This window comes from Delphinapterus leucas, chromosome 17, assembly GCF_059928025.1.
Source record: "Delphinapterus leucas isolate spDelLeu-1000000601 "Yukka" chromosome 17, BTC_Dleu_Yukka2, whole genome shotgun sequence".
Taxonomy (NCBI): domain Eukaryota; kingdom Metazoa; phylum Chordata; class Mammalia; order Artiodactyla; family Monodontidae; genus Delphinapterus; species Delphinapterus leucas.
Genome location: NC_143145.1, coordinates 48709378 through 48781466, shown reverse-complemented (window position 1 = coordinate 48781466; position 72089 = coordinate 48709378). Strand labels below are relative to the sequence as shown.

The 72089-nt window shown below is 36.7% G+C and overlaps 1 long non-coding RNA gene across 2 annotated transcripts; it reads left to right on the top strand.

The window, feature by feature from the left end:
- The first annotated feature begins 18713 nt into the window (after nt 1-18713).
- Nucleotides 18714-46906, top strand: LOC149746973 (uncharacterized). 2 transcript variants are annotated; one of them, XR_016388383.1, is made up of 4 exons: nt 18714-18841; nt 28913-28966; nt 31350-31455; nt 41108-46906. It is a non-coding gene; the product is annotated as an uncharacterized LOC149746973 (long non-coding RNA). The 2 variants fall into 2 exon arrangements; XR_016388384.1 differs by having other exon boundaries at nt 28913-29905.
- The last annotated feature ends 25183 nt before the right edge of the window (nt 46907-72089 follow it).

Genomic DNA, 72089 nt, shown 5'->3' with positions numbered 1-72089 from the left:
AGAATTCTCTGCAATTTGTATTTTATCCAGTATTCAACTAAGTGGCCTATTAGTTTAGTAGGATGAAAACTATCTTGCTGGCAAATGTGGAAACTAATACTGAAACAAAAATATAAGGCAGAGACATATTTTTGTAGCAAAGGATTTCAGCAGCTTTGTCAAGGTTGACACCAGAATCATATTATAGTTATACTTAATATAAATGTTAGATTATGAAATAGATAAATGTATATTCAGGAGAAATAGTCAATAAATTGTACATAACGTACTACAGTTGTAAATGTTAGGTTCTTTTCAATGAATATAGTGTTTTTGCGATCTTTTTAAAGAGCCTAGTTTTTAAGTAAATACTATTTCAAATTTGGGGAATGAGAAGTTTAAAATAAGATGAACCAGATTTCTACAATCCATTTTCTGATGCTCAAAGTGGGCAGACTACAAAATGGAGCATGGCTGAGGCCATGTGGTAATCAGTGTGTTCCTTGCACTGTTTGAATTATATTATACACCCGTAATATGCAGGGGCACAGATCACTCATAGGTTATGCTTTTTAGGCAAACTTTTACACACGAATAATAACTAATTAGAATAGACCTTAGCAAAGCTGTGATGTTTGCTTGTTTCATCAAGCTCCACTTTCTGAGTTTCCCCTGTGAATCTATTGATTGCTCTGTCTTCTTTATTCCCTAATACCCTCTGCACAACACTTATGCCCTCAAGTTCTCTTCCCTCTTACACATCATCAGAACTTGCTTTTGGATCATTCAGGCTGAGGTAAAAATGACTACGATCTTAAAGCACAACCAGTATTTGAATTTTAATGGGAAGAAAAGATTTAAGGTAAAGGGATGAGATTCAGAGATAAAGGGATGAGAGTTGATGCCAACTATGAGTTAGTAGATGAGAAGACATTTTTAGGCATCCAAACTTTTCTGCATCTCTAATCATAATACTAATTTTGCAAGCTATATAGTTGGAGACATGCAATCATATGAAAGGCTCAAGATACCAGAAAATAGAAACCAAATCTATTTCTTCTTAGTTCATAAATAGGGTGTGGGTTTACTAAAGAGGACATTAAAATTGCTCCCTGTTTCCTGAACCCAATCCATCCAGCAAGGGAAAGGAGTTGAATAATGTGGCATTTGAGTTGGTTAATGGCAGGGAGAATTCAGAGTGGAATTACAGATGTAAAATGGATATCAGGATGTTATTAGTGTGTATGTGTCCATTGTGTATGTGTATAGAAGCCACCTCTGTCATCTAGGAAAAGACATTTAAATCTCCCAGAGTTATTAATTCACTGAGAAGAAACGATAAAGTTCAGCATCCTTTTGTTGCTAAATTGGGTCATATTTGAGGGATGAATCAATAACAATGATTTCCTTGAAAGGTCTCTCAAGGCTATTGATTTTTTTATGGAACTGGTATGCAAGGGGGTTTTTCTGAAAGGACACAAGCAGGTAATACTATCTTTCAAGAATTTTGGTAGTAGTAGTTGAGCAAAAAGTACAGTATGATAGAAAGCAGTTAGTTTTCTTTGTCTCATATACAGAGTTAAAATTAAAAAGTGAAAAGACCCTATGTTTTATCATTTTATATTTAACACTTATTTACATAAGTGTTAAGACAAATTGCTCTTACTACCCATTATGATTATTAAGGTACCAAAAAAAATTCACTTTGAAAACGATTCCTGAATATGGATACATTTTGTATTCAGAATCACATGGAAAAAGAAGCCTCTTAACTTCCATGGGCCAGTGTCCCATAGTTATTTATCATTATTCATGGGAAATAAATTAATTTTCTAACATTCCATCATTTGCTATTTTTTTAACAAAAGAGGGATTTTATTGTTCAGCACAGGGAGATATAGCCATCATTGTATAATACTTAAATGTAGTATAATCTATAAAAATATTGAATCACTATGTTGTACACCTGAAACTAATATAATATCGTAAATCATCTATACATCAATAAAAAAGAGGTATTTTAGTTTTCTTATCAGCTGTTCTGTTCTTTGTTAAGAAGGGAGGAAAAAACACTGATTCTAAGGAAGTCAGATCCTTGATTTGCCTGATGATTGTGAATATGAAAAAAGTGTTCTCTACAGAGCAGTAGCTCTTAATCAAAAAAGGCCGGCTCTAACGTACTCTACAAAGTAGAGTGTGCCAAGATATAGCAAATCCTTTTTGATGTTTTTGAAGTTTAAACAAATAGTGTACTCTGCATGAATCTTATCTTTCAACTAAATCGTTCTACTGTGGAATTTATGATGCTATAGTACTAGTTTACGAAGAAAGTGCGGTAGGCTCCACATGTCTCCATATCTTATAGTGATGGCATTTAAATTCTAATACCAAACTGCTACTGTTTCATAAACTAGGAGAAAATTGCGCTGATAACAAGCAGGAGAAGCTGGCAGAAACAATAGATTTTCCACTCTGCTTTCTATTGTTTGTAAGCCTAATTACCCTAGTTGACCAATTAATGACAACACATGACAAAATTTTCCTGACTGCTAATTAATTAGCTCTAAGTTCACTAGTTCTGTTACTGCTAAGGCTTCCACTAATTCTATGTGTGAATGTCTTCTTACCCTACTCCTCCTATTTTCCTCTTTGAACTTCCTCATAGGTAGAGAACCCATTTGATTGACTTAAGAGTCAGAAGATACTTATAATCAGAGAAAAAGCAAAAAAGAATGACTATAATGCCAATTAGTATAGCTATTAATTAGAAATTATGTTTTGAGGATTTTCAGACAGAAGAGGGGTAGAAATGATAATAGTTTAGTTTTAGGAAAGCTGTAGTACACAAATAGAACCCCAAATCACACCACAGAAAATTTTCCAGGAATTTAATATATCTGATATACACTCAATTTGTGCCCATGAATGCTGAGCAACTAGAAGTAAAGGAGAATCACATAGTTACATTTCTGGACAAGTCAGGTTCTCAGAATGATGTAATAATGGCAGTTTACCTCTATCACTTCTTAGGCTTTCTTATTTACTATGCTAAATGATAAATGAGATTTCTGAGTAAAAGCATTACAATGACTTCAGCATTGTGGGACATGAAACACAGTGAGAACTCAGAGCAGGGAAGGAAATAAGTAAGGTAAGAAGGAAAAAGAATTGAAAGAGCTGAAAGATGTATTACTTGGCTGTCAAGTGTTAGGAGAGTTTATTTGTGCTTTTTCTTAATCTTCATAATGCTCTTGTCAGAATGGTAGTAACATACCCAGTTTTTTAGATGAGCGACCTTTAAGTGTAGGTTGCACTTGATTGTCTGCCAGGTCTTCAAGTCTGTGATGGGGACAGTAATGTCAGAAATTTCAATCCCAGTCAAATCAAGACCCGGTAGAAACACCATTATGGAAGTGCATAGTTTTGACCCAAATTTGACCACATTAAAATGTTGTTCTTTCTTCTCCAGGATGATAGTCTATATTTCAAGAAGAATTATAATTCTTGCCCCATAGCAATTTCTCTGAGTTCTTTGTTCCAACTAAAGCCTTTGATTGATTTTCATATTAGCAAAGCCCTGGAATTATATGCAAAATGCTATGAATAGTTATCTACCTATCTATTTTTAGCAAAAGGATGCAGAGCCGTTATCAGATTCTCAAAACTCAATCAGATTATCTAACAGTTTCCATTAAATGAGGTAATGAATGACCTTTCTGGATCCAAACATTATAATATTTTCAATCCTTACCGTGGTCCGTGAAATGTCTATTATCTCTAATTATCAGTAAGGGAACTGAGGCGTAGTAAAGTCTAAGTAAGTGAGAGGTCTGGAATTCAAATCCAGGTCAGTTTCAGGCTTGAACACGACTAATTCTATAGCCTACACTGCATTCTGTGCTCTCACTGTAGATAATCAATAAGTGTTCATTTATTTCCTTTACCCCAGTTGGGGACAAAGAACATGGGTGTGTGAAAGAAAGTACAGATTACTTTTAATATAAATGATATAATAATAATGCTAGTCAGCAGTTACGGAATATTCATATTGTGCTAGGAGTTGAGCATTAAGTACTTGACAGGCATTCTTTTATTTAAAATCTCATATATATAATACCTACCTTAGGAAGTAGGGAATATAAATGTGCCAAGGTGTTTGAAATAACGTGGTCATGTACAGGCAATGAAACTGGGAAAGGATTTTCTGTGCTGATGGTTGAATGTTGGCCAAGACATTAAGGGGAGAAGGGATGGGCACTGGTGGGGAGACTGAAAACTTATTCATCGTGGGGAGAAAACACTGGTGTTTAAGCATCGTACTGCTTGCTTCAGAACTGTTACCCTCATAACCCGAAAACTGAGGTTTTGCTGAAAGCTGAAGGCAGATTGCTTGCAGTGTGAAAAAGAATTTACTGATATCTATTCATCTCTTCATGTTTGAATCTGACTGTTTTGCAGATTTGTTGAAATGACTCAAGTTCTCTTTCAGATCTGGACTAAATGTCTGTATCACAGCATTAGGGCCCATGGAGCAGCATTTGCAAGCCCATACTCACCTCCCCCCTTTTTAGTGTTTTGCACTCTGGAAAAGCAAACAACAGCAGCAACAACAATATTTTATTTCCTTTTATCTATAGTTATTATTCATCTTGTCAAGAAGCCCAATTTGATATATTTATGCTAAAATATAAATGAAATTTTTCCAGTTTTATTGAGATTTAATTGATATATAATATTGTATCTGTCCAAGGTGGACAATGTGATGGTTGATATATATATATATATATATATATATATTTATAGTGTGAAATGATTACCACAATAAGTTTAGTTAACCTTAATTCACATAATCACAAATTTTATTTTTGTGATGAGAACTTTCAAGATCTACTCTCTTAGCAACTTTCAAACATAAAATACGGTATTGTTAACTGTAGTGACCGAGCTGTACATTACATCACCATTACTCACTTATCTTATAACTAGAAGTTTTTACCTTTTGGTCATCTTCACTCATTTTCCTCACCTCCAACCCCCAGCTCTGGCAACCGTCATTCCATTCTTTCTATCATGAGTTCAGTATTTTAGATTTCACATATGAGATCATAAAGTATTTATCTTTCTCTGTCTGACATTTCATTTAGCATAATGCCCCCCAAATCCACCCATGTGGTCACAAATAGCTAGATTTCCTTCCTTATCATGGCTGAATAATGGTAGGTTGTATGCACCCCATTTTCTTCATCCACAAAAAAACACTGAGGTTGTCTCCATGTCTTGGCTACTGTATTGGGTTGGCCAGAAAGTTCATACAGCTAATGAATACACTGTTCAATAAAACTTGGTGAAAATGAAAAATGTGTCTTTTATTTTTACTTAAAATAAATCTTTGGCAAAGCCAGCTAGGCATCCCTTTGAGTAATGACTTATATCACATTGAAATATTTTAAACGTATGAACAGTAATAGCTGAAATGACAAATGTTACTAATATTGACACAATTTATCAAGGAGAATATGTTAGAATATGTTAAAATGCAGATGGACAGTGAAAGAACAAATATAACTTTTAACTAAATATTGTCTTGATATTTAGACCATTGGTTAAAATCATGATAACAGGTTTCATCCATTTCAAGAAAGCAGAATATTTGCAGATCACTTAACATTTACTAGGTATGTTCTCAGTCTGGAAGGATATATTTCACTTACATGTGTCATTTAATTTAACCACATCCCTCTGTAATAGATAGTGTTATCCCTATTTGCAGATAGGAAACAGGCTCAGAAAGATTAAGAATGTTACCTAATTCTAGTAAGTAGCCAAACCTAAACTGATCTAATTCCAGGGCAAAGCTCTTTCTGACACATCAGTGTGGGTCTTTATCTCTTTGACAGTTGTTGAATATTAAAAGCCTTCTTCCAGGTAAATGCATAAAGAAACAACATGAGCAATGACATAACAATACAAGTCTCACTAAATAATTGGTGTGTCTGGCCTTGCTTTTGCTGATAGATCTTTTGCAAAATTGCTTTTCTCTGAGATAGTGGACTTTAAATATTTTCTTTGAAGACTTTCCTAAATTATACCGATCAGAAACCTACTTTGCTTTAAGGCGAAAGAAAAATGAAAGCTTACTTAACTACACTTAGGTGCCAGGGTCATACTATGAGCTCTACACCTGCCAGGATTCATGCTAAGATAGATAGGGTGGCTCAGGAAACTGTCTAGAGTCCTGTGATTTCTTTCTGATATTCTGAAGTAGAAATAATTTAATAACTGTTCACAAAAGAGAGAAACACTGTTTCTTGGTCCTCAAATCATACTGCTGTAGGCTAATTCTTTCTCTCTTCTGTTGCCCCTTAGTATAGAGAGTGTGTTTTGGGGACCCTCCTTCACGATCTTCTCCATTCCAAGAGCATCTTACATAAATCCAGGACTTCTCAAGCAGCCAGTTTTGCCAGATGGTCTTAGGGTTAGTTTTATCCATATATGTATAATCCTGAACTTCTCAAGTAAGGTCCTTAGATAGCATAATGGCTAAGAGTATTGGTGCTGATACCAGACCTGAGTCCAAGTACTGCCTATGCCCCTAACTAGCTGTGTAACCTTGGAGAAGTAACTTAAGCCCCTTAAAGGGATTAGATTTCTCACCCAGAAAATGGTATAATAAATGCATCTACCCCATATGGTTAGTGTGTAACTTAATGTACCTTGAGATGGTGCATGTTAAGCATTAGCACAGTGCCTGTGTCTTGTTAGTAATACCTGCTTTTATTATTAATTATTCTCTTTATATTCCCAGTTCCAGCTAGGCGCCTAACATATAATAGTTGTTCAGCAAATAGTTACTGGATTGAACGAGCTCTGAAATTTAAGCATTGGGTCAACAGCAAAGTAGTCACCCCACCATCATTTCTCCCACAGAAAGGGAGAATAGATGGAAGCCAGCCATCATACTTCCTTTTCTTATTCTAAACTTCCCATCCAGCCCCAGCAATAAAATAATCTTCCTGAACCCCAACAATTTCAAGAATTTTTCAAATCACACTATTTGAAAATAGTTGGCTTGCCCTATGTAATATGTCCCAGGACCTCAAGGTCACCAAGCTTATGTTAATGAAGTCTAGTTAAGATAAATGATTAGTTAGTAAACCAACTGCTTATGAGCTCATTGGGCTTTTTAAAATTTACTATCTGCGCTTCATAGAGACACAAGTATTTTGCTTTTGTAGGACACTCAACAGTCACAGTAGTCTTTTAAAAAGCACAAATCAGACGCTATTATTGCACTGCTTCTAACCTCTAAAGGCTATCTATTGTAAAGAGATTAAATTTTCAACTACTTAGCCAGGCTCACAGAGACCATGTGCTCTGGTCACTTACTACATCTTTCCCTGACCTTCATGGGGTTCGAGGCACAGTTGTCTTTTTCAGTCCCTCAGATGCAACAATCTCTACTTCTTGCTCTCCCAGCTTTAGATTGGCTAATCCTTCTACCCAGGCCAATTTCCCTCTGATCATTAAGGTCTCAGTTCAAACGCCACCAGTACTATCTTGACCAAAGAGACCTGCCTCCTCGGTGCCTCTCCATCCCATTGTCCAGTCATATTTCTGTCACTGTACAAAATTTATGTACATGTTTACTCTGTCTTCCTCCACCAGTGGACATTTGCTTAAGAGCAAGGATTTTGGGCTTCCAGCAGACACTGGCACCTAGAAGGTGTGTAGGAAATGTGTGTCTAATAAATGAATAAATATGTGAATGAAAAAAACTGTAAAACACTAACACAAGAATATTCTTCAAAAGAATAATGAAAAATAATTTCATTCAATAAGAGTCATTCTTAGTTACTGATACATGACTTAGTAGTTCCCATTCAATTTAAAATGTTCCATTTTTTTCTGATACTTCACAAGTCATTAATTAACTGTTGCTAACTTTTAAGGCCAATCTGTGAGACATTATTTAACTTGTCTACTCTAAAGTTCCAGCATTAACTCAGGCAGGGCTTCACCAAGTACTGATCATGTGACCTTGGCCTCTCATTGCATCAGTTTTCTCATTTGTAACATGGGTATAATAATAGGCTTATTTCATACGCCTATGAGGAGGAAAACCTCATATGTGTGTGTGTTTGTGTGTGTGTGTGTGTCTATATATATGTATTTAAACAGTGTGTTAGAATAGTGTCTGGCACATGATAAGCATTATCGAAGTACTGACTGCTGCTACTAGTACTGTTATTATGAGAACTAACTGTTGAGAATAATCCTTCATATAGTGGTTTATTCCACTGAAGATAAAGGAAACTCATAGAATATTAGAAATCAGATTAAACACAGAAAGCCAGTAAAGTATACCAGGACAGAAGTTGATGCGAGTGTAAAAGCATAGAAGAAAAAAAGGGTTTTTGTTTTTCTTTTTCTTTTTTAAAGAAGGAAAGAGCCTAGAAATAGGGCAAAAGCTATTCATTGGCTATACTGACATGGAGATCGCTGGTGACCTTCATAAGTAAAATTTCAGGACAGTGGGCAGAGAGATTACGGTGAGAGAAGTCAGATGGATGTAAATTATAGAGTAAATGGGACGTGTATAGAGTAAATGGGAAATGGAAACAATATATGATGATAACAATTTTGAAAAGTTCAGACATGAATTGGCTAAAGAAGATATGCAGGGATTAGGGGAGGAGGGAGGCTTTCATGTTGCACGTATAGTTTTTAACATTTTAAGTTGGAGTTACTAGTCTAGAATGAGGTTGAATTTTGGCAAGAATCATTCATAAGGAGTAGATGGGTTGTAGAAAATGCAGTGCTGTGAAGTACTTGAGAAGATGAGAGAAAATGAAATGCTATCTGTAGTGCACGTGGCCTTTTAACTTTAACTCCTGTAGTGAAAGGGAATACAAAGATCAATGCAAATGCTAATGAATTAACGGATTTGGCAGTGGACTATTTACTGACTTCTGTGTTCCTAATGAGTTATGAACCACCTCACCAGCTCTGAGTGAAGGAAGTAGAGAGGATGGAGGAAAATTTGAGGAGGGTAGGTAAAGCTTCTAAGAAAATAGTCCTTGAGGAGAATTAGAAAGAACTTACTGTAAGTCAGAGCAATATTTCCAGTCTTGAAAATCCATTTGAAGTTGGTGATTATTAATTTATTGGAATAGCAATTTACCCTGCCACATGATTTTTCTCCAGCTACCTGGATATAAGTTACACAGAGGCAGAAAAGAGTGAGAGATAACAATCGAAGGAAAATACAATTAGTATTTTTTTAATCTTTTTCCACTTCCCCGCTCCAACTCTGGGGAGCCTTCATGGACATGGCTGCCCTCCCAGCCTCCAGCACCACTCTATTATCAAAGAACTCAAAGAAATGGAACATAGGTTTCCAACTTATTAATTTAGCAAAATCAAAAATTATATATAATGTTTTGCGTTGGCAAAGATTTTTGCAGTATAATTTGGTTCCATCTTTTGACAAGTAATTCAGCAATGTCTAGCAAGATAAAAATGTTAATAGCTTTTTACACATTAATTCTAATTCTGGAAGCTTATGCCAATAAATAATTTATAATCCAGAAAATTATTATATAAAGATGCTCATTGTCATATCATTTGTAATAACAAAAAATTGGAAACACCTTTAATTGTTAACAGTAGGAAAACACTTTAGGAAATTATATCCACTTAGTAGAAAATTACACAGTTACTATATTATAATTACAAGATGATGGAGCAAAATAGAATAATGCTTAATAAAGAAAGAATGAAGAAAGCTGACCTAAAATTGTGTCTTCCTTATGACAGTAATTATGTAAACATATCAATATTTATTAAAACTTAAAACCAAAATAAGGTTTTAAAAGCTCTGTACCAGTAATGGGGATGTAATGTTTGTTTCAAAATATTTTTTAACATAACTCTTATAATTTTGTTTTTTCTACTCCTTTTCTTAAGAATTTCTGATTATTACCACATTTTTCATTTCATAGTTTCAAATAAAGTCAGCAATTTTATCATCAGAGAAGATTAGATTTATTTGACAGTTCATAATTCTAAGTTATTTGGTATAAAAAGACCATATACACTTGTAGGTGCTTTCAAAATAAAATTTCGAGATTTTTTTTTTTTTTGCTTAGTCTTTCCTAGTATGGAGATTAAGCAAGCTACCTAAAATTGCTAGCCATTCTTTTTTCATTTTTCTCATTTTATTCATTTATCTTGCCCTTCACAGGAATGATAACAAATGAGTCTGCAGTTGTATCTGCCAATTTCTTAAATCCTCTATTATCCACAATATGAAATCATACTAATATGAATGCTTCCAGTATTTTCAGAGCTCTTTTGTTATTATACTTTAGCATTCTGTATGAAGTACCTTATGTAAGTGTAAAATTTAGACTCAACTTCTGGAAGCTTTTGATTTCTTAGTTCAAAAGTGAGAGATCCTTAGTTCAGCCATATGATTAGCAATTACTTGTATAGTAAGAAGCTCCTAAATTATTGTTTTATGGATACCTGGCAGTTTTCTTGCCATTTCTCAGAAGTTCTCTATTAAACACATTCTCTCTCTCTCTCTCTCTCTCTCTCTCTCCCCCACACACACACACACACACATTGTGATTAAAAGCACAGACTTTGGCATCATGAAGTCTAAGGTTCAGTTTCCAATTCTGTAGTGTCTGGGCCACTTCACTTTAGGCAAGTAACCTAATGTCTCTGAACTTTGTTATTTTCATCTGTAAAATAGAGATTACAATTATATTAGACAATCCTCAAAACATCCGTAATGATTTTAGAGTTTCAGAGTCAGGTACAAGCAGGCACTCAGTAAATGGCTAGTGCTTTTATTACTTTATTATTATTTAGGTCTTGGTTTTCCTTGAGTCTGTGAGTCCCCATAATGAAATGTAATTTCCAGTAGATTGAGTAACACCTGTTTTCACCAAAAATTTTAGCTGAGTTCATTACTTTCTGTGCAGCCCAGATTAGTTTTCTGCCTTTTCTTCTGTGCCGCATGTAGGTGTTCAGTAGATTTATTTAATAAATGTATCGATGCATGAACACGTAGATGAATTTTTAAATGCTTCTTTTTGAGAAGGTAGAACAAATGTGACACAGTACAACAGATAAGACAATAGTCCATGGAAAAAATGTCAAAGTCATGTATGTGCCCAGGGCCAGCCTAAGAAGAACTGCTTTTTTTTTTTTTAAGGAAAAATGTGTTGAATAGCTTATTTTAATTATTTTTAAAAGTTAAGTACAGGGACTTCCCTGGCGGTCCAGTGGTTAAGACTTTGCCTTCCAATGCAGGGGGTGTGGGTTCAATCCCCAGTCAGGCAGCTATGGTCCCACATGCCTCGCAGCCAATAAACCAAAACATGAAACAGAAGCAGTATTGTAACAAATTCAATCAAGACTTTAAAAAGTGGTCCACATCAAAAAAAAAAAAAGTACAAAAATTTGCTGATGATTTACATATTTAGGACCAATAAAATAATGTGAGATTAGCTGTACTAAAACAGAATGTTGAGCTACATTCACATTAAGTGACATTATATAGTCTAAATTTATGGAAAACTTCTGAGATGGCTGAAAAAAAGTAAGATGGTGAGTGACCTTTGAGCAGAAAAAGACAGAAGGAGAAATGGCCTTTTCTACATTCTATTGTGCCTCTAAGTAAAATGCTTGGTAATCTAGCTACAAAGCTATATGTCATTTGGCTTTAGGCACCTACTGTGATTTACCTTGTGAAGATCAGATTTTGCCATGGAGAGGATTTGTAAAAGTATCGCACATTCCAGTACCGTCGGCAACCACAGCTACCAAAAACTCCAGTTTAAATTGATGAACCTAATATCAGGTGATCGTATCATTTCCTTGTGGGTGTTCTGGGGAAAGGTGGGTAGGAAATGTATAAAAGTGAATACTTTACTGACTGAAATAACAATTCATCATTTTGAAAACATAAAATACATTAAAGTTGTTACAGCATCATGCATTAATATTTCACTGTACTTTAGACATTGCCTACAATCAATGTTTTCTGCCCTTTGAAACAGAATCATGCTTGTGGTATGCATTAATCATATAAAAGATTAAACACTGAAAAGAAATTCAGCCTTTAAAGACAAGTTGCTTTGATTTATTCAGTGGGTTCTTCCAAAAAGTTAATACTAAGAATTATTGCTTGTTGAATTGGAGTTACAAATTCTTTCAGAGTTACTTAGTATTTTCTTTAATATCAGTATCAAGGAAGGTAAAGCAAATTTACATATTTATTAGGAAATACAGGCACATAATCATAAAACAAGAAAACACAACATTTTTATAGACTTTATATTTTAGAAGTGTTTTAATTTTACAGAAAAATTGAGAAGATAGTATAAAGTGTTTCCATATACACTATACCCATTTCCCTCTATGATGATCAACTTATATTAGTATGTTACATTGTTACAATCAATGAACAAATATTGATACATTATTGTTTACTATAGTCCATACATTAGTCCAGTTCCTTAGTTTTTACCTAATGTCCTCTTCCTATTCCAGGATTTCATCCAAAACATCACATTACATTTAGTTGCCATGTTTCCTTAGGCTCCTCTTGGGTTTGATAGCTTCTCAGATTTTCCTTGCATGACCTTGACAATTTTGAGTAGTTAGGTTTTTGTAGAATGCCCACTACTAGAATTTGTTTGATGCATTTTTCATGATAATATTGGGATTATGTGTTTTGGGGAGGAAGACCACAAGAGTAGAAGGGTTATTTTGTCAGATCACATCAAGTGTACAAAGTATCAATATGCATTATGAATGCTGAGGTCGACCTTGATCACCAGGCTGAGGTGGTGTTTTTCAGGTTTCTCCATTGTAAAATTACCCTTTTCTCTTTTCCATATTGTAGTTTTTGGAAGGAAGTCAACATGCTCAGCCCACAAGTAAGGAATAGAGAGTTATGCTTAAGATGGAGTACTACATAAACTATTTGGAATTCTTTTGCACTGGAGATTTATCTATTCTCCCGCATTTATTGATGTATCCAATTATTTATTTATATCAGAAGAACTCATGGATTTTTCTTTTATACTTTGTGTTATAATCTAATTCTACGTTAGTTACTTTGTTCCTCAAATTGCTCTAGTCCTGACCCTTGTGAACTCTTTTCAGTTCAGTGGCTCGTGTGCCACTCTGAGGTATCCCCATCCTATATATTTTCTTGGAACTTCCTAACTTTCTGACATTGTAAGATGGTCTTGTATATAAATCTCGTATATTTACTGCCCCAGTCCTAGAATCAGCTATTTCTTCAAGGATAACTAGGTCTTTTTAGTGGCTAACAGTGTTAGACAGCAGGATCTGGGTGTGGGGTGTGCTAATTGCTGCCCGGATGTCATTGCTTCTAGATCTTCTCAGCTGACAGAGCAAAGAGATAATATGTGTGTACATTACCCATGTATATGCACATATCTATAAGTATCTCTCTACATAACCATGTGTATTAAGGTAATATGAAGCAATATTAAGCTAAACATGAATGTATATTGATGTTTCCAACTTTAATCTGTTACCACATAGACCATCTTAGCCTCATCTCTTGCTTATCTTTAAATTTCAACTCCAGCAAAACACTTGACTTTTAGAAGTATGAAAATCAAATTGTAGCTACTTTGGGAAGCCACATCATCTAGCAGAATAATTCTTAAAGGGCAAGGTGTAGATCATCAAATTTTAATTTACAGTCAGCAGTACTTTGTAACATCCATAGGCCTCCAGACCTCTGCTTCCAAGAAGATGAAGTAGCCCATTTCTCCCAGGTTCTTCCACTTAAAACTAAAACCCTGAACATAACAACAAACAAACATACGAAGACACTGAAAGGTGGACATGAGAAGGCAGACTTCACTAGGGACTTTGGGACTTGAGGAATAACATGGTGATGAGTCCCCTGTGTTTCCTGTTGCTTCCCATACATCCTGGAGAGGGTATTACAGGAACCCCCAATCAATAACCACCAACAGAACAACAGACAAAAAAGCTTCAAAAAAGAAAACACAAAACCCCCGTTCCCCCTAGCCAAGGTATGAGGAAAGGGGTTGCCAAAGACAGAAAACCCTTTGGGCAATAATATACACACTGCTCGAGCCAAGTGCCAATGGAATATTGCACCCATCCCCTATGTCCTGTGGTTTCAGTTGGGCCAAGCTAGGATTTGATCTTCCACACCACCCCACTCCTGCCCTCCAGAAGAGGCAGCGCTCTGATTCCCCCCCAGGGCTGTTTCAGTGTGGTGCAGTGGTGAGCTGAGCCTCCACCCCTTTGCATTAGCGAAGAGACTTTCAAAGGTGGTGCCTGACAGGCTAGTTAACACTGGGCTGCCCTCACACAGTCGTGGGGTCCAGTGGTGGGACCTAGCCTCCGTCTCTCCCTGACATCAATAAGAATAGGATGTTACAGGTTGGAGGGAGTAGGCACCCCACTAACCCCCAACACATGGTGTCAGTGAGACCCAATGGGGTGCTGAATCCCCATAACCGTCCTGAGGCAGTAAGACAGAATGAGATGGCACAAGCAGGGCTAGTTGGCAGTTCTCTTCCTCTTACCCTGGTGTCAATGGGGCCAGCAGGTAGCTGACCCTCAAGAAGGAATGAAGTGGTAGGAAGGACAGCAAACACTTCACTTCTCCTCTCCCCTGGTGTCAAGAAATCTACTGGGGAGATGAACTTCCACTCCTACTAAAAGGCAACACAATGATATTAATGTTCCCACTTTTCGGGGGAAGGTGTCAGAAGGGCCAATAGGATAGCTGAACTTCTACTTGATCTGTCTGCAGTGAGACAATGTAAGTGCCCACTTTTGCTGGGGTATTGACAGTAGGGCCCAATGGAAATCTGTACGTAACCCCCCAGTCCTCATACTACACCTCCAATAGGATGACTTCCTTCTAAAAAGTAATAATAAAATTAAATGGGATACAGAATCATATAATAACTCACAATGTTTAGAATAAAATTGAAAAATACTCATGGCACCAAGAACCAGAATCATATAATAACTCACAATGTTTAGAATAAAATTGAAAAATACTCATGGCACCAAGAACCAGGAAATCACAGAATAAATGAGAAAAGACAATAAACCTACACCAGCACTGAGATAAAACATCTATTGAAATTATCAGACAAGGATTTTAAATAAGCTGTCACATAAATGCTTCAATTAGCAATTATGTGTTCCTTGACAGAAATGGGAAAAATAGAAAATGTAAAGAACGAACTAGAAGTTATAAGAATAAAAACAAATGAGAACAGTAGAACTGAAAAATACAACAATCAAAAAACTTTGCTCAAGAGCAGAGTGGAGATTACAAAGCATAGAATCATAAACTTAGAAGAGATCAATACAATGTACCAAATGTACAGAGAAAAATAGACTGAGGGGTAGAGATGGGAGAAAGAACAGGATCTCAAGAACCTGTAAACAGTAACAAAAGCACTAACATTCATATCATCAAAGTTCCAGAATGAAAGAAGAGAGCAAGTAGGACTGACAAAGTATTCAAAGAAATAATGACTAAAAAGTTCCCAATTTTTTAGAAGACATAGCAGAAATTCAAGAATCTGAGCAAATCCAAAGAGGAAAAACACAAAGGTATCCTTGCCAAGACGCGTCATAATTAAACTTCTGAAAAGTAGAGACAAAAAAAATCTCGAAAGTGGACAGGCAGAAACAATGCATCACTTATTGAGAAACCAATTCCAATGACAGCATATTTCTTGTCTAAAACTATGGAGTGAGAAGCATTGACATAACATTTTTCAAGTAGTAAAAGAAAAGAACTCTCAGCCACAAATTCACACTTTTTATATCCACTTCCTTGTTTGACTTATATTAATGGACTACTGACTCATCTTTCTATATCCGGGCCTGCCATCACCTTTCTCCAAAAATCTAGTCACAGTATTTCCAGAGTGATCTTTCTGAAAAAGAAGCAAATTTTTCTTATAAAAATACCTGGTTGTGTTATGAAACTTTTCTCTCTTCTAAGTTACCAGGTAAAATCCTTCAATGGATTCCCATCTTTCTTGGAGTAAAATCTCACATCCAAACTCTCTTTGTCCTTTTGGGCTGTTGTAAGATTATACTGCAGGTTGGGTGGCTCATAAACAACAGGAATTTTTTTCTCACGGTTCTGGAGGCTGCAAGTTCAAGAATAGGGTGCCAGTATGGTCAGATGAGGGCCCTCTTCTGAGTCACAGACTTCTCATTGTATCCTCACACGGCAGAAGAGCTTAGGGAGCTCTGTGGGGTCTCTTTTATAAGAGCACTAATACCATAATCACTTCCCAAAGGCCCCACCTACTAATACTATCAGCTACGGAAATTAAGATTTCAACGTATGAATTTGGAGGCGAACACAAAGACTAGACCATAGCACTTACCATACATACATGGAGCATGCATGATCTGGCCTCTACCACCCTCTCCATCGTCTTGTTTTTTTTTTCTTTTGCGGTACGCGGGACGCGGGCCTCTCACTGTTTTGGCCTCTGCCGTTGCGGAGCACAGGCTCCGGACGCGCAGGCTCAGCAGCCATGGCTCACGGGCCCAGCCGCTCCGCGGCATGTGGGATCTTCCCGGAACAGGGCACGAACCCGTGTCCCCTGCATCGGCAGGTTTACTCTCAACCACTGGACCACCAGGTAAGCCCCAGTGAGCATTTCTTATACTGATGGTGAATGGAACTCCTTTCTGTACTGATCCTTAACCATTCATTTTCTGGCAACCATGAATTTATCTTCTCTTTTCCTCAAAAATTCACCCTTCCTTCATGTTACATACCCATTTCAATTGCCTTCTACAGGAAGCCCTACTGATATCGCCCATATACTACTGTCCACAGCATGAATTAAGGTCTTACCGTGTCTTCCTATAGCACTCTGTAATAATTTTTACAGTAACTATGGATTTTCTTATTTGAGTGTCACAATACATTGAATTCTAGGTGGCACGATAATGATTTTAGTAACAGTAACACTGGTGCCTAGTTTAACCCATGACATACTTCAGGTGTTCAATAAATGTTTGTTGAATGAGTGCATGTTTGAATGAATGAATGGTCAATTTGAACTCTTAACCATGTTACTTTTCAAAAATCTGTTACAAGATACCCACAGTTTTCCAGAAGATTAGGGACTTAGGATCTTAAACTTGATTTAATAGAGGAAATTTTTACTCATACGTCATGTTAAATACCTCAAAGTAAAACCATAAACCCAGGAATTTAAGGTTATCCATTTGGACTTTCAAGCCAATAATTAATATCTCCTGCCCCGACTGTATTAGATGGTTTCAATGCTCCACTCATATCTCCCCAGCACTCATCATTCCAGTATATGCTGATAGAATCATGCTGCCACCTGCAATTATCCACCTTAGGGCAGGCCAGAAGTATACAGGAGTTAATGTATCTGGGTGTAGCTTTCAACCAAGGACAGAGGGGACTGGAAGATAAGTACTTCAGGTTTCTCACCGATTCTTGGGATAACTCTGAGACATGTTCTGTAGAGTTTCACAGAACTCCCCTGAAGTACTGGCAGCAGTTCCCTGCAGGAGTAATTTATTCGGTAATGCACCTCTGTTGGCTTCCTTCCATGCCTCCATTCTCAATTCCCACTCCACTTCTGAGTTTTCTGGAAGCGCCTCCCAGATGAACAGTTTGCATTCAAATTATTGCCTCAGGTTCTGCTTCTAGGGAAATTCAATTGATAGCCTCCTAAGAATCCAGTGCTCCTTACAGAGCCGTCGCTGGTACAAGTACCAAGGCACGGCACATTACGTATCACTCCTCCTAAATCCTAATATTTTTAAACAGATAGGAAAGAGCATGACCTTGAAGAGAAAAAGAGTTTATGAGGATGGCCAATGGATAAAGGGAAGGAGAGACAGTGCCATTTGCTTTCCATTAATGATAGTGTGAAATTTATGGGCATATGGTCTAATGGGTGTGACTATAATTTGAGGAGCCTCTCCCTTGGTTACAGAAGACTGCTATTGTTATTATTATGGAACCACAACCTCATGACTTTATTGTTTCACTTGATGTAGCCTTTTCCTTTACCCTTAAATCTTTCTACATCACTGAATTGCAGTCAATAGATTTATTTTCTCCCTATGGTTCCATCACAAAAAAAGACACACATGCGCCTGCGCGTGCACACACACACACACACACACACACACACACAGAGTTTTGTGTATGCCAGTGCTAGAAAAGACAAGCTCATGGTACATGTATGCAATGGATATTGTACATTACAGGTCTCTGTGAAATAGTCTTCTGCAGGTTCCTATGTTTATTTTATGAATAATTAACTTTAGTAAAGTTAATTTCCTGAAGATCTTGATGAAGACTGAAGAAAGGAAGTAAATTGTAAAGAAAAAGACTTCGAAACTTGCCCTTTTTGCCTTCTCTTTGTGTCTTAATGAACAAAGGATAACTGGGTCTTTTTTGAAGTCTTTGCTTGAGTTGAAGACACAAAATGCAACCTGTACTCTTATCATAATATGTTCAGTTTATGAGTACCCAAACTTATAAACCGTGAATTTCCCTAAAGTTATTATACCATTTAGAAGATGTTTGCTTGGACGTTTACTTAAAACCAAACAATTGAGGTCTATATGTCCAAATAATTTCCTTCTCTCTTGCTGTCTCCATTTCAGTTTCCTGAGTTTGTGGGAAGGCCTGGTTTCCCCAAAGGAATGATTTCTGGTAGAAGTCTGAAGGTCTGACCCCAAAAAACAAATCCAGTATAGCCAATGAATTGAGGACAAGAAGGTTTCCAATCAGGTAGGAACATTTAATCTCATACATTACGATCACCTGAAGTAAGGTGTGCTGATAGCTGGATATGATTTAACTGCTTGGAAAAAGATGCATATCTATTATATAACCTACCCCACAAGGAAGCTGTTCTCAATTCCCTTAGAGGTTGTGGTGTTTCTCAGAGAGTGCCTTGGGGGAAAATGAATACAATAACAGTATGATGCTTGTTTTTTTTAACTTTTAGCTCATTGTTGCCAAGTACACTTGGTGATCTTGGTGCCTGTGGTTTAATCCCAGGACGTTAGACATGTGGAACAGCACATTAACCGTTTTTAGTATTTTCTCCCAAGACAAATCATTTTTATAGGTTGTCTCCATGGTCTTCTAGTTGCTTATCAAAATTAAGCATCAAGTCTTCTAAGTGAGCAATAGCCCCAGTCAGTGTGAGGAAATCAGGTTGGTTCTTATTGGGGCACAGCTTCTTGGTCTTGGCACAAAGTGGGTTCACATAGGGAGTTAGAAGGAGGAGAATGGGGCATGCGAAAGGGGAGTTCTGTGTTCTCATTTACCTATGCATGTTGAAACTCCACTAACAGCTTTATTTTCATTAACAATTTGTGATAAAAACTTAGGGTAGGGCTTCCCTGGTGGCGCAGTGGTTGAGAGTCCACCTGCCGATGCAGGGGACATGACTTACTGCCACGGTCCAGGAAGATCCCACATGCCGTGGAGCGGCTAGGCCTGTGATCCGTGGCCGCTGGGCCTGTGCGTCCAGAGCCTGTGCTCCACAACGGGAGAGACCACAGAAGTGAGAGGCCCGCATACCGCAAAAAAAAAAAAAAAAACATGCAGTAAAGATATGGAGACAGATAAACCAAACTAATATGTCAGAAATGAGTATACATTTTATATTATTCTGCCATAAGTATTTCATATTTTATATATTGTCACATCCTTTTTTATTATTTTTTAAGTATAGATGATTACATTAATTTCAGGTATACAACAAAGAGATTCAATATTTTATAGATTATACTCCATTTAAAGTTATTACAAAATAATAGCTATATTTTGCTGTGCTGTACAATATATCCTTGATGCATATTTACTTTATATGTAGCAGTTTGTAGCTCTTGAATCCATACCTTTATCTTTCCCCTCCCTCCTTCCTTCTCCCCACTGGTATCTACTAGTTTATCTATATCTGTGAATACGTTTCTATTTTCTTTTATACATATTCATTTGTTTTATTTTTTAGAGTCCACATATAAGTGTCAACATACAGTATTTGTCTTTCTCTGTCTGATTTATTTTACTAAGCATAATACCCTCTAGGTCCATTAACATTGTTGCAAATGGCAGAATTACATTCTGTTTTCATGACTGAGTAGTATTCCATTTTATACATACACCACATCTTCTTTATCCATTCATCAGTTGATGGACACTTATTTTGCTTTCATATCTTAACTATTGTAAATAATGCTGTCGTGAACTTTGGGATGCATGTATCTTTTTGAATTAGTATTTTTTTTTTCTTCAGATATATATCCAGCAGTGGAATTGCTGGATCATATGGTACTTCCATTTTTAGTTTTTTATGGACCTCCATACTGTTTTCCATAGTGGCTGCACCAGTTTACATTCCCACCAACAGTGTAGGAGGGTTCCCTTTTCTCCACATCCTCACCAACATTTGTTGTTTGTAGACTTTTTGATGATTAGCTGTTGGGACAAGTGTGAAGTAATATCTCATTGTGAGGGCATGTTTTAAGTCAAACAAATGCTTGGGATGATTTGGGTTTGTATTATTCAGTTTGTTGTCATAACAAAATACTACATCCTAGGAGACTTAAAAAACATGAATTTAATTTCTCACACTTCTTGAGGCTGAAAGTCTGAGATCATGGTGCCAGTATGGTTGGGTTCTGGTGATGAACATCTTCCTGGCTTACAGATAACCAAATTCTCACAGTGTGTCCTCACACTGTGGAAGCTCTGATGCCTGTCCAATTTTTAGAAGAGCATTAATCCTATCATGGGGGCTCCATCCTTATGACTTCATATAGAGCTAATTACCTTCCAGAGACCCTACCATTTAATACCATCATGTTGGAGGTTAGTGCTTCAACATATGAATTCGGAGGGGATACAAACATTCTTTCCTTAACAGATTTATTTTATTGCAAAATCCAAAAAGCTTTTCATTTGAAATTGAACACCACTTATAGCACTACATGTAAATTATTCCTAGAAATCATTATGTCAGTATTGTCCAAAATGAACCTATATAAAATTATCTGTGGTGCTTCATTAAAATGCAGGTTCACAGATGCAAAATCCATGTTTTTACAAGCTCTTACTCACATTAATATTGGGCAACTATTGCTTTATTTATTTATTTTAAAGGATTTCTTCATCTTTTTTTTTAATTTGAATATTTGAATTTTATTTTTTTATACAGCAGGTTTTAATTATTTATCTATTTTATACATATTAGTGTATATATGTCAATCCCAGTCCACCAATTCATCCCACCCACCCTCCTTGGTGTCCATACATTTATTCTCTACGTATATGGCTCTATTTCTGCCTTGCAAACTGGTTCATCTGTACTATTTTCTAGATTCCACATATATGTGTTAATATTCAATATTTGTTTTTCTCTTTCTGGCTTACTTCACTCTGTATGACAGTCTCTAGGTCCATCCACAACCCTACAAATGACCCAATTTCGTTGCTTTTTATGACTAGTAATATTCCATTGTACCACATCTCCTTTATCCATTCATCTGCTGATGGGCATTTACGTTGCTTCCGTGACCTGGCTATCGTAAACCGTGCTGCCAGGAACATTGGGGTGCATGTGTCTTTTTGAATTATAGTTTTCTCTACGTAAACACCCAGTAGTGGGATTGCTGGGTCATATGATAGCTCTATTTTTAGTTTTTTAAGGAATCTCCATACTGTTTTCCATAGTGGCTGTATCAACTTACATTCCCATTAACAGTGTACAAGGGTTCCCTTTTCTCCACACCCTCTCCAGCATTTATTGTTTGTAGATTTTTTTATGATGGCCATTCTGACTGGTGTGTGGTGATTCCTCATTGTAGTCTTGATCTGCATTTCTCTAATAATTAGTGATGTTGAGCAGCTTTTCATGTGCCTCTTGGCCATCAGTATGTCTTCTTTGCAGAAATGTCTATTTAGGTCTTCTGCCCATTTTTGGATTGGGTTGTTTCTTTTTTTAATATTGAGCTGCATGAGTTGTTTATATATTTTGGAGAATAATCCTTTGTCCATTGATTCATTTGCAAATATTTCTCCCATTCTGTGGGTTGTCATTTCGTCTTCTTTACAGTTTCCTTTGCTGTGCAAAAGCTTTTAAGTTTCATTAGGTTCCATTTGTTTATTTTTTGTTTTAATTTCCATTACTCTACGAGGTAGGACAAAAAAGATCTTGCTGTGATTTAGTCAAAGAGTGCTCTTCCTATGTTTTCCTCTAAGGGTTTTATAGTATCCAGTCTTACATTTAGGTCTTTTAACCATTTTCAGTTTATTTTTGTGTACGGTGTTAGGGAGTGTTCTAATTTCATTCTTTTACATGTAGCTGCTGTTAAGTTATCCCAGCACCACTTATTGAAGAGACTGTCTTTTCTCCATTGTATATCCTTGCCTCCTTTGTCATAGATTAGTTGACCATACGTGCGTGGGTTTATCTCTTGGCTTTCTATCCTGTTCCACTGATCTATATTTATGTTCTTGTGCCAGTACCATACTGCTTGATTACTGTAGCTTTGTAGTATAGTCTGAAGTCAGCCAGCCTGATTCCTCCAGCTCCGTTTTTTCCCTCAAGATTGTTTTGGCTATTCGGGGTCTTTTGTGTCTCCATACAAATTTTAAGATTTATTGTTCTAGTTCTTTGAAAACTGCCATTGGTAATTTGATAGGGCTTGCATTGAATCTGTAGATTGCTTTGGGTAGTATAGTCATTTTCACAATATTGATTCTTCCAATCCAAGAACATGGTATATCTCTCCACCTGTTTGTGTCATCGTTGATTTCTTTCATCAGTGTCTTATAGTTTTCTGAGCACAGGTCTTTTACCTTCTTAGGTAGGTTTATTCCTAGGTATTTTATTCTTTTTGTTGCAATAGTGAATGGAATTGCTCCTTAATATCTCTTTTTGTTCTTTCATTGTTAGTGTGCAGGATTACAAGACATTTCTGTGCATTAATTTTGTATCCTGCTACTTTACCAAATTCATTGATTAGCTCTATTAGTTTTCTGGTGGCATCTTTAGGATTATATATGTATAGTATCATGTCACCTGCTAACAGTGACACTTTTACTTCTTGCCAAATTTGTATTCCTTTTATTTGTTTTTCTTCTCTGATGGCTCTGGCTAGGACTTCCAAAACTATGTTGAATAATAGTGGCAAGAGTGGTCATCCTTGTCTTGTTTCTGATCTTAGAGGAAATGTTTTCAGTTTTTCACCATTGAGAATGATGTTTGCTGCGGGTTTGTTATATATGGCCTTTATTAAGTTGAGGTAGGTTCCCTCTATGCCCACTTTCCAGAGTTTTTCATCATAAATTGGTGTTGAATTTTGTCAAAAGCTTTTTCTGCATCTATTGAGATGATCATATGGTTTTTGTTCTTCAGCTTGTTAACATGGTATATCACATTGGTTGATTTGCATATTTTGAATAATCCTTGTATCCCTTGGATAAATCCCACTCCCACTTGATCATGGTGTATGATCCTTTTAATGTGTTGTTTGATTCTGTTTGCTAGTATATTGTTGAGGATTTTTGCATCTATGTTCATCAGTGATATTGGTCTGTAATTTTCTTTTTCTGTAGTATGTTTTTCTGGTTTTGGTATCAGGGTGATGGTGGCCTCGTAGAATGAGTTTGGGAGTGCTTCTTCCTCTGCAATTTTTTGGAAGAGTTTGAGAAATATAGGTGTTAGCTCTTCTCTAAATGTTTGGTAGAATTCACCTGTGAAGCCATCTGGTCGTGGACTTTGGTTTGTTGGAAGATTTTTAGTCGCAGTTTCAATTTCAGCACTTGTGATTGGTCTGTTCATATTTTCTATTTCTTCCTGGTTCAGTCTTGGAAGGTTATACCTTTCTAAGAATTTGTCCATTTCTTCCAGGTTGTCCTTGGCATAAAATTGCTTGTAGTAGTCTCTTATGATGTTTTGTATTTCTGCAGTGTCCATTGTAACTTCTCCTTTTTCATTTCTAATTTCATTGATTTGGGTCCTCTCCCTCTTTTTCTTGATGCGTCTGGCTAAAGGTTTATCAATTTTGTTTGTCCTCTCAAAGAACCAGCTTTTTGTTTTATTATCTTTGCTATTGTTTTCTCTGTTTCTATTGCATTTATTTCTGCAGTTCCTTTTGATATAAGTTTAGGTTTTTTATTTGAGATTTTTCTTGTTCCTTGAGGTAGGATTGTATTGCTACAAACTTCCCTCTTAGAACTGTTTTTGCTGCATCCTCTAGGTTTTAGATCATCATGTTTTTGTTGTGATTTGTCTCTAGGTATTTTTTGATTTCCTCTTTGATTTTTTCAGTTATTTCTTGGTTATTTAGTAACATATTGTTTAGCCTCCAAGTGTTTGTGTTTTTTTACTTTTTTCCCCCTGTTATTTATTTCTAATCTCATAGTGTTTTGATCAGAAAAGATGCTTGATATGATTGCAATTTTCTCAAATTTACTGAGGCTTGATTTGTGACCCAAGATGTAATCTATCCCGGAGAATGTCCCATGTACACTTGAGAAGAAAGATTAATCTGCTGTTTTGGGATGGAATGTCCTATAAATATCAATTAAATCTTTCTGATCTATTGTGTCATTTAAAGCTTGTGTTTCTTTATTAATTTTCTGTCTGGATGATCTGTCCATTCCTGTAAGTGAAGTGTTAAAGTCACCCACTATTATTGTGTTACTGTCGATTTCCTCTTTTATGGCTGTTAGCATTTGCCTTATGTATTGACCTGCTTCTATGTTAGGTGCATATATATTTATAATTGTAATATCTTCTTCTTGGATTGATCCCTTGATCATTACATAATGTCCTTCCTTATCTCTTGTAACATTCTTTATTTTAAAGTCTATTTTGTCTGATATGAGTATTGCTACTCCAGGTTTCTTTTGATTTCCATTTGCATGAAATATCTTTCTCCATCCCCTCACTTTCAGTCTGTATGTGTCCTTAGGTCTTAAATGGGTCTCTTGTAGACAGCATATATATGGGTCTTCTTTTTGTATCCATTCAGTGAGCCTGTGTCTTTTGGTTGGAGCATTTAATCCATTCACATTTAAGGTAATTATTGATATGTATGTTCCTATTACCATTTTCTTAATTGTTTCTGGTTTGCTTTTGTAGGTCCTTTTTTTCTGTGTGTTTCCCACTTAGAGAAGTTCCTTTAGCATTTGTTGTAGGGCTGGTTTGGTGGTGCTGAATTCCCTTAGCTTTTGTTTGTGTGTAAAGTTTTTGATTTCTCCATCATCGAATCTGAATGAGATGCTTGCTGGTAGAGTAATCTAGGTGGTAGGTTCTGCCCTTTCATCACTTTAAATATATCATGCCATTCCCTTCTGGATTCTAGAGTCTCTGCTGAGAAATCAGCTGTTAACCTTATGGGAGTTCCCTTGTATGTTATTTGTTGTTTTTCTCTTGTTACTTTTAATAACTTTCCTTTGTCTTTAATTTTTGTCAGTTTGATTACTATGTGTCTCAGCATGTTTCTCCTTGGGTTTATCCTGCCTGGGACTCTCTTCACTTCCTGTATTTGGGTAGTTATTTCCTTTCCCATGTTAGGGTATTTTTCGACTATAATCTCTTCAAATATTTTCTTGGGTCCTTTCTCTCTGTTCTCCTTCTGGGACCCCTATAATGAGAATGTCGGTATGTTTAATGTCCCAGTGGTCTCTTAGGCTGTCTTAATTTCTTTTCATTCTTTTTTCTTTATTCTGTTCCATTGCCGTGAATTCCACCATTCTGTGTTCCAGGTCACTTATCCGTGCCTCTGACTCAGTTATTCTGCTATTGATCCCTTCTAGTGTATTTTTCATTTCAGTTATTGTATTGTCCATCTCTTTTTTTTTGTTCATTAATTATTCTAGGTGTTTGTTCTTTAATTCTTCTAGGTCTTTTTTCAACATTTCTTGCATCTTCTTGATCTTTGCCTCCATTCTTTATGAGGTCCTGGATCATCTTCACTATCGTTATTCTGAAATCTTTTTGTGGAATTTGCCTATCTCCACTTCATTTAGTTGTTTTTCTCGGGTTTCATTTTGTTCCTTCATCTGGTACTTAGTCCTCTGCCTTTTCATTTTGTCTGTCTTTCTGTGAGTATGGTTTTCGTTCCACAGGCTGAAAGATTGTAGTTCTTCTTGCTTCTGCTGTCTGCCCTCTGGTGGATAAGGCTGTCTAAGAGGCTTGTGGAAGCTTCCTGTTGTGAGAGACTGGTGGTGGGTATAGCTGGTTGTTCCTCTGATGGGCAGGGCTCAGTAAAACTTTAATCTGCTTGTCTGTTGTTGGATCGGGCTGAGTTCCCTCCCTGTTGGGTTTTTGGCTTCGGATGACCTAGCACTGGAGGCTACACGCTCTTTGGTTGGGCTAATGGTGGACTCCGGGAGGGCTCATGCCAAGGAATATTTCCCAGAACTTCTACTGTCAGTGTCCTTGTCCCCGTGGTGAGCCACAGCCAACCCCTGCCTCTGCAGGAAACCCTCCAACACTAGCAAGTAGGTCTGGTTCAGTCTCCTATAGGGTCACTACTCCTTCCCCCTGGGTCCTGATGCACACACTACTTTGTGTGTGCCCTCCAAGAGTGGAGTCTCTGTTTCTCTCAGTCCTGTCGAAGTCTGCAATCAAATCCCTCTAGACTTCAAAGTCTGATTTTCTGGGAACTCCTCCTCCCATTGCCAGACCCCCAGTTTGGGAAGCCTCACATGGGGCTCAGAACCCTCATTCCAGTGGGTTGACTTCTGTGGTATAATTGTTCTCTAGTTTTTGAGTCACTCACCCAGCAGTTATGGCATTTGATTTTATTGTCATTGCGCCCATCCTACCGTCTCACTGCAGCTTCTCCTTTGTCTTTGGATGTGGGGTATCTTTTTTGGTGAGTTACAGTGTCTTCCTGTCGATGACTGTTCAGCATTTAGTTGTGATTTTGGTGCTCTTGCAAGAGGGAGTGAGTGCATGTCCTTCTACTCCACCATCTGGAACCAATCTGGGCAACTATTGCTTTAATTGTTAAAAAAATAAAATTCAGCAATCAAAAGACAACATAATGGAAATATATTGAAAATGCATATTTATTTAATAAAGAAGTAATTATATAATTATTTGAACATTCAAATTGTTACATATTTAATGTGAAGGTATTAATAACAATATAGTACTGACTACATTTTTAAGGTATCCAATAAGCCACTGTAGTTTAGTTTTATTATTGCATCTTAACTACAAGGTGAGTAATAGTAGTATTCTCAATGTTAATATGTGGAAATTGAGATTTATATGAGTTAAATCACCTAGATAACAAATAGAAGATCAAGCACATGAATTCATGATGATATAGATCTGATTCCATTTCATATGCTCGGAACCAGATGGACAAGACAGTGATTGAAGTTATTTTGAGATCTCAAAAAAAATGTTTTGCATAATTAATTAAGTTATCCTTATTATTTATATGCATTTTTATATTTCATTGTAACGTATTACCATCACCCAAGACACAACTTCAAATTTGCAACCTTGAAATATGGTCTTTTGGTGACTGGTGCCAGTATTTTGAAATTTAGCATCTTGAGAATCTGTGGGAGAGTAATGAGTTTAATTTTCCATAGAATCAACAGATTTCTTTGGTCAACCAACATAAATACTGAAATTTGCAAATTTCTTGTAGGCTAGATCTAGCATATATTTTCTTCTCATTAGAGAAATACAAAGAGGAAGTGACTGAAATTTTTGCTTTTATAAATTCTGCCTATGGTATGCAGAAATTCTGTGTGGCAATAGTAGTTTCAGTTGTGAACTCCTATGCTTTGATATTTTAGACTGGAGTATATCTTTTGGAGCCTCAGTTAGAAATCTGAAACCCTCATTATTTCTGTATTTGTTAAACTATGTCTTTTGTTCCACTTGCAGACCAAGTAGTTGGCTTTGATAAAACTTGATCTACATTCAGAGATCTGCTCTGATCTTGGCTTTCTAAATGGTTCATCCTGGGGCACCCTAGAATGTTTGAGAAGATACTTTTAACTGGCTTCTTTTTTTTTTCCTTTTAGCTTGGCTGTTTTCATTTATATACCTGAAACTTCTGAATTTTACATTTGCTCTAAGACTGAAAAAGTTTTGAAAAGCTTTGCATTCATGTATTTGGCATGATTTTCATGAATTAATGCTCTTATTTCAAATGTATAATTTTATTTCATAATTTCTTATATATATAGAGAGAGATCTAGATAAATGTATATCTGCATATATGTGTGTCCATGTCTTATAAAGAGAATTTGCTGTCTTAAAACAGAAATACTGGGTATGTTTTACCTATGTTTACTCACAATGTTTTGTCAAGATCAGAATTTAAAAGTGATACTTCTGTATCTGTTCTCTTTGAAAATATGTTCATTGAGGGATGTAGCCTGAGGGCATCTTGAAAACAGTTTATTTTAGGATTCCACATATAAACAATTCATGGAACTACAAAATAATCAAACTATAGTGTTATTTTTGTATTCTCAAGCCACTTTCTGCATCTCAACTTTTAATTTATTGGCATTCATGAGATTAAATTAGTGATGCTAAATCATGCCTTAAACACACACACACACACACACACACACACACACTATATTTACATCATCCTTCTGTGTCTTTATATCTACTATGCATTCCACTAAAGCACCTAGAGGATAAAAATTAGAATTACTTTTCCTAAATTGTCTATCCAGCTTGCATTCTACTTTCCCAACTCTTCTGGACATTTTCAATATTTTTCAGATTCCCACCAGTACCTTGAACCCAATATGTGTCAAGTGAAATTCTTCTCTTTCTCTCTCTTTTTTAAGTGTGATCCCAGAAGTCTCACCAAGAGATGGTGTTGATTCTTCTCAGTGCAAGAGGTAAGTTGATTTCCCATGGAGTTCTCCTGTATAAATCAATATTAGGGTCTACTTGGCACCTTTTGAATTTCCTTCTTTGGTTTTGGTAACAGGGACCTACCTGAATACAATTTACTTAGACTTACATGTAGAGGTGTTTATGAAAATAGACCAGTCAGATCTCATGCTCTGAGGAACATAACTGTCCAATGATACTAGTTGCTGCCCCTGTGGATTCACCACTGCAGTAACACTGAGACCATGTATTCCATGTCCTGCTCCTAGCCAATGACCGAGCACAGAGGAAGTCCTAAGGTGGACCCATTTCAGTGAAAAGCAGGGCTCTTCCAAGGCACAGCTTTGTCTTGAGAGCACTCAGCTACCCAACCCCAGCATTCTTCCAATTGTACTGTAATCTGTGACGTGTCCTACAATAACCCTCATTCCAATCACCATTTTCTTACACAAGATTGATATTTATAGCATAAGCTGAAGATTCTTTCCCCTTTCTTCTGCTGCCCCTCCATCCCGCTTTCATCTCTAATCCCATTTTGACTTCAGCATCTTGGAGAACCCACACTAATGTAAATGGAAAATAGAATAGTTCAAGAAAACTGGTGGTAAAATGAGGATTTGAGATTGATTCACTATCCCCTGTGCTGGTGAAAAGTACATCATTCTGAGTAGTTTTGGGGCATAGACAGTTCCAAACACAAGATGATTACCCACTAACTAAATATTTCCCCGTTTAAGACGCGGGGAAATAAACTTGTGGAGGGAAATATCCTTGAAGTTGTAAGTGATTCTGGCGTTTGTGACCTTTCAGTAGCTTCCAGCACCACTTTTGCTGACCCACAAGCTGAGGACTAGTTTAAACCGCAGCATAACTTGGCTAAGGATGTACGAGGTCTGATAAAAGAGAAAAGAGATTACATATTGGAGAAACTGCAAAAATAGCTGGTGAGTACAAGAAGGAGTCAAGGAAGCAACCCTGGAATTGGATTTTAATGGTGTTGATGAAGGGGTCTGGAGCTTAAGACTGGATAAATCATGACCCATTGACTTGGAAACACAATTTCTGGCTTTAGAATGGCTTTCTAAAGACATGGATAAATCACCACCTTGGAGGCAAACTCTCAATGGACAGAATGCTGTCCTTCCAGATGTAGTGTATGCACTAAATCAGAGCGCATACTTTATATGGCACCATGTCCCCAGTAGTTCCAGGAAAATTGGGATGATCAGTAGGTGTACAGAAAAGTCACCATAATGGTAGGAGTAATCAATCTTGATCAGTAAGAGGGATTAGGGCTGTTTTTACAATATGCAGTCAAGGAGGAAACCATATGGAACACAGGTGACATACTTGAACACCCCTTGATACTCCCTGGACCCATGGTAATAGTGTCCAAACATACTCTGAAGACTTGGCCTAAGAGCTGTATAATTGACAAGAGCTCAGAACCTCAGAAATGAAAGTTTGAGTCACCTTGTCAAGATGAAGTGATGGTGCAAAACAAGGCTTTGTGAATAGTTCCATTTTCCTGCAGTGTCACAGCTTTCCAAGCAAAGATTACTAGAAATCTGTGTAAAGCAAGGGTCTCCACCCCCCGGGCCATGGACTGGTATTGGTCCGCAGCCTGTTAGGAACCAGGCCTCACAGCAGGAGCAAAGCTTCATCTGCTCTCCCCATCTCCCCATCGCTCCCCATCGCTCGCATTACTGCCTGAACCGCCCCCCATCCGTGGAAAAATGGTCTTCCACGAAACCGGTCCCTAGTGCCAAAAAGGTTGGGGACCACTGGAAGGATAATTGGATGGTAAACAGGCTTTGGAAATCACAGATTATGCATTGCTCAAGTGCCATTTGCTTGCATTCTAATGTAATAAATCTGGAATCTACTTTCTTATCTCCCCCAGAGCAAAGCCATTTGATTACAGTTAGAAGCAGCATAAAGGGGACTTGTTTACGCTGTACAGTCCAAGTCTCTCATCTCTTTCTCTCTCTCTCTCAGTTGCTCCACCTCTCAGAGAGGAGGAACATCAGAAGTGCCAGCCACCCTACATAAGCTCCAAGTCTCATGTTTTCAAAGTTCCTTTCCTGTAGTGCAACTTCTGCACATTCAGGTGACCTCTGGTCCATTTTATCAGGTCAGTTGTATTTAGAATTGGTACTGGAGAAAGGGCAAGGATGAGTACCAGTTGTAGCCCTGAGACCACTTGCAAAGAGAGGGACTGTTATTCATCTCACTAACCTTCCACTTTTAAGGCTCTCTTTAGGAAGATAAGCCCATAGGAACCATGGTGGAGCTGTGCCACCAAGCATCATGGAGAAATGGATATATGTAGCACAGGGATGGACTGTGGTAACCTTAAAAACATGACACTCAGATCTCCTATTACAGGGATCATGATTGACTGATGGCTCCAGTTACTGTTACGAGCACAGGACAGAGCCTGGTGTGGCCAAGAAAGCGGGCCATTCCTGTGAATACAAGACTGCCCCAACAGGTGAGTGTGGCTCTAGGATGCCCCATTGGCTTTGCCAAACCTTTCTTGGAACTGCAATGTAGTCTGAGACTCTTCTTATTCATTCTACCATCCTTTCCTCTGTCCTTCCATGGATATCAGATCTGCATCATGTTTTGAAGGTTCTCCTTTCTTTCTCATGCTCCTAGGCGTTCACAGATCTCTTGCAAGTCTGATCCCTTCTTACCATCTGCTTTCCACAAATGCAAAATGACTCAGAGTATAAATTTATGGAGCAGCTCCAGGGAATCCAACGTGATCTTCTCTTATGCACCTGATGGCACTCAGGAAACATTTCTTAAACACTTTCTGAGTGAACATTTGTGGGAGTGTGCATGAGGCCAAAGATTAGCAGCCATCATTTATTGCTCTGGCTATATTACTATATTTTCATCTTTTGTACTAAGTAAATGTAGCCAGCTGTTAGCCTGTATGGACAGAGGGAAGAAAAAGAAGGACTCTTTATTTTAACAGTGAATGAAGATAGCAGTTGACTCTCTAGATGGATGCTGAGAGTTGTATTCTATGAAGGAAAAAAGATTGACCCGAGTGGACAATCATTTGTCACTTAGTAGCATAATGCAGAAACATTTCCCTATAAATAAATGTACACATAAGTGTAGTATTGTCAATCAATCTGGTTTTTTCTTGTTTTTAGAAAGTATAAGGGATTTTCCCTCTGATTTGGTCGAGAAGAAAAGGAAAACGAAAGAAGGCAAAATAAAAACCCCAAACAGTTACTAAGCAGTTTGCAGTGACTGTTTAATGTTACTACGGAACAAATGATTTGGGGGGAGCTTGTAATCTACTCTGGGAATTCGTTCATAGACACATAACATACTCATGTATGTCACGCTGCTGTTGACACTGCCTAAGCTATTGATTAGAACTCCAAAATTCCCTCAAGTTTGGATACTCATTGGTGTCCCATGGGGAGTTTTAAAAATACCCATGCCTCAACCACACCTCTAGAGACTGCCTCAATTTCTCTGGATGAGTCTAGGCATTAGTATTTTTAAAAGTTTCTTGGATGTTTCTAAAATGCCATCAGGATTGAAAACAATTGGTAACATGTAAAAGAGAGAGAGAGACAGAGAGAGAGAGAGAGAGAGAGACAGGGCGAGAGAGAGAGGGAGAGAGAAACTGAATATTCCATCCATTTTCTAGATCAGTGGAAAGTTGTATATTCACCTGACCTGTTTGCAGAGGTGACAGTAGCAATTATATTGCACTAGGAAGGGTTCCGAGGCACTTCCTCGTCATGTTATTTCTTGATCGACTAGTTCACGTTACACTTTATCTCAGTCTGAAGACCCATGCCATCTCCTTTAATGGACTACATTCAAAGCCTCAGTGTTGGTCTCACTGTCACCGTGGCAGGGTCTTTCAGCCTAGATTCCTCAGAGTTACAGGCTTTAAAAATTATGGCTTTTATTCACATCCTTTGAAACCATATTCTTAAGTGGTTAGTAATTTTATTGATACTTTTTTAAAGTTCTCTTTTTCAATGAAAGAAGTATCGCATTGTGTGTCAAAAGAAGTTTATGGAAATAAACCTGAGCAAATAGTAAGTCAATGCTCCGGATTAGACCGCAGGGCCCTTTGCTGTCCATTCTGCTGCTAACTCACGGAGGCATGAGGCTAGGGTATGGCTTTGATGCCCTTCACGGCCTCTTTGGATTAATCCTTAGCCTTAATGCCTTAAGACTCAGTGAGGTGCAACATACCAATTCCCGCATGTCCTGTTTCCCTTAGTGATGGGTTAGTTTTTGATTCATCATTTCTGCAAGTATCGTGTCAAATGGGTCGATAAAAGCATCAATGTTAGGACAGTTCCTGTCCCGGTGGTCAGCTAGTGCCCACATGCTGAGAATTAAGTGGCGAATCACCACACAAATGCCCCAAGACATAAGAATTAGGCTGTATTGACACGTTTCTCAGATGAAGCAAAACAATAATTTCTGACCTGCTACATTCCATTGTTGGATTGCTCAGTCATTTCATAGAGACTTCTGCTAACAATTAATACAGTCATAAAAAAGGGAAAATAACAGGGGGAAACATGCACACAAATTGAAAACAGATATCTGAATGCTGTTGCCCCACAAATTTAGATCAACCCCACGTCTGCCTGGAAACTTGTAAATAGCATTCATAAGTGATGCTATCATATAAAGTGTGGTGGGGAAATCACAATGGTGCCTATTTGTACATTCTGGAATTAATATCTATGCGCAGATAATTAAGAGAACAATAAAAATACACGAAACAAATGTACGCAGGGGAAGGTAAGAACTGAACATGATCCAAATATGTCATATTGTGGAAACCTTAGGGAAATAAAGTTTTATGGGATACTGGCAGACAGCATAGCTACTGGAACCAGGATTTTGAAGTCTTGCAGCTTGGAAATAATGCTTTCAGTTAATAAGGGTGTGTGGGTGGAATTAAACACACCACTCCTACTACTGTAGTCAGAATTATGTGCCTCATTTCCATACACGGTCCTGAAAATAATTCTTGCAACTTCTTTTATGAGAATGCTTTTGAACAAACCATGGTAGCATCAAATGATATCAAGATAAAACTTCTGTTGCTACGTGCTCATCCTCTTACATTATAAAGGTTTAGATATACACACAGGCATCAGTAACACTCCAGTGTGTTCCAAGAGAACAGACTTTAGCCAAGTGAATCAATTTTAATTTTTGAGCCAATGAAAATCCTTTGAAGACTGCCGAGGTTATTAAAAGGCAACAATACTACAACAAACGGTGTTTTCACAAGCTAGTGTTTCCTGGTTTTAGGAATGTGTTGTGCAACAAAATAGATACAAGGCCAGATATAGTCTAAGTGATTTAACTCTTTTGTTTATGTATCTCACAATATAGGGCAGCAGGCTTAGGTGGCGGGGGGGACAAGTCTCACATTTGAGGCACAATTAAATGCACATGTAGTTTTTTGGGTTTTTTTTAACATCTTTATTGGAGTACAATTGCTTTACATTGTTGTATTAGTTTCTGCTGCATAACAAAGTGGATCAGCTATGCGTATATTTATATCCCCATATCCCCTCCTTCTTGCTTCTCCCTCCCACACTCCCTATCCCACCCCTCTAGGTGGTCACAAAGCGCCTAGCTGATCTCCCTGTGCTATGCGGCTGCTTCCCACTAGCTATCTATTTTACATTTTGTAGTGCATGTATGTCATGCCACTCTCTCACTTCGTCCCAGCTTACCCTTCCCCCTCCCCGCGTCCTCAAGTCCATTCTCTACGTCTGCATCTTCTTCCTGTCCTGCCCCTAGGTTTTTCAGAACCTTTTTTTTTTTTTAGATTCCATATATATGTTAGCATACGGTATTTGTTTTTCTCTTTCTGACCTACTTCACTCTGTGCACTATTCAGTGTACTTTGATTTATAACAGAGTAGATTTCAAAATCAAAAAGTTTATATTATCAATTGTGTGTGTGTGTGTGTGTGTGTGTGTGTGTGTTGGAGAAAAGGGAGTTCAGGTTTGTTTTAAGAAGTCTGGTATTTCTTCACAAATAAATTCCAGTGAAATTAAATCACATAAGTTTTATAGATAGTTTTAAAAGAAAATACAAAAAATTAAACACAAGGAAATTTCTGGACACAGTTTCCAAATACCCAAAGACATGCATTTTCTTTTGAGAGAGATAAACCAAATGGATTAAGCTTATTGAATAGTGTAAGCACAGAGGTTTCTGTCACAAATTGCTTTAAAACAATACTTTCCCATGTTCACTTAACTTTGTAAAATTGTTAATAAATAAATAAGAATAGTACTACTCTCAGTAGTGAAAAGACATTTTTAGATGCCCCTTGGTAAGGGGCGCCATCAGAAAAGCTAACAAGAAGAAAAAAGTAAAAGCAAATATATTACCCCTATAATAAATCATTTTCTTCCATGATCCTCGTTCTGTAGCATGTGATGACTAATAATAAATTGGTTTGTGTGCCATCATGAGAAATACAACTTTCTCACATTCCAACAAGTCTTATTTGACTTAAAATGGAAATTTTATTATACTGGCATGTGGCATGGCCTTCAACAGACCATTAGTAGAGCTGTATTTGTAATTTAAAAATATTTCTGTTAGTAATGGAAGGGCCATAAATAGTATTTGTTTTCAGTCAAGAAAGAGGCCAGTTAGTCACCATAAGAGAAAGAATGACACATTGAAAGAAGATTTAATTCTGTAACACCTATAGGACTTGTATGAAAATCATTATCCCCCAGCTTCTTGCTGGGAAGACTTGGAGAAAAGACTTTTTGACGGTGATATTTTCTATTCTCCTGTTATTCTCAGGGTTGATAATTCTAAATAGAGGAGAGTGCTCCTTCTACCAACGACAAAACTGTGACAAAGGTGACGTGCCACCTGGTCTACATAGAGGTACACGGAGTTGCCACTTACCTGTTCTTCCTCCATCCCTGTTATGCCCTTTCTCAGCCCTGCTCCCTAAGCAAAATTGTCTCTGAAACATAAATTCATTCATCCTTCCAGGGACTAAAGGTCACTTCTCCTCTGCGCTTTTGAGATTTTAAGAAGTGCACTTAGCCTATTTGGCTTAAACTAAAACCTCAAAGTGACTTTCAGAAATAAAGGGAATGTCCAAGTGAGTGTGTGTGTGTGTGTTTGTGTGTGTGTGTATGTATGCATGTGTTATTTTGGGCACATTGGAAAGTTCTCTTGAGATGTAACACGCAGTATGGAGACTACACGCTATTCTGTCTCTTTAGGAGGATAGTCCTATCTTTGCGAGGTCCTCAGAGATCAAAACTGTTTCACATTCACACTGTATTTTGCATCCACATCATTAGAAAACCATAACACAAATAAAGCTTTAACTATTCATAAGTGTTCTTCAAGATTTCCTTATACTAATTAAGATCTCACAGTTGTTCCGAGAGTTACTCTTTTCCAGGGCAACTTGTATATTTCACGTGCTCAGTATTGATTTTTCTCTTTTTTTTTTTTTTTTTTTTTGGTGGTACACGGGCCTCTCACTGTTGTGGCGTCTCCCGTTGTGGAGCACAGGCTCTGGACGCGCAGGCTCAGCAGCCATGGCTCACGGGCCCAGCCGCTCCGCGGCATGTGGGGTCTTCACGGACCAGGGCACGAACCCGTGTCCCCTGTATCGGCAGGCGGACTCTCAACCACTGCGCCACCAGGGAAGCCCCTGATTTTTCTTTTTTTATTAGATACGTGATGTGACTGCATGTTATGCTACATTTGGCTGATATCATCCCAAGATGTGTTCATGGGGTCCACCCTCCTGATTGCATAAGGAAACCAAAATTCAGTGATAAATCAGCTTTGATAATAAAGAACACAAAGAAAAATGATAAATACAAGTATTATTGGCTTTAGTAGTTGGTCTAATATTGGGAGCTGATCACGTCATAATAAAAATAGAAGTTAAGAATCATTAACTGTTGCAGTAACCAGGGTACCTAAAACCCCTCTATAAGGGGAAACTGCTCTATAAGATGCTCTGTAAGCAAGTGCTCTATAAGATGGAAACAGACATTCAGAATCCACAGTATATTCCTTGTCTTCAGGTGCATCCTTATCTAAAAAAGAATCCCTAAAGCTTAAGAAGGACAAATTCTATATTTGATTTCAAAGCCTATTTTGAGATGTGTGCATTAATGGCTCCTTTTGAAATAAGATCAGCTACTCCCTCCCCTCCATTGCTTCTTTTAATCTTTCAAGCTCTTACCATATACTATTTTAACCAGTGGGTGAATGTAGAGGGATAGGAAATACGCATATGATATTACCTTCATAAATTCACCCATCTTGTGCAAAATAGGGTACATAAGCAAATAATTTTATTACAAAGTGACAATTTCTTCCAGAGGAGTAGTAAAAGGTCCTGTGAAAGCACGAAAAGGAAGATATTCTATGATATTTCAGTTGATTTTTGAAGGATCAGTAAGGATTTTTACAAGCAGAGGTAGAGATAGGACAAGTCAGGCAAATCACGTAGATATCACGTTTCAAAAGCTGTAAGAACTTCATGTGGCTGGAGAATAAAGGTGAATAAGAAGGGGCAGAAAAAAAGTGGTTAAAGGTAGCCATGATGAGATAGGTAAGAGTCTAGATTGAACAAACCATGTCTGTGTACAAAAGTAGTTTGGACCTCACCTTACATACAAGAAAGGGTTTTAAAACATATTTGTCATATTTGTGTCTCGTGGATGTGCGTAGATGGGTAGAGGATTAGATGGGAAGAGAGGAATAGAACAATCAGTTTTGATTGAGTTGAAAACCTTACTCCTGTTTTCATGTGTGAGAGCCTTGGAAGAAACTAAGTAGCAGACTGTCAGATTTGTATTGATCAAATGTGAAAGCATGCAAGATCTGCATACCCTTTGGAGGGCTGGCTGACACCGTGTCTGCCTTGCACATGGTAGAGAGTGTACAGCCAAAATATTGAGTGATTCTCATTCCTCGTGGCTCATTAAGATAAGACAAAAAGGGGTGAGACTCACATTTTCAGCTCCACATCTCTAATAGAGAAATGTCAATGGCTGGTGGCAAATTGGAATGACAAAAGATTACCCCTATTTTCTGTACTTCCAATGGAGATGCACCGTATGATAAAAGTGTGTGTGTAATCTAGTGTCAAAATCCAGAAAAGTAATTCCAGACCCAGTGTAGTGATATTGTCTACAATTCTCTATGTTAGTCTGACATAAAGATTCTTTCTAGTGTCAGGGGGAGTGTCTCACGAAAAATTATAATACGTGTAATAGAGAATCATCTAAAAGAAGAGGCACACTACCTCGCTGATTATTTGAAGGGATGTTTCATAAACAGACAATTTAATAGGAATGAACAAAAATCCAGTGGCTATTTGAATTATAATATTTTCTTTTAGGGTGGAAATAGTTTAGTACGGTATGTGGCTGGCCAAGACATTGCACCTGAACTGAGTGTGTAAGCCTCTAAGTCAACTAATTCCAAAAAGGAAAAGCAGCAATATATCATTCATTCATTCATTCACGTATTTTCTACTTCCTCAGAATTGCCATTTTAAATAGCTTTACAAAGCACTGTGGATACAAAGTTAATAAAAATAATGACTCCACTCTTGAGGAATTTTCAGACTAGCAGAGATAAAACATAGACATGTAAACAATCGACTGTAACACAATGCAGCAAGTACAATGGAAAGATGGAAACAATTCTGTCTAGGATCCTCCAGGAAGGGTTCACAGAAGTGATATCAGAATTCTGTCTTGAAGTGTGGATGGCAGTGAGCCAGGTTTAAAGGGGAAAGTCATGCTAACAAAGAAATTACAGCTAAAAAATGTATCTAAGAAACATATTTTTAAAGTCTTAAGGTATAATACAATGACACTTTCAAAACCAACGATAAACAATAGGTAACGGATACATCTGAAATCAGTAAGCAGCTTGGAGCTCTGTCTTTTCAGGCCATACTGGATAGTCTACTGCATTTTGCCAAAATCAGTAAGAAAGTAAAATCTTTCATTTCATTCAGTGGTAAAATTTCTCCTCCTAATGCCGTGATTTTCTTCCATCATACACTCATTTTTAATAGCAGCATCAATAGAAACATTGTTTTGGATATAATTATACAAAAACACAATATTGAGAGCCTGCCAATTATATATTTAAAATTTTAGTTTAATGGAAAATAATTACTGGACTTTGAATTTCATCTCTTGAATTAGATTCTTAATGTTGTTTCTTAACAAGCATACGAATTCAAGCAACCTATTTACTGTGTTCTTAGAACCTTAATTTAGTAATCTTTAGAAAGGAGGTGATTTCCCTGAAATGGAAGAGACAAATGCTCACTGGACCATGCTTTACATTGAAAATGTAAAATGCGATAAATGTGAATGTGGCATTATTATAATAATGATTATCTGTGATATCAATGCTTGTCTATTGAGGTAGAGGTAGAATGAATGTCCTGTTAATGAGAAATATATTCTGCTTAGCTTTGCCTTTTGGAAGAGAATGGGGGACTCAAGCAAAACTATCTATTTTCTTATCTTAGGCCTACTAATTATTAGTCATGTGACAATCAGCTTACCTTTCTGAATCTCAGTGTTTCTCATGTGTAAATTGTCAGCGGAAATAGCTAACACCTATACATATAATATCTTTGCATTTACAATATGATTTTGCATATAATAGTTGGGTAATTTACAACAAACATATTAAGTTAGCAATTGTATAATCCCCATGTTTCTTTATTAAAAACTGAACCTCAAAAAAAGTGTATCACTTGTTGGAAGCCACAGTTTAACAGCTCAGGGAGAAGAATTTTTACTTCTCTCATTTGTTCTTATATCTTAGGTTCTTTTTTTTTTTAACATCTTTATTGGAGTATAATTGCTTTACAATGGTGTGTTAGTTTCTGCTGTATAACAAAGTGGATCAGCTATACATATACATATATCCCCATATATGGGGGATCTTGCATCTCCCTCCCACCCTCCCTATCCCACCCTCTAGGTGGTCACAAAGCACCGAGCTGATCTTCCTGTGATATGCGGCTGCTTCCCACTAGCTATCTGTTTTACATTTGGTGGTGTATATATGTTCATGCCACTCTCTTAGGTTCTTTTTAAATACCATGTAGTTGCCTTACTGCATTCTAGTTGCACTACATTTCTTCAGGGCTGTGAGGAGGACCAAATGAAATAATATATTGTGTCTAATTAAATTAATGCCTATGCATAAGGCACTGTTACTGTTTTCACACTAGAAAATGATATACTTGTGCTTATTTCCATGTATATATGAGACTTTTCATATTCACTTTAAATTATATGGTTAATATTTTATTCCCCCAAATTATAAGATAAAATAAATGTTATTCTGGGATCTTTATGCTGATGATTTTTTGTAAGTATAGAAGATTTTAATTCTATTCCAGATACACAAGATAAGGCAGCAATGCCTTGCTAGTTTGAGTGTTTTAGGAAAGAAAAAGCCCATTCAAACCACAGTTGCTCCTACTTCACACACTTAGGCTCTGTTTGCTTAGGTTTCATTATACGCTATGGCATCCTCAAAGAATTAGCTGTGCGCAAGGAAGAAATCTTTATTCCCTGAGAATAATCAACTGAATCACCCTGGGATAGGAAAACAGGATTTGAGTACTTTCAAGTCCAGTATTAGATTTGAGGACCCTTGTCTGCCTACACTAAGGGATTTTAAACAAAAATGTATCCAATTACCTTAAGAAGTACAAAGTTTATTTAAGAGCCCCTGATTTCTTTAGAATACGATACGAGTCTTGGCATTGAACAGAAACGTGATTTTGCAACATGTGTCCATATGTGGTTCATGTACTCCACATGTGTTCTGTCAATGGGTCCTGTGACCTCGCTGTGGATCACATGTGTTTTACATATGCTTTGTATGGTTCACATCTGTTTTAAACATTTTTTTTTCCTGACAGTAGACACTCTTGTTATATTACCATTTGCTATAATAATTAAATTCAAGGAACTGAACTTGAGAGCGTTTGTGGGGGAGGGCATTTGTTAGTTTTGATTGATATTTGGTGCTGTGTTGAGTGATACCCATTATAACTGCTTATCGTATCTCTTTGTAGGCATACTGTTGCTGCGTTTAACCTCACTGAAGCCAGACTAATGCAGAGATGTTCTTAGCTTCCTGTGACTCATATGAAGGTTATCATTTTAGAAGAGACCTTGAAAACATACTCTGGATTTAGGGGGAAAAAAAACCCCTGACATTTCCAAGAGGAAAAGCTTTTTTTAAGTTTTATATTGTAGATGCAGAGCTTAAAGCATTTAAACACATACAGCAAGCAATATAATATGAATCATGTAACAAAAGTTAAATTTAAGTGAAAACCTTTTGTGGTATGTTGCAGTCACAAAAGAAGATACAAAATTAATGTGGACACCTGCTTGTTTTACTTGTATCAGGAGAAAATAAAATTCATTGTCATTTAATGAATTGCTTTCTGTTGTAGTACACTTAATTATCTCTTCCTGTAACCCCAAGAAGTATCTTTTCAAACTCACAGCTGTATCTGAATAGGGGCTACCAACTAAAGAGGTAAGCAATACTTTTTATTAATTACAGTGTATTTGTTTTCATCTGTCTTTACAGAACATTGTAAAATTAGACACCTGCCCCTTGAATAAAGCAATACCGAGCTTAATGAAGTCTGAGAAGCAGTGACTCTATTTTGTATCTTTTCTTGATGTGTGGACGTAATGCTCATTACCGTTAATAGTTCTTGGAAATAAATGAAGAATATTGGATTGAGGCTACCTTCTCCAAACACTAAGTAGGAACGTGTTGCCCCCCAGCCAACAAGGTACCTAATGCTCAGTTGACCAAATGTTAAAAGAGATTTGGTGCTGTAGGCGATTAAATCCATAGTCTGCCCCTGTGGACCAGGCAGCCATAAATAATCATTTAAAAAGAATCTCAGCCTTTAATGAAGAACAGGGGAATTTTGATCAGTAATCAGAAACAGGTTTGGAGGTACAGGGACAGTGGCATGCGTATTTGGTTTGGTGCATAGAACATGCCTTGTTTTAGAAACATTCCAAAGAATGGATCCCAGTGTACTAGTAAATGTTCAGTGGGTTTTGAAAAGTTGAAGAATTTAGAGTCAGCCATCTAGAGTAGAAAGAGGCATCCTTAATTAAAAATAAATGGTATAGAATGAAATGAGACAAAGAACAGGTACACCAGAAAAAAGGAAAATGTATGAAATACGAAGTGTAGCAATTCTAATGCTTGCAGGTGCTGCATATGAATGTGTGTATATATTTAGAAAGAACTTTTAAATAAAAATGAAAACATGCTTTTATCTTATAGTTTGTAATAACAAGCACATTAATGCAGTGTATGAAATCAACCCAGCTAATGAGTCATCAGAATTCTCAGGAGGAAACACAGTTCCATTCCCATATAGTTAAATGTACTTAAAACATACTAGAAAAACATTAAAAGCAAAGGTACGTCAGAGGAAAAAAGTAAGAACTGGTAATGGAAGAAACACATTTAGACGGACAAAATGAATGTAGTTTAAAATACTTCATCTTGCAGTATGTAGTTTAAAATACTTCACTCATACGTCACTTACTATTCTAACTAAACTGAATAGTCAAAACTTGTCATTTGTTTTGTTTCATTTTTTTCCTTCTGCTTGGGGTCAGTAATCACTCCATACATCTTACTGTGTTTGAGATTGAAATTCAATGAGCTGTGGATTCAGAGATACAATGTAAGGCAAACAATGTCTAAATGTGGAGAGGTGGTGGAAAGTGGTACCAAGAATTGGTTAAGGCTGTCCCTTTGCCTCACACCATGCAGCTGCCCATCATACTTTCAGAGATGGTCTCTTATAGCTCTATTGATGCCTTGTTGGGTGGGGTGGACATAAAGGTATTTCTGTTATTTATCATCATGCTAACGTGTACGAGACAAATGACCAGCAGTATGTTGTCAATGCATGAAAGTCATGGGCACATCCAAAACATCATGACAATGAGGAGTCTACCCTTGGATCTTATTCCCAGAGTAACCAAATCTTGACAGTGTACCTCACTGCTTCCTTGATACTCCCACTAAGTATCTAATAGTCATCTCACATTTAAACAAATTCACAGTGAGATTTCTGATTCTCTCTGATTCCCCAAAACCCACCCATCCCACAATTTTGCCAGCTCATTAAAGTCAACTCCATCCTCCCTTATACTCATACCAAAAACACTGCAGTTGTCCATAACCTCCCTGTTTCTCTCAAACCCATATCCAGTCTATGAACAAACACCCTTGTTTCTGTCCCTAAGGACTGTATACTCAGAATACAAATTCTTTTACCATCTTAATCATTGCTACCCTCATCCAAGATATTATCATTTCTTGCCTAGATTATTGCAACAGCCTTCTAACTGCATTGGCTCTTACCCTCTTTCAATCTATTTGCAACACATCAAAGACACTTTTTGTAAACCATGTTTGATATTTCTCTACTCCAGTTCTTCAATGCTCTCAATGCGCTGAGAGTAAAAGCCACATTTCTTACAAAAGCCTGCATGATCCCATGTCTTGGAGCTTCACAATCATTCTTCTTTCCTCATTTTGCTCTAGACATACTGACTTATGCAATGCCCTACACACCGAGCATGACTTTGCTACAGGGTATTTGCACGTACTGTTATTTTTCCTTCAAACACTCAGGGCTCAAATACGCCCATGGATTATTCACTCTCTTCCTGTAGGTCTCTTCTCAAATGTTAACTCATTGGAAAACTGACACTCCCTAACTTTTGCAATTTTTCTTTGTAGCATGTAACTTCACCTGATACAGCATTCATACATCCACAGTACCTACCATAGTTTCAGGCACATAGTATTTATTCAGTAAACTTTTATCAAATGAGTTAATTCCCTCATCACAAGTGGAGAAGAATAAAGCCCTGGAAATCTTATCAAGTCTCAACTTGTCACAGAAAACTACAGACTAAAGAGGTACAAAGTAGTGTCCATACAACACAACATCAAAGAGAAGAGCTTTAGCTATTTGTTCTCAGGACTGTCCAGAGGCTGTTGAAGGACACTCAGTGGAAAAACAGACATCAGACATTCTTCACACGCTTCCTCTGTGCTAGTGATTTTTTTTCCTGAACACATAGAAGATTCAAGCTTTATGAGGTAAAGACTACCGTCATCTCCTTTTCAATAGTGACCAAGGACTTCCAAGGTACAGAAATATTAAATAACTTGTCCAAGGCACTTGGTTAGAAAGTGTCAGAGTTGGCGTTGAAACTAAGGCAAGCAGGCTTAGGACCTTCTCTCTTAAATACTGTAATATATTTCATTGAATACTTTTGTGGTCAAGAGGACTCACACATTTCTCACTTCTGACTTAATAGAATTTCTGGAATTTCAAATCTAAGTAATTCTGAAATTATTGTGACTCTGCCCGCTAGGCCCTGGCACCACCCAGGATTCTGTAACCCTGTAAAACTCACAATATGTGATGGGATAGGCACCTCTATATCTTTTTTTCTTATTGAAGTACATTTGATTTACAATGTTGTGTTAGTTTCGGGTGTACAGCAAAGTGATTCAGTTATACACATATATATTTTTTTCAGATTCTTTTCCCTTATAGGTTATTACAAAATATTGAGTGGAGTTCCCTGTGCTATACAGTAGATCCTTGTTGGTAAGCTATTTTACATATAGTGGTGTGTATATATTAATCCCAAACTCCTAATTTATCTCTCCTCCCAATGCTAAATAGATCAAGTCATGGACAGTCAACTTTAAAAAGATATTATTCTCAATGAGGATGATTATACACTTAGGCTATGAGCTTAAATGTCTTTGCTTAATCCATCTGTTGTAGAGTAAGACCAGGCCCATTTGTAAAGTTTTGATTTTAACCACTTTCAAATTAGAACCATTGCATTTCGAGAAATTCTGTGATTTACATCTTATACATTTTATAAGCCCAATAGACTATCCCATAGAATTAAGACACTTAATATTTATATGAGAGGTATAGATTTTTTACTCCTATAGTATTCAATATGCTGTAATATTAGTTTGTATTCACAGGTATATGTCGGTGTGGACAAATACCACAGATGCACGCTCACACACACACACACACAGTAGACACACATGCTTGCATCTCTCCTTGGAAATATCTGACAATGCATACAAGGTTAGATAATGTGTTTGCCATTGGAGTTTGGCCTTTGTGCTTGAAAATATATTTATTAGCTATGAGAAAAATTCCTGAATTCAACTTAAGAAAAGAAAAAAATCTCTTTAATTTTAGTTTATTCTCCCTTACTCTTAAAGATAGAAGACAAATGAAAGTTTATAGCATGATTTTCCCTGTGACTAAACTGGGGTACAGAAAATTTCAATGGCTGTGCAAAAGGCATACTGTTACTAAGCAGCAAAGAAAGGACTTGATAGTTGGCGTGTTGCTTCCCAGCCTATTGCTTTGTGAATGTGCAGATCAAGAGAGCAGAGACAAGTATTTATCTTAAATAACCAAGCCGCAGGCTTCTTAGAAACAGATAAAGGTTCTTTATGGCTCCCAGGCGTCCTTTGTGTCACTATTATTGTGTCGCTATTTCTGACCCTTCTTTAATTTACTCACTTAATTTTTTGTATCTCTTTTTATATAAAATGAAACAATGACATTTCAAAAAATGTTTGTATCAAATGATAGTATGTTTTGAATGTAAATGTAAATGTACAGACAGATAAATAGATAGACAAATAGATCTCATTATTTCTACTACATTGATAGACATTTAATATTCAAACTCAGAATTGACGTATCTGGGGAGAGGTGAGTCCGGGGGTAAACAGATGAAAATAAGCAGCCATTTCCTTTTCACATCAAAAGTAGAAAAATCCAGTCTTTTCTCCTAATTTTTTTCTTGTTCTTTTGACAGCAGTCCATTTCCCATTATTTCAGGGCTGGTTGTTATACTAGTCTTTATTTTTTATATTCATAAACTCAGCTTTTATACTTTTCTCATAGAAAACACTTCACTCGGCTTCTTTTCTGGATTAACATTTAAAACAAAAGATGAACAAAGTAGGAAGTAGGCTCATTTATACGCAATCCGTCCCAGTGTATTGGTGAGTATTCTAAGCTCTGAAGAGCTTTTAAGAAATATAAGCTCTTAATGCTAAGATCGCTATTGTGTTAACAAATACTTTTCTATAAACTCAAACTCCCCAGCTGTATGAAACATCACTTTATTTATCTTTTGGTTTTAAAAAAATTTATTGCAGTCAAGACATCTATCCTTTATGATGCATTTTGAATACATAGTTGGGTTAAGCCTTATTACTTTGGTCTAATAAACAGAGAGATGAAAATTGAGCTGCTGGATGAAGCCCTAAAACTCTGACATTTGTGTCACTTGCCTCAGCCACCTGATTGCCTACAAAGAGATCCTGACCTTTGTTACAAAAGCATTGCTGTGGGGATTAAATAACGAATAACTGCAACTGATTTTGAAGGGCAACTTGGGATGACTTTTGGGTGTTAGTTTACCCTGGGTGCCCCAAAGAACAATCCAGTGCACTTGTACTGTGGCGTCAGACTTGACTCCTGGCAGGTAACCAATATGCTTTATTTTGATTACAGTAGGAGGCCAGGATTAAAAACAAAATACTCACTTAAGGATGAAATTATATTCAGTCCAAATAATGGATGAACTTACAATCCTGGACTTTTCTTATTGTTCTCTTTCAAAGTAAAAAAGAGTTAGAGAAAGCCAAAAGATGTTCATTTTTTTTTTTAATTTTTATTTTACAAATGCCCAAGTAAAAGATGATTTTCTTGGGCTAGGGTTTTGTTATATTTTTTTCTTTAAAATGTGAAGAGCAAAAAAAAAAAAAAAAAAAATGTGAAGAGCAAGTGCTTTATTAAATTAATTGAAAAGGCTGATGCAGTTTTTCAGTGTAGACCCCATAAGGTTTTGTCAGCAGATTGGGTATGAGTTATTGTATATGCAAAATGATATGGACAACTAATTATTTGAATGGTAAATATCAATCAAATAATGAAACCGCTTTAAAATATACATCTTAAAATTTAAATAAATTTATTCACACCAGTATTTTTTTTATCTTCAATTGTAAGAGAAATTTATTAACAGTGATTTATCCATTTTGTTGGAATATATTTGCCATACTTATTCTTGAAATAGGTTTCCATTATTCACAAGTAAAGATAATCCTGTCCATTCCCCACTGCACCCCCTTCCCCAGCCCAGGTTCTCATTATCTCACACCTGGGCTATTGTCTACTTCTCACCAATCTCTCCCCTTCCAATTCTTCCTAGACAACATATCCACTCTGTCTTTTATCATCCCATTTATGTGACCTCTCCCATTTTCTAGAGGATAGAGTTCAAAGCCCATATTCTTGCCGTGAAACCATTCTACATGCTCCCTTTCTTTATCCTCCTAATTTTACCTTTGCTTTTATTTTTCTACATAACGCTTTTACTCCAGCCAAATGACTTTAGTAATTAGTCCTCTTGTCCATTAATTCAATAACTATCTACTTATTATCCACTCTGTGTAAGACTGTGTTTCTTGTGTCTGTGATGATTCTGAAGGATGCAAGGCAGCAGCTCTCTGACCTGCTCAGCTATGAACATGCTCTCTCCAGTCAGGTGTTATTCACCTGCTCCTTTCCTAGTTTCACTTGAAGACTTCCCTGGAACATTCTAGTCTTAATGGTCAGGCCTCTTCTACATATATAAAGACTGCATCACTATATCAGTACATTTGCTCTATCAGTTAATCCACAGAAAGACAGGAGCTTATGTTTATTTCTAGTCTATGAAGGCCCTTCACAGTATCCTGCATATAATACAGTCTTAATAATTATTTATTGAGAGGAAACATAAGGAAGTAAAAGAGAATATGTTTTAAGTCGGACACAAGTGTGGATCCTGTTTGTGCTCCTGTCTAGCTGTGCTTAGGCAATTTTATTTAATCCTTCTGAGTGATTTTTCCTCATTTTGTAATGGGCATGATAACTATGCCATAGGGAGCTCTGAATGCTAAATATTTAATCACCTTTTCTCCTGATGATGAAGAGGAACTAAAATGAGAACTTGTGAATTTATTCTTTGGATAATCATTTTTTCCAAAAAAAGATTACAAAAGAATCATAATCCATTCCTGCCACAATCAAACATGAATTGTCTTTCTGGTTTATGTATATGTTTAATATTTACATATGTGTGATTGCATTATGGCTGATTTTCTTTGAACTGAGGTTATTGTCTCCTTTAAGAAGGTCTGGTTTTAATATTTGTCCATAAATAGAAGAAACAAATTACTACTTGCAAGTGTCATTAAACATAGTTTTCAAGAGACTGAAGATTTGTGCGTTTTAATCATAATTGCCTAGTAACAAACTTCATAGCAGAATATTAATGAGTTCAGATAATATCTAACTTTTTCAATGGCTCCATTTGTGGTGTAGACAGCTAACGTCACTCAGGAAGAAGTGGGTCTACTTATCTGGATTGTGGAGCAGCATTTCCACTGCATATGCCATAGCCCAGTCCTCCAGGTTTTAGAAACCATAGGTCCTGACACCTTGCAGCTCTCAGCAAAGGAAACTGTCACCATAGGAAATTAAAGTGCCAACCCCTCAACCAGAGAGAACCGTCATGGTGGTTAGTTCTGCGAGCCACCTAGCTATTTCCTGAGCTTTTATAAGGAATGGTACCTTGAGACCGCAAACATGGTAGACACTTAGCATCGTTCTCTAGGGCCTGAAGCATCACAGTGTCTGAGGGTTGTGTAAGCAACTTGGGGACTTGTAAAAGGTTCTCAAAAATGCAGAAGATATAGATGCCTATGAGAGAAATCATTAGCAAATTCACTATTTTTCTCACCTCAGAAGGGGAACCAACTTGGACAATTATGAAAAACAAAAGAATAACATTTTAGATTTGGGTAAGATACAAATTAAGCAGTTGATCGAGTGCAATCATTATGACTATCTCTTATTTGCTTTCTTCTTTTTTGTTGTTTTTAACAAGGTCTTTAAAAAAAATTGTGGCAAGATGTATATAACATAAAGTTTGCACATGGTTGTGCAAGTCACCACTATCCATCTCCAGATTTCTTTTCAGCGTCCCATCTTGTACCCGGTCAACAATATTTCTCCCTTCTTCCCTTCTGATTCCAACCTCTGCAAACCACTCTCCTTCCTTCTGCTCTATGAATTTGACAGCTCTAGGTACCTCATGTATTGGCTTTCTTTTCTTCACCTTTCACTCCTAAACATATACATTTTTCAATGTGTTGTCTTTGGGAATGTGGACTTAATTACAAACCATTTGCTAAGAAGTGCTGCAGTGCAGTGAGAACTCCTATGCTGCTGGTTTGATCTGTGCTGGTGGTTGATCAGCCCAGCTTGCTACTGCCTCTGCGGAGGGGGGCTTGGTGGGCCGGCCCCTCAGGTTTACTTTGAGAGACTGTTATGTGACCCTGCTGAGGCAACCTTTGGACCACAGATGCCCATGCAAAAACTTTTACCATTAGAGTGTAATGGAAAGCAGATTTTAACATTCAGGGAAAATGTGCTTTCAGAAATATTAAAGATCTTTATGTGGAAAAGGCATCTTTTTAACTGAGTCCCCACAGGAAACACATTTCCCCTTGGGTGTTATGTAACATAAGCATGGTTCGGGCTTTGAGATAGAGTTCAGGCAATTTAATGGGGGACAAGCAACAATCTCAAGCTATCCAGACTTGAACTTGAAAGAAGTACAGATGGAAAAAATATAATATGATCAAAATTTATACAAGATTGCTCTGATCAGGAAATCAGTTCATCAAAAGCAATGGTTTGCAGAGTATTTATAAGTCCATAATTTGAAATATTCCTTTCTCCATAAGCTGCCTTTTAATACTTCATTGAATGATAAATGCAAGGCAGAATACTATACATAATAAATTCCTACAACTGACTAATCCTTTCATAATTATTTGTGTGTATAGAGAATAATGTACTGCTCTGCAGACAACACCAGGTCTGAATTTACTTAAATGACTTTATTAACATAAACATTGGAAAAATATGTATTCATTTGTCTATGGACCATCTCTTGGTGTTATTATCTCTAGCAATAATAATCATAATATTGTATACACTACTCATAATTAAATCATTTTTTTCTTTTCATTTATAAAATGCTGAAGGTTTTGCACACTCATTTCTAAATATACAGATGTCAAGGCTAAGGTACTACAAAGTCATTAAAACTGAATTTTTATGCATTGATCTAGCAGGAAGCAGTTTCCCCTGATGTCAGTGAAAGAAAATTACTGCTTTTTTCTCTGTGACCCTTCCCAGAGAAATAAACTGGCATTTATATATTGTAAACAGCCAAACAGCATCTTTTAAATATAAAACTTTACAGTCAAGTGCCAGTAGTTAGATCTGATATGAATTTTCTGATGAGCATTATGGTATAATGTGTAAAATGCCAGGAAAACAAAGACTTATAGAAAGAGAATTCCTCAAGGGAAACCAAGCTCCAAACCTGTCAGTCAAAACCTCAGGCACATTTTTATCCCTATATCCAGCCAGTGGTATTGCTACTGAGCGAGAAAGAATATAAAATCTGAATAACTGCACGGCACACGGTAGACCTTTGTTATGACCTCTGGCTTTGCATGTAAACAATGTCTTCACAGGGGAGAAATCATCAGTTTGGAGGCAGAGAATTTGAAGAAACATCTTTGCCAAACATTTGCCTATGCCTATTTCCCATCATTCCTCATATATCCTGAACGGTCTTAGAGTTATAAGTATCAGTTAACTGCTATAGTACCTGCTTTGTACGTCATGTCCACTCTAAAACAAAAAGCGTTTGTAATTTTTTAAATCTTTATCCTTATCTTTCTCTCTGTTTTTTGAATTTAATTTTGACTGTAATGACCATGCCTAAAAATATCGATAATATTTTCATGAAATATTGAAGAAATCTATGTCTTTCTCACAGACAGGCTAACATTGCAGTTCCTGTTGGTGAGAAATTTGGGGTCCTATTATGACAACCAAGCAGGGTTTGCACCTATCTGTCGCTTATCTTTCCAGCTGCAATGATTTTCTCATGGTTGCAAGCACAACAATGTATTTTTTTAACATCTTTATTGGAGTAAAATTGCTTTACAATGGTGTGTTAATTTCTGCTTTATAACAAAGTGAAGCAGCTATACATATGCATATATCCGCATATCTCCTCCCTCTTGCATCTCCCTCCCACACTCCCTATCCCACCCTGTAGGTAGACAAAAAGCACCAAACTGAACTATATCCCTGTGCTATGTGGCTGTTTCCCACTAGCTATCTATTTCACATTTGGTAGTGTATATACGTCCATGCCACTCTCTCACTTCATCCCAGCTTACCCTTCCCCCTCCCCGTGTCCTCAAGTCCATTCTCTACATCTGCGACTTTATTCCTGTCCTGCCCCTAAGTTCGTCAAAACCATTTTTTTTTTAGATTCCATATATATGTGTTAGCATACGCTATTTGTTATTCTCTTTCTGACTTGCTTCACTCTGTATGACAGACTCTAGGTCCATGCACCTCACTACAAATAACTCAATTTCATTTCTTTTTATGGCCCAGTAATATTCCATTGTATACATGTGCCACATCTTCTTTATCCATTCATCTGTCAATGGACACTTAGTTTGCTTCCATGTCCTGGCTACTGTAAATAGAGCTGCAATGAACATTGTGGTACATGACTCTTTTTGAATTATGGTTTTCTCAGGGTATATGCCCAGTAGTGGGATTGCTGGGTCATATGGTAGTACTATTTTTAGTTTTTTGAAGGACCCTCCATACTGTTCTCCATAGTGGCTGTATCAATTTACACTCCCACCAGCAGTGCAAGAGGGTTTCCTTTTCTCCACACCCTCTCCAGCATTTACTGTTTGTAGATTTTTTGATGATGGCCATTCTGACCGGTGTGAAGTGATACCTCATTGCAGTTTTGATTTGCATTTCTCTAATGATTAGTGATGTTGAGTATCCTTTCATGTATTTGTTGGCAATCTGTATATCTTCTTTGGATAAATGTCTCTTTAGGTCTTCTGACCATTTTTTGATTGGGTTGTTTGTTTTTTTGATACTGAGCTGCATGAGCTGCTTGTAAATTTTGGAGATTAATCCTTTGTCGGTTGCTTCGTTTTCAAATATTTTCTCCCATTCTGAGGGTTGTCTTTTCGTCTTGTTTATGGTTTCCTTTGCTGTGCATAATCTTTAAAGTTTCATTAGGTCCCATTTGTTTATTTTTGTTTTTATTTCCATTTCTCTAGGAGGTGGGTCAAAAAGGATCTTGCTGTGATTTATGTCATCGATTGTTCTGCCTGTGTTTTCCTATCAGAGTTGTATAGTATCTGGCCTTATAGTTAAGTCTTTAATCCATTTTGAGTTTATTATGGTGTATGGCGTTAGGTATTCTTCTAATTTCATTCTTTTACATGTACTGTCCAGTTTTCCCAGCACCACTTATTGAAGAGGCTATCTTTTCTCCATTGTATATTCTCACCTCCTTTATCAAAGATAAGGTGACCATATGTACGTGGGTTTATGTCTGAGCTTTCTATGCTGTTCCATTGATCTATATTTCCGTTTTTGTGCCAGTACCATACTGTCTTGATTACTCTAGCTTTGTAGCATAGTCTGAAGTCAGCCAGCCTGATTCATCCAGCTTTGTTTTCCTTTCTCAAAATTGCTTTGGCTATTCGGGGTCTTTTGTGTTTCTATACAAATTGTGATTTTTTTTGTTCTAATTTTGTGAAAAATGCCATTGGAAGTTTGATGGGGATTTCATTGAATCTGTAGATTCCTTGAGGTAGTAGAGTCATTTTCACAATGTTGATTCTTCCAATCCAAGAACATGGTATATCTCTCCATCTGCATGTATCATCTTTAATTTCTTTCAGCAGTGTCTTCTAGTTTTCTGCATACAGGTCTTTTGTATCCCTAGGTAGGCTTATTCCTAGGTATTTTATTCTTTTTGTTGCTGTGGTAATGGGAGTGTTTCCTTAATTTCTCTTTCAGATTTTTCATCATTAGGGTATAGGAATGCAAGAGAATTCTGTGTGTTAATTTTGTATCCTGCTAATTTACCAGATTCATTGATTAGCTCTAGTAGTCTTCTGGTAGCATCTTTAGGAATCCCTTTGTATAGTATCATGTCATCTGCAAACAGTGACAGTTTTACTTCTTCTTTTCTGATTTGGTTTCCTTTTATTTCTTTTTCTTCTCTGATTGCTGTGGCTAAAATTCCAAAACTACATTGAATAATAGTGGTGAGAGTGGGCAGTTTTGTCTTGTGTCTGATCTTAATGGAAATGGTTTCAATTTTTCACCGTTGAGAACGATGTTGCATATGGGTTTGTCATATATGGTCTTTATTATGTTGAGGTAATTTCCCTCTATGCCTACTTCCTGGAGGGTTTTTTTGTTTTTTATTTTTTACATCTTTATTGGTGTATAATTGCTTTACAATGGTTTGTTAGTTTCTGCTTTATGACAAAGTGAATCAGTTATACATATACATATGTTCCCATATCTCCTCCCTCTTGCGTTTCCCTCCCTCCCACCCTCCCTATCCCACCCATCCAGGTGGTCCCAAAGCACCAAGCTGATCTACATGTGCTATGCAGCCGCCCCCCACTAGCTATCTAATTTACATTTGGTAGTGTATATATATCCATGCCACTCTCTCACTTTGTCACAGCTTACCCTTCCCCCTCCCCATATCCTCAAGTCCATTCTCTAGAAGGTCTGAGACTTTATTCCCATCTTACCCTTAGGTTCTTCATGACATTTTTTTTTCTTAGGTTCCATATATATGTGTTAGCATACGGTATTTGTCTTTGTCTTTCTGACTTCACTCTCTCTATGACAGACTCTAGGTCCATCCACCTCACTACAAATAACTCAGTTTCGTTTCTTTTTATGGCTGAGTAATATTCCATTGTATATATGTGCCACATCTTCTTTATCCATTCATCCTATGATGGACACTTAGGTTGCTTCCATCTCCTGGCTACTGTACACTGAACATTTCATACCGTGCAATGAACATTTTGGTACATGACTCTTTCTGAATTATGGTTTTCTCAGGGTATATGCCCAGTAGTGAGATTGCTGGGTCATATGGTAGTTTTATTTGTAGTTTTTTAAGGAACCTCCCTACTGTTCTCCATAGTGGCTGTACCAATTCACATTCCCAACAGCAGTGCCAGAGTGTTCTCTTTTCTCCACACCCACTCCAGCGTTTATTGTTTCTAGATTTTTTGATGATGGCCATTCTGACTGGTGTGAGATGATATCTCATTGTAGTTTTGATTTGCATTTCTCTAATGATTAATGATGTTGAGCATTCTTTCATGTGTTTGTTGGCACTCTGTATATCTTCTTTGGAGAAATGTCTATTTAGGTCTTCTGACCATTTTTGGATTGGGTTGTTTTGGTTTTTTGTTATTGAGCTGCAATATTTGCAAATATTTTCTCCCATTCTGAGGGTTGTCTTTTCGTCTTGTTTATGGTTTCCTTTGCTGTGCAAAAGCTTTGAAGTTTCATTAGGTCCCATTTGTTTATTTTTGTTTTTATTTCCATTTCTCTAGGAGGTGGGTCAAAAAGGATCTTGCTGTGATTTATGTCATAGAGTGTTCTGCCTATGTTTTCCTCTAAGAGTTTGATAGTTTCTGGCCTTACATTTAGGTTTTTAATCCATTTTGAGCTTATTTTTGTGCATGGTGTTAGGGAGTGATCTAGTCTCATACTTTGACATGTACCTGTCTAGTTTTCCCAGCACCACTTATTGAAGAGTCTGTCCTTTCTCCACTGTACATTCCGGCCTCCTTTATCAAAGATAAGGTGACCCTATGGACATGGGTTTGTTTCTGGGCTTTCTATCCTGTTCCATTGATCTATCTTTCTGTTTTTGTGCCAGTACCATACTGTCTTGATTACTGTAGCTTTGTAGTATAGTCTGAAGTCAGGGAGCCTGATTCCTCCAGCTCCGTTTTTCATTCTCAAGATTGCTTTGGGTATTTGTGGTCTTTTGTGTTTCCATACAAATTGTGAAATGTTTTGTTCTAGTTCTGTGAAAAATGCCAGTGGTAGTTTGATAGGGATTGCATTGAATCTGTAGATTGCTTTAGATAGTAGAGTCATTTTCACAATGTTGATTCTTCCAATCCAAGAACATGGTATATCTCTCCATCTATTTGTGTCATCTGTAATTTCTTTCATCAGTGTCTTATAATTTTCTGCATACAGGTCTTTTGTCTCCTTAGGTAGGTTTATTCCTAGATATTTTATTCTTTTTGTTGCAGTGGTAAATGGGAGTGTTTTCTTGATTTCACTTTCAGATTTTTCATCATTAGTGTATAGGAATGCCAGAGATTTCCGTGCATTAATTTTGTATCCTGCTACTTTAGCAAATTCATTGATTAGCTCTAGTAGTTTTCTGGTAGCATCTTTAGGATTCTCTATGTATAGTATCATGTCCTCTGCAAACAGTGACAGCTTTACTTCTTGTTTTCCGATTTGGATTCCTGGAGGGTGTTTATCATAAATGGGTGTTGAATTTTGTCAAAAGCTTTTTCTGCATCTATCCAGATGAACATATGGTTTTTCTCCTTCAATTTGTTAATATGGTTTATCACATTGATTGATTTGCATATATTGAAGAATCCTTGCATTCCTGGGATAAACCCTACTTGATCATGTTGTATGATCCTTTTAATGTGCTGCTGGATTCTGATTGCTAGTATTTTGTTGATGAGTTTTGCACCTATATTCATCAGTGATATTGACCTGTAGTTTTCTTTTTTTGTGACATCTTTGTCTGATTTTCGTATCAGGGTGATGGTGGCCTCATGGAATGAGTTTGGGAATGGTCCGCTCTCTGCTCTATTTTGGAAGACTTTGAGAAGGATAGGTGTTAGCTCTTCTCTAAATGTTTGATAGAATTCTCCTGTGAAGCATCTGGTCCTGGGCTTTTGTTACAAGTATCTAATTTCTATTTTCCACTCTATGCTTTTTATATTCTATACTGCCCTCTGAAATATTCTTTCTCTCGTCTCTTCAGTGACAATCCTAGCAATATTTATAGCTGAACTCCTCTCTGAAGCTTTCTTTAATGATTTCAGACAAGTTTAATAGCACTTAATAGATTTAATACTACTTTTGCTCTTGTTCTAGATTGTGTGCTTGCATGTACAAATACATAAATTACTTTTTAAATCAAATATAAATTGCTTGGGACCAAAGGATATGTCTTCTTTTAACCCCTGTAGTCCTTTCAATGCTAACTTTCATTGTAAGACTATGAGGAGTCTTATCTCACTAAAAGCCATCCTTCTTTTAAATTATAAGGAGATGTGGTACATATATACAGTGGAATATTACTCAGCCATAAAAAAGAGTGAAATAATGTCATTTGCAGCAACACAGATGGACCTAGGTATTATCATACTAAGTGAAGCAAGTCAGACAAAGAGAAATATTATATGATATAGCTTATATGTGGAATCTAAAAAAATGCTACAAATGAACTCATTTACAAAACAGAAATAGACTCACAGACATAAAACCAATTTATGGTTACCAAAGGAAAACGGGAGAGTTGGAATAAATTAGGAGCTTGGGATTAACAGATACACATTACTGTATATAAAATAGATAAACAACAAGGACCTACTGTATAGCACAGGGAACCATCCTCAATATCTCGTAATAACCTATAATGGAAAAGAATATATGTATAAATATTTATCACTGAATCACTTTGCTGTATACCTGGAACTAACACAACATGGCAAATCAGCTTCAATAAAAATTTTGAAAAATAAAAAAATTAAGTACTGAGTACTAAAAAAATAAATAAAATATAAGGTGTCTTTCTAAAATGAGAAGTAGTCTGTTCATATTGATTCGAACCTGAAATCCTTGCTAGCTGTGATAGGACCCTCTTTGATCGTACCTGTTCCTTCCCTCCAACTTCATCCCAAACCTACAATTGCTTTTGTGCTCTTGTGGCCAGGAATTGGGTGTCTTACAGCACACACCAGTGCATATGTTTATAGTTCATCATCTCCCTGTCCTGTCAGTCCTTCTCATTCACCTATTAATTCTTTTTTTTTTTTTTGCGGTACGCGGGCCTCTCACTGTTGTGGCCTCTCCCGTTGCGGAGCACAGGCTCCGGACGCACAGGCTCAGCGGCCATGGATCACGGGCCTAGCCACTCCGTGGCATGTGGGATCTTCCCAGACCGGCGCACGAACCTGTGTCCCCTGCATCGGCAGGCGGACTCTCAACCACTGCGCCACCAGGGAAGCCCACACCTATTAATTTTGAATCGCCTTTTAAGATTCAGGTCAAGTAACACTTCCTCATGGAAGCCTTGCCCCTGGAGGCACATGCACTCTGCTACGAGTAACATCTGTCCTCTGATAGTGCCTGAGCTTCCTTCCCCTCTGTCTGGGCCCGTTTCATATTACACAGTATTCTAAAGTACTGTCAACGTCTCTTCTTTTCCCTGGGGCACTGTAAACTCTTCAAGGAAAAAGGGCTGTGTTTTATCTGTCCCTGAATTCCTTGCATGTGGCAGAGGACCATCACATGGTAAGCAGGTAACCAATCTCACGAGAAGTGAGGTTACAAGGATGCTGAATGCCTGCTTCTCAAGTACATTGTGGTTTACTGCCTGGGGCTGAACTTCAGTTACATCTTTAAGTAGGTTAATAATGATGACCCATAAAATAAGTGAATGTGTTTGTAAAACTAAAGTGCTGTCCAGCACTGGTTAATTTTTAGTATGCGTGAAACTTTATCAAGGAGCATTGAATTTTAAATTGATTTTATTATGAATATGTACATTGTTAGGCCAAGTAGTGATGAACCTCACTGTTTTTTGCCTTGTCAGACTGTTTCCTTGCCACAGGTGATCACAGGCTTAGGCAAACCCAGACCGTATTTAGCTGTTGGCTTTCTGTTTCCCTTAACACAGGAGGTGAATGCTAACCCCTTGCATGTGGAACAGTCCTGGCTTCAGTCCCCTGCCACCTGCCAGCTCTGGGCTCTCAGGATGCTCCTGGGAGAATCATAGGAATGCGGATGAACCCCTGAAAGAGACCTGATGGTGCAGAGAAGGCATTCGACAGAGGATCATGAAGCAGAGAGCAAAGAAGTGGGGTTGAAAAGAGGGAGGTATACGCGGAGATTGTTTTTCATCTCAAAATGTGCCATTGTATTCTACATTCTCCTTGAAACCTTTCAAGGGCTCCATTTGCATATATTAGATGCTTACTTCTTTTCACATCATGTTCTCCATTCCTACTGAATTACGTGTCAATCTATGAACTGTTTCTCCTTTGCACTTCTGTCACTTTAGAATGTTAACAATTGCAAGTAGAGGTTTTCCATAGTGTGTTTTCCTCTTGGTACAACTTCTTTTGAATCTATCCTGTGTATACAGAAAGATCTCAAGCGTGTGGGCCAGTCAGAATGAAGCCAAGCCCGCACTGGTGGAAGTCTACATTCTAGAAGGGCTCCAAAGACACAAGGACACACTGTTGCAGTGATTACGGTACTCAAACCTACCTAGAGTAGTCGCAAGGATACTTCTTTAGCACTATTTTCACATTAATTCTATTATTGTTTAAATATAATTGCGTTTCTCTAGTTGATGTAAGTAAGTCCTTTGCTTAAAATATTTCATTTTGTTTCAACTGTTAATTTATTTTCTGAAATGAGTGTAATAAATACAACTTTTTATTTGTCCTAACAATTAAAATGCATGGATTAACCCCCAGTTTGTACAAATGCAGAATCATTATTATCCCTAACAACGTAAAACTCTGACAAATTAGATGTCACTATTTCTTAAGGAAAATTGATCATAAGATTTTTTTTGGACCTAAAAATCTGCATTTTTCTCAAGCACATTTAACATGCATTCATGGGAGAAGGATCATCTTTTTTCTGTTTCATATACAACTCTGTTAAGTGGTATCTTATGTTTTCTTACACTTCCTGCATATAACTTAAAGAAAAAAAAAAGACACCCAAAAAGAGAATAGAGGGAATGAATGTCTCAATCCTTCTTTAATTGTATCACTGATTCTTGGGGGGGTATTGTGTGATAGCTTCTGTATTTTCTCTACTCCCTCCCTCCCCAATTTTACTGAGTTACTGTAGTTGACTATAACATTGTATAAGTTTAAAGAGTACAACATAATTTGATACATGCATATAGTGTGAAATGATTACCACAATAAATCTAGTTAACACCTGTCACCTCACATAGTTGCAACATTTTTTAATTTGTGATGAGAACTTTGAAGATTTACTCTCTTAGCAATTTTCAAATATACAAAACAGTATTGTTAACTTTAATCATTATGTTGTACATTACATCCCTAAGACTTTTTATTTTATAATTATAGGTTTGTGCCCTTTGACCACCTTCAACTATTTCCCCTACACCCCAGCTCCCACATGTGGCAACCACTAATTTGATGCCTTTTTATGAGTTTTGTTTTTTTTCAGATTCCATTTAATTGAGGCCATACACTGTTTGTCTTTCTCTGATTTATTTCACTTAGTATAATGCCTTCTCTACTTTCTTGATGACTTGGTTATTTGCCCTAATTTAATAACAACAAAAAATGTTTATTGAAGACCCCTGTGAATATTAAGACTAAATTTACAAACTGTCTCACACGTTTACAAAATATCTCACAGTTATTTAACTAATCTTTCTATTGTTTACACGTATTCTAACAACACATTTGATTCCCAGTTGATTTTCAGTTTATTTTAGTGAATTTTCTGGCCACTTTGGCCTCATAGTTGTTGATGAAAATAGTCTGTAAAAATTGAGAAAAATTATTTATCATTTTTTTCTGTTTTTTTGACAATCTGTTCACTCCTACATGCCTCAGACACTAGTATTTATTGATATTTTTGTTATAGTGCTTAAAGGATTTGTGTACCTTCTGTTAATGGTGAGATCACCACCTTGCTACAGAATTAACCTTGTCTTCAGTTAAGCTGTGAGTAAATGTGGTGCTGCAGAAATGGGTGGCCTTTTACTCTGTTCACACACGAACATGTGAACAAAAAAACGGAAAGAAACACAGTAAATTGTTGTTGTGACTGAAGTAACTTACTATGTAGGTCTATGGGTTTTAATTATTTCTTCCTTCTGGGATTCTACTTGCTTACTTCTTTTTTTCTTATACAGGATATGTCAGCATTTAGAGCCAATTCTGTTCTTCAGTGATGTGAGAGAAATATCAGTTGAAACTTATGTCACTGGTTGCAGCAGGGGATTGGGACCATAAAAAAATGGTTATGAATTCGGGAATATGCCTTGCATAAAGTGAGTCAGGAAAGATCTGAACTTTTCCCAAAGACTTATAGAGCCTGAAAATAAAGCCTGGTTATAAGGGAAGAGAACTCTAAGAAGACAAACTTTCAGTTAAACTAAAATGAAAATAGCTACAGAAAAACATTTTAGCCAAATAAATCTAGCAATATTTTCAGAGTTTCAGTTTCAAAAAAAAGAAAAACAAAAAACAAAACTAAAGAACAATAAGAGATATTTTTATATGTAAACCTAAGAGATGTGGCCAAATGATACTTCTTGGAAAATATGTGTGAATTTCTTATTGGATAATTTATATCAGTATGGACTCATGGATATATATTTTATTCTAAAGGGTAAAGCCCAATGCTATCATATTAGTTTTGTTCTCGTATTGATTATTAAGAGCTTCCACTCTATATTTAAATAAATATTTTAGAAAAAAATAAACTACGTAAAACATTCAAGTAGCTGGAAAAAAATGACAGGCATGAAAAGTGTTTAAAGTAATTAATAATAAAGATAACAATTAACCAAATATAAAAACAAAATAAGAAAATTAAATCCAGTGCTTTAAAGGGACCAAAGATACATTCTATGTAAACCAGGTTTTTTTAAAGGCTATTAGTTTTGAGATATGAAAGAGACTGAGAAACCATGTGGCTACTAATTATAATCTGCTGTGAATAAATCTGAAAGATATTATATGAAAAAAATTTCAGACACACATAAATGCTGAAATCAAGTTAGGTCAAATTGAGAAACCAGAATAGACCAATGACTATAGAAAATGTGTTAGAAATTGTACTTTATGCCTCTACTAAAATCTCTCCTTCTCCACCAGATCTACTGTGACCACTATTTAAAACTGTAGCCCCTCTACTCATTTCCTCTTTCTCAAACCCCTAGACCTTGCTGTACTTTTAATTCTCTTCAGCAGTATTTATCAATGTCTAAGATACTACACTGCTTACCTATTTATAATGCTTGTTGTTGACTGTCTCCCTCGCTAGAGTGTAGTATCAAAAGCTCAAAGCTAGGGCTTCCCTGGTGGCACAGTGGTTGAGAGTCCACCTGCTGATGCGGGAGACGTGGGTTCGTGCCCCGGTACGGGAGGATCCCACTTGCCATGGAGCGGCTGGGCCCGTGAGCCATGGCCGCTGAGCCTGCGCGTCCAGAGCCTGTGCTCCACAACGGGAGAGGCCACAACAGTGAGAGGCCTGTGTACCGCAAAAAAAAAAAAAAAAAAAAAAAAAAAGCTCAAAGCTGTTTGTCTGTATTGGTCACTGATATATCCCAAGAATCTCGGACATTTTCTAGTATACAGCAAACATCAAAAGTTTTTGTTGAATAATAATAAAAAAATAAATGAACATAAAAAGCATTCCTATTAAAGTGAAAAAAAGATAAGAGGCATGTTACACTACTATTATTACATGTTACTCTGGAGGTCTTAGACTATTGTGACTAGAAAAGATATAAATCCATACATATATGTATATGGCAATTCATATATATAATTTGTAAATAATTTTGAAAATTATAGTTAAAACCTCATGTTTAAAATAGAAATAACAATCAAAATAAACCACAGAATCGTACCCAATATAAAAAAATACAAAGTTTTGGTGAAATGTATTTTAAAAGCCTTTAATAAAAAGTTCTATTATGTTTCTGGATGAGAAGATAAAATTTCGTAAGAAATTTCACTTCTCTCTAAATTACTCTAAAAACACTAAAAACAATTACAATTAAAATCACAGTATGATATTTCATGAGAGTTAACAAGATGATTATAAAATTCATCTGCAAGAGTAAATAATAGACCTAAGACTCAAGTCAGGAAATCCATTAAAAGACAAAGATACTAAGATTGAATTAAGCCATCAAAAAATTTGAAAAATCCCACTTAAAATCAAAGTGATGTAGATCATTTAAAATGAAAGTACATACTCAGATTTAACATGCAAGTATAAAGAAACAAAAAGGCTCTTAGGACAAATCAAGCTTCAAAATGTGTCTCACTATGAGGTTCCTTCTAAGCAGACATGTCCAGCACATGTCCACGTTCAAGAAATGGACATATTTAGGGGTGCAGGACCCCCACCACCATTTCCGCATGTCTGGTTGAACTGAGGATGTATTCTAGATCCAAGGGCAATCAATTCTCAGGCAAATGTGTGGCTTATGAATGACACGAGTATGATGAAATCATGAATGAGATCAATCAAATTCTCTCTCTTGGTATATTGACCTAGAAAAAAATGAGTTAATGGGGCAATAAAGCTAAAAAGATTCTATGAAGAAGAGTAGGGGCAATGTCATAATGAAACGTACACTGCATAGGTAACATGAAGGACCGGAAATCAGGAAATTAAGAAGGAAGTGGAGGGAAAGGGAAAAGATATTTTGAGGAGGGGATGAGGAGTTGGATAAGTAGACAGAATCAGGAAATGAAAATCAGAGAGAAGCAGAGACATCATGAGAAAAATAGCAAATGACCCACAAGAGATTTTAAAAATTAGGCATTCATTAGAAATTCCTCTATTTCTAAAGCAGGGGTCAGTAATCTACAGCCCACTGGCCACATACAGCCATCCCCCTTTTTCTGTACTACTCACAAATAAGTAATTTTTTTGCAGTTTTAATAATTTAAAAATCAAAATAATATTTAGTCATGAATTAAAATATATAAAATTCCAATTTCAGTGTCCATAAATGAAGTTATTAGAACATAGGCATACACATTTGTTTATGGATTGTCTATGGTTGTTTCTATGCTACATTGGTTGAATAATTTGCCTCAGAGACTCTTTGTGTGTGTGTGTGTGTGTTGATTATATCGCTTTGCACTGATGCTTGGTGCACTGCAAATCGATGACATGCAGTTAAAACTCAGTGTTTTTAGCCATGATGTGTGACAGGACACATATATTCGAAGATGAAAGATGTAAAATCTTATAAAAGATCATCATTAAATTTTGCAGTTTGCAAATGATTTTGATGATAGGGATCATTAACTCTGAGTCCAAATTCAAGGAATGCTATCCCCTCAGAAAAGAACTCTTCTCATTAGTAAACTTGTATTACAAAATTTTATTCAACTTTTATTAAATTTTGAGGAAATTTATTTTCTCTCTTACATAAATACATAAATATCATCTTCAATTTTGAATTCTTTCTGCAAAACCTTAAATACTGAACAGAAAAAAAAGTGGTTTGTTTTTGGGATTTTTTTTGTAGTTTTACAGAAAACCTCTGTGAACCTCTGCTGTAAAGGATTTCCATTTTGGATTTCAATGCACATATATGCTCACAGTATGTCTATGATGGTTAATTTTGTGTCAACTTGTCTGGGCCAAGGGATGCACACATAGCTAATTAAATACTATTTCTGGGTGTGTCTGTGAAGGTTTTTTTCTGTCTTCCACCTTTAAATTAATATAGAGAGAAGTGACATATATTGGTTCTGTTTCTCTGGAGAACACTGACTAGTATACATCTTTTGTTTGAGAGAAATTCAGGAATTTTTCTTGAGAAAGATAAAAGGAACAACTACAAAATTAGGAATGAGTGACAATAGTGTTGTCTATAATGTAAAAATGCAAAGCAAAATTTATTAGATAAAATTAAGTGAATAACTTCATAATAAAAAGTTGTAGGTACTAATGAATGCATAATAGTAATGACTCCATGTTTTACATAAAGAATCAATTAGAAAAAAAGACAGATTTATATAAATAACCCTTTTGTCAGAAATTAATACTTTTTTTACTTGCAACCATTCAACTAGACAAAAAAATAAGAAAGAAGAGGACTTTCAAGATGGTGGAGGAGTAAGACGTGGAGATCACCTTCCTCCCTACAAATACATCAGAAATACATCTACATGTGGAACAGCTCCTACAGAACACCTACTGAACGCTGGCAGAAGACCTCAGACTTCCCGAAAGACGCCCTCAGGCGACCTACACACAGATGCGGGGCCAAATCCAAAGCTGAACACAAGGAGCTGTGTGAACAAAGAAGAGAAAGGGAAATCTCTCCCAGCAGCCTCAGGAGCAGCGAATTAAATCTCCACAATCAACTTGATGTACCCTGCATCTTTGGAATACATGAATAAACAACGAATCATTCCAAAATTGAGGTGGTGGACTTTGGGGGCAACTGTAGAATTGGGGTTTGTTTTCTGCATCTAATTTGTTTCTGGTATTATGTTTATCTTAGTTTAGTATTTAGAATTTATTATAGTATGTAGATTTGATTCTGCCTTTATATATATATATATATATATATATATATATATATATATATATATGTATTTCCTGTGTCTGTTTTTCTGAGTGTATATGTGTATGCTGCTTTGTGTGTTTTGTCTGTGAGCGTGTATGTGTATGCTTCTTTCTGTGATTTTGTCTGTATAGCTTTGCTTTTACGATTTGTCCTAGGGTTCTGTCTGACCATTTCTTTTTTCTTTTTTTTTCTTTTAATTTAATTTTTAGCACTTGTTATCATTGCTGGTTTGGTTGCTCTCTTCTTTCATTCTTTTTTTATTACTTTTTAATTTTTAATTATTTTATTTGATTTGATTTTTTATTTTATCTTTCTTTTTTCTTTTTTTCTTTCTTTCTTTCCTTCCTTCCTCCTTTCTTTCTCCCTTTTCTTCTGAGCTGTGTGGCTGACAGGGTCATCGTGCTCTGGCAGGGTGTCAGGCCTGTGCCTCTGAGGTACGAGAGCCAAGTTCAGGACACTGGGCCACCAGAGACCTCCCAGCTCCACATAATAACAAATGGTGAAAGCTTTCCCAGAGATCTCCATCTCAATGCTATGACCCAGCTCCACTCAACGACCAGCAAGCTACAGTGCTGGACACCCTATGCGAACAATTAGCAATACAGGAACACAACCCCACCCATTAGAGAAAGGCAGCCTAAAATTATAATAATGTTACAGACACCCCAAAACACACCACCAGGCACAGTCCTACCCACCAGAAAGACAAGATCCAGCCTCATCCAACAGAACACAGGCACCAGTCCCCTTCACCAGGAAGCCTACAAAACTCACTAAACCAACCTTGGTCACTGGGGGCAGACACCAAAAACAATTGGAACTCCGAACCTGCAGCCTGCGAAAAGGAGACCCCAAACACAATGAGTTAAGCAAACTGAGAAGACAGAGAAACACACAGCAGATGAAGGAGCAAGGTAAAAACCCATCAGACCAAACAAATGAAGAGGAAATAGGCAGTCTACCTGAAAAAGAACTCAGAGTAATGATAGTAAAGACGATCCAAAATCTTGGAAATAGAATGGAGAAAATGCAAAAAATGTTCAACAAGGACCTAGAAGAACTAAAGAAGAACAAACAATGATGAACAACACAATAAATTGAAATTAAAAATACTCTGGAAGGACTCAATTGTGAAATAAATGAGGCAGAAGAATGGATAAGTGACCTGGGAGATAAAATAGTGGAAATAACTACTGCAGAGAAGAATAAAGAAAAAAGAATGAAAATAACTGAGGACAGTCTCAGAGACCTCTGGGACAACATTAAACACACCAACATTCAAATTATAGGGTTCCAGAAGAAGAGAAAGAGAAAGGGACTGAGAAAATATTTGAAGAGATTATAGCTGAAAACTTCCCTAATATGGGAAAGGAAATAGTTAATCAAGTCCAGGAAGCACAGAGAGTCCCACACAAGATAAATACAAGGAGAAATACGCCAAGACACATATTAATCAAACTGTCAAAAATTAAATACAAAGAAAGCATATTAAAAGCAGCAAGGGAAAAACAACAAATAACACACAAGGGAATCCCCATAAGGTTAACAGCTGATCTCTCAGCAGAAACCCTACAAGCCAGAAGGGAGTGGCAGGACATACTGAAAGTGATAAAGGAGAAAAACCTGCAACCAAGACTACTCTACACTGCAAGGATCTCATTCAGGTTTGATGGAGAAATTAAAACCTTTACAGACAAGCAAAAGCTGAAAGAGTTCAGCACCACCAAACCAGCTTTACAACAAAGGCTAAAGGAACTTCTCTAGACAAGAAACACAGGAGAAGGAAAAGACGAACCCAAATAACGAACCCAAAACAATTTAGAAAATGGGAATAGGAACATACATATCAATAATTACCTTAAACGTAAATGGACTAAATGCTCCCACCATAAGACACAGATTGGCTGAATGGATAGAAAAACAAGACCCTTATATATGCTGTCTAAAAGAGACCCACTTCAGACCTAGAGACACATACAGACTGAAAGTATGGGGATGGAAAAAGATATTCCATGCAAATGGAAACCAAAAGAAAGCTGGAGTAGCAATTCTCATATCAGACAAAATAGACTTTAAAATAAGGACTATTAAAAGAGACAAAGAAGGACACTACATAATGATCAAGGGGTCAATCCAAGAAGAAGATATAACAATTGTAAATATTTATGCACCCAACATAGGAGCACCTCAATACATAAGGGAAATACTAACAGCCATAGAAGGGGAAATCGACAGTAACACATTCAGAGTAGGGGACTTTAACACCCCACTTTCACCAATGGACAGATCATCCAAAATGAAAATAAATAAGTAAACACAAGCTTTAAATGATACATTAAACAAGATGGACTTAATTGATATTTATAGGACACTCCATCCAAAAAAAACAGAATACACATTTTCCTCAAGTGCTCATGGAACACTCTCCAGGATAGATCATATCTTGGGTCACAAATCAAGCCTTGGTAAATTTAAGAAAATTGAAATTGTTTCAAGTATCTTTTCTGACAACAACGCCATGAGACTAGATATCAATTACAGGAAAAGATGTGTAAAAACTACAAACACATGGAGGCTAAACAATACACTACTTAATAATGAAGTGATCACTGAAGAAATCAAAGAGGAAATAAAAAAATACCTAGAAACAAATGACAATGGAGACACAACGACCCAAAACCTATGGGATGCAGCAAAAGCAGTTCTAAGGGGGAAGTTTATAGCAATACAAGCCCACCTTAAGAAGCAGGAAACATCTCGAATAAACAACCTAACCTTGCACCTCAAGCAATTAGAGAAAGAAGAACAAAAAAAACCCCAAAGCTAGCAGAAGGAAAGAAATCATAAAAATCAGATCAGAAATAAATGAAAAAGAAATAAAGGAAACGATAGCAAAGATCAATAAAACTAAAAGCTGGTTCTTTGAGAAGATAAACAAAATAGATAAACCAGTAGCCAGACTCATCAAGAAAAAAAGGGAGAAGACTCAAATCAATAGAATTAGAAATGAAAAAGGAGAAGTAACAACTGACACTGCAGATATAAAAAAATTCATGAGAGATTACTACAAGCAACTCTATGCCAATAAAATGGACAATCTGGAAGCAATGGACAAATTCTTAGAAATGCACAACCTGCCAAGACTGAATCAGGAAGAAATAGAAAATATGAACAGACCAATCACAAGCACTGACATTGAAACTGTGATTAAAAATCTTCCAACAAACAAGAGCCCAGGACCAGATGGCTTCACAGGTGAATTCTATCAAACGTTTAGAGAAGAGCTAACACCTATCCTTCTCGAACTCTTCCAAAATATAGCAGAGGGAGGAACACTCCCAAATTCCTTCTACGAGGCCACCATCACCTTGATACCAAAACCAGACAAGGATGTCACAAAGAAAGAAAACTACAGGCCAATATCACTGATGAACATAGATGCAAAATTCCTCAACAAAATACTAGCAAACAGAATCCAACAGCACATTAAAAGGATCATACACCATGATCAAATGGGGTTTATTCCAGGAATGCAAGGATTCTTCAATATACGCAAATCTATCAATGTGATAAACCATATTAACAAATTGAAGGAGAAAAACCATATGATCATCTCAATAGATGCAGAGAAAGCTTTCGACAAAATTCAACACCCATTTATGATAAAAACCCTGCAGAAAGTAGGCATAGAGGGAACTTTCCTCAACATAATAAAGGCCATATATGACAAGCCCACAGCAAACATCATCCTCAATGGTGAAAAACTGAAAGCATTTCCACTAAGATCAGGAACAAGACAAGGTTGCCCACTCTCACCACTCTTATTCAACATAGTTTTGGAAGTTTTAGCCACAGCAATCAGAGAAGAAAAGGAAATAAAAGGAATCCAAATCAGAAAAGAAGAAGTAAAGCTGTTACTGTTTGCAGATGACAGGATACTATACATAGAGAATCCTAAAGATGCTACCAGAAAACTACTAGAGCTAATCAATGAATTTGGTAAAGTAGCAGGATACAAAATTAATGCACAGAAATCTCTGGCATTCCTATATACTAATGATGAAAAATCTGAAAGTGAAATCAAGAAAACACTCCCATTTACCATTGCAACAAAAAGAATAAAATATCTAGGAATAAACCTACCTAAGGAGACGAAAGGCCTGTATGCAGAAAATTATAAGACACTGATGAAAGAAATTAAACATGATACAAATAGATGGAGAGATATACCATGTTCTTGGATGGGAAGAATCAACATTGTGAAAATGACTCTACTACCCAAAGCAATCTACAGATTCAATGCAATCCCTATCAAACTACCACTGGCATTTTTCACAGAACTAGAACAAAAAATTTCGCAATTTGTATGGAAACACAAAACACCCCGAATAGCCAAAGCAATCTTGAGAACGAAAAAAGGAGCTGGAGGAATCAGTCTCCCTGACTTCAGACTATACTACAAAGCTACAGTAATCAAGACAGTATGGTACCAGGACTAAAACAGAAAGATAGATCAATGGAACAGGATAGAAAGCCCAGAGATAAACCCACGCACATATGGACACCTTATCTTTGATAAAGGTGGCAGGAATATACAGTGGAGAAAGGACAACCTCTTCAATAAATGGTGCTGGGAAAACTGGACAGGTATATGTAAAAGTATGAGATTAGATCACTCCCTAACACCATCCACAAAAATAAGCTCAAAATGGATTAAAGACCTAAATGTAAGGCCAGAAACTATCAAAGTCTTAGAGGAAAACATAGGCAGAACACTCTATGACATAAATCACAGCAAGATCCTTTCTGACCCAACTCCTAGAGTAATGGAAATAAAAACAAAAATAAACAAATGGGACCTAATAAAACTTCAAAGCTTTTGCACAGCAAAGGAAACCATAAACAAGACCAAAACACAGCCCTCAGAATGGGAGAAAATATTTGCAAATGAAGCAACTGACAAAGGATTAATCTCCAAAATTTACAAGCAGCTCATGCAGCTCAATAACAAAAAAACAAACAACCCAAGTCAAAAATGGGCAGAAGACCTAAATAGACATTTCTCCAAAGAAGATATACAGAATGCCAACAAACACACGAAACAATGCTCAACATCATTAATCATTAGAGAAATGCAAATCAAAACTACAATGAGATATCATCTCACACCAGTCAGAATGGCCATCATCAAAAAAATCTAGAAACAATAAATGCTGGAGAGGGTGTGGAGAAAAGGGAACACTCCTGCACTGCTGGTGGGAATGTGAATTGGTTCAGCCACTATAGAGAACAGTATGGAGGTTCCTTAAAAAACTACAAATAGAATTACCATATGACCCAGCAATCCCACTACTGGGCATATACCCTGAGAAAACCAAAATTCAAAAAGAGTCATGTACCAAAATGTTCATTGCAGCTCTATTTACAATAGCCCGGAGATGGAAACAACCTAAGCGCCCATCATCGGATGAATGGATAAAGAAGATGTGGCACATATATACAATGGAATATTACTCAGCCTTAAAAAGAAATGAAATTGAGCTATTTGTAATGAGATGGATAGACCTAGAGTCTGTCATACAGAGTGAAGTAAGTCAGAAAGAAAAAGACAAATACTGTATGCTAACACATATATATGGAATTTAAGTGGGAAAAAAATGTCATGAAGAACCTAGGGGTAAGACAGGAATAAACACACAGACCTACTGGAGAACGGACTTGAGGATATGGGGAGGGGGAAGGGTGAGCTTTGACAGGGCGAGAGAGAGTCATGGACATATACACACTAAGAAACGTAGTAAGGTAGATAGCTAGGGGGAAGCAGCCGCAAGGCACAGGGATATTAGCTCGGTGCTTTGTGACAGCCTGGAGGGGTGGGATAGGGAGAGTGGGAGGGAGGGAGACGCAAGAGGGAAGACATATGGGAACATATGTATATGTATAACTGGTTCACTTTGTTATAAAGCAGAAACTAACACACCATTATAAAGCAATTATACCCCAATAAAGATGTTTAAAAAAAAAAAGAATATTATCATGTAGATTTTAAAGCAATATATAATAAATTTGAACTAGAAAAAAAAAAGAAAGAAATGAAGGAAACAATAGCAAAGATCAATAAAACTAAAAGCTGGTTCTTTGAGAAGATAAACAAAATAGATAAACCACTAGCCAGACTCATCAAGAAAAAAAGGGAGAAGACTCAAATCAATAGAATTAGAAATGAAAAAGGAGAAGTAACAACTGACACTGCAGAAATAAAAAAGATCATGAGAGATTACTACAAGCAACTCTATGCCAATAAAATGGACAATCTGGAAGCAATGGACAAATTCTTAGAAATGCACAACCTGCCAAGACTGAATCAGGAAGAAATAGAAAATATGAACAGACCAATCACAAGCACTGACATTGAAACTGTGACTAAAAATCTTCCAACAAACAAAAGCCCAGGACCAGATGGCTTCACAGGTGAATTCTATCAAACGTTTAGAGAAGAGCTAACACCTATCCTTCTCGAACTCTTCCAAAATATAGCAGAGGGAGGAACACTCCCAAATTCCTTCTACGAGGCCACCATCACCTTGATACCAAAACCAGACAAGGATGTCACAAAGAAAGAAAACTACAGGCCAATATCACTGATGAACATAGATGCAAAATTCCTCAACAAAATACTAGCAAACAGAATCCAACAGCACATTAAAAGGATCATACACCATGATCAAATGGGGTTTATTCCAGGAATGCAAGGATTCTTCAATATACGCAAATCTATCAATGTGATAAACTATATTAACAAACTGAAGTAGAAAAACCATATGATCATCTCAATAGATGCATAGAAACCTTTTGACAAAATTCAACACCCATTTATGATAAAAACCCTGCAGAAAGTAGGCATAGAGGGAACATTCCTCAACATAATAAAGGCCATATATGACAAGCCCACAGCAAACATCATCCTCAATGGTGAAAAACTGAAGGCATTTCCACTAAGATCAGGAACAAGACAAGGTTGCCCACTCTCACCACTCTTATTCAACATAGTTTTGGAAGTTTTAGCCACAGCAATCAGAGAAGAAAAAGAAATAAAAGGAATCCAAATCGGAAAAGAAGAAGTAAAGCTGTCATTGTTTGCAGATGACATGATACTATACATAGAGAATCCTAAAGATGCTACCAGAAAACTACTAGAGCTAATCAAGGAATTTGGTAAAGTAGCAGGATACAAAATCAATGCACAGAAATCTCTGGCATTCTTATATACTAATGATGAAAAATCTGAAAGTGAAATCAAGAAAACACTCCCATTTACCACTGCAACAAAAA